This window comes from Theropithecus gelada, chromosome 20 (genome assembly GCF_003255815.1).
Source record: "Theropithecus gelada isolate Dixy chromosome 20, Tgel_1.0, whole genome shotgun sequence".
Lineage (NCBI taxonomy): Eukaryota > Metazoa > Chordata > Mammalia > Primates > Cercopithecidae > Theropithecus > Theropithecus gelada.
This window is the reverse complement of record NC_037688.1, coordinates 27893421-27965509: the sequence shown is the minus strand read 5'-3', so window position 1 is coordinate 27965509 and position 72089 is coordinate 27893421. Positions and strand designations below refer to the sequence as shown.

At 41.2% G+C, this 72089-nt stretch overlaps 1 pseudogene; it reads left to right on the top strand.

Moving 5' to 3' along the window:
• The first annotated feature begins 42255 nt into the window (after positions 1–42255).
• On the top strand, positions 42256–42663 carry LOC112613836 (annotated as a pseudogene).
• The last annotated feature ends 29426 nt before the right edge of the window (positions 42664–72089 follow it).

The following is a 72089-nucleotide window of genomic DNA, read 5'->3' as shown; positions in this document are numbered from 1 at the left end:
CTTTCTATCTCCAACAAATTAACAGTGTAAAAGAATATGCATTATAACCCAAATGCAAGATTACCTACAAATAATTCAACAATGAAGTTCTTCTGATTACAAGATGTGATTCTAAGGACAGGAATCAAAAATTTTAACCAAATATAATCAATGTTCATGGGTACTGAATGCATCTGTATAATAATGTATGCCCTAAACATTGCTCAGAACCACAGCAGCTACCTAGAATCATGAAGATAGTGCCACACAAGCTCTAATATCATGTGAACTCTAAAAATGAAATGACAAGAAGTGAAGAATGATCATTGCTATTATTTAGGGCTTTATGTCATTTCTCTGTAGTGCCATCCTGTATTGCCCCTACTCCAGGTAGCAATCTCTCTCCTTTCCACACTCAATGACAAGGATTACATGTTTGAATAAAATGTCAACATCACACATTATGCAGGGTAACGGGAATCCATCATCTAAATATCATTACAATCAAGAACTGTCATGTTCAAATTCTCCCTCACTACTCACAGCTGAAAGAAACAACATCTTTAAGACCTTGCCTGAATTTTCCGCTAACACCCACTTGATTTCAAGGTGACAGAGTGTGTTCTTAAGAGCTGTTACCACCCTGGGTAATTACTAGGTTGGTGCAAAAGTAATTGTGATTTTTGCCATTGAAAGTAATGGCAAAATATAAAGCTAGAGAAAGGCTGTGAGAGAGAATAGAAGTTTAACATCTGTGCCCACTCATGTAGTGTAACTGAGTCAGGGCCACCAGCCACCAAGAACAAAGAAAGCTGCTACAGTCTCTGCCAGTTGGGAAGAAAATAGAAATAAGGTGGGAGTAAGGAAACCTTTCTCAACAATTAAAAATACAGAGTTTTAAAAATAACCAAAAGAGGCCAGGAGCGGTGTTTCACGCCTATAATCTCAACACTTCGGGAGCCCAAGGTGGGCGGATCACTTGAGGTCAGGAGTTTGAGACCAGCCTGGCGAACATGGTGAAACCCTGCCTCTACTAAAAATACAAAAATTAGCCCAGCACGGTGGTGGGTGCCTGTAGTCCCTACCACCTGGGGAAGAGGCTGAGGCAGGAGAATTGCTTGAAGCTGGGAGGTGGAGGTTGCAGTGAGCCAAGATTATGCCATTACACTCCAGCCTGGGCGACAGAGCGAGACTCCGTCTCAAAAAAATAAAATAAAATAGAACAAATATAAATTTAAAAAATAAGTAAAAGAGTATAATTGGATTGTTTGTAAAACAAAGGATAAGTGCTTGAGGGGATGGCTACCCCATTCTCCATGATGTGCTTATTTCACATTGCATGCCTGCATCAAACACCTCATGTACCCCATAAATGCATACACCTACTATGTACCCTCAAAAATTAAAAATTTAAAAAAAAAAAATACACAAAGTTTGCTTTATCTTTCTGAAAGCCACAGATATTTCTGGCCAAGAACAGACAGTTTTGAATACTGTCAAGGTCACAACTGCAAATACTGAGTTGGTTGGCAATATTAAAAAGTACACAAAGCAAAGGGATAAAAGTAAACAAAAAGATGGCTGAAATGCAAAACATAAGGAACTGGGCACAGAATTTCACATTTGGCATTGGCATGTGCATGAGGAATGGAGATACTGGTTAGTAAAGCGCTGGCATTATGTTGCTGTCATTGCAGAAGATCTTGGCCAGTGGAATTTAGAACTCCTCCTTTCAGTTTGGTTCAACTCAGAAAACATTCTCAATCAGTGACCTCCAAATCCTTGCCCCCAGAATACAAGAAAAAGACATCTAAACTTTTTATGCTTTTTCTTTTTTTAATTTTTTTGAGACAGGGTCTCACTCTGCCACCCAGGCTGTAATGCAGTGGCGCAATCACGGCTCACTGCACCACTGGCCTCCCAGTGATCGTCCCGCCTCAGCCTCCTGGGTAGCTGAGACCATGGCACACACTGCCAGACCACCACACCAGCTACTTTTTTTATTTTTTGTAGAGACAGGGTCTCACTATGTTGCCCAGGCTGGTCGTGAACTCCTGGTCTGAAGTGATCCTCTCACCATATCAGCCTAAACTTATTTTTTATCTTATTCTTATTAAGTTCCAGGGTACATGTGCAGGATGTGCAGGTTTGCTACATAGGTAAATGTGGGCTATGGTGGTTTGCTGCACCTGTCAACCCATCACCTAGGTATCAAGCTCAGCATGCATTAGTTATTTTTCCTAATGCTCTCACTTCCCTCACCCTTCGCCAAAAGGTCCCAGTGTGTGTTCTTCCCCTCCCTGTGTCCATGTGTTCTCATTGTTCAGCTCCCACTTATGAGAACATGCAGTGTTTGGTTTTCTGTTCCTACATTAGTTTGCTGAGGATAATGGCTTCCAGCTTCATTCATGTCACTGCAAAGGACATGATCTCATTCCTTTTTATGGCTGCATAGTATTCCATGGTGTATACGTACCACATTTTCTTTATCCAGTCTATCATTGATGGGCATTTGGGTTGATTCCATGTCTTTGCTATTATCTCACTCTTTTTAAATGTCTATCTTGTGTGTGTTATAAAATGTATAAACTACATTCAAACAATATGTAGATTACTAAATACACGAACAAGCATAGGGAAAGTAAATATCGGAAACCTTTTCTTTATGACCAGTAGTATGTGATCAAGAAAGTGCAGAGATTTTGATTCAGTAGCTCTAGAGTGAGGCCCTAGAATGTGCATTTTTAATAACTTCCCAGGTAACACTGGTAGACATGTTTTACATATATTCATTCATTTTCATCTTTACAACAATTCTACTATTAGGTGGTGTAATACACTCAGGCTGGCATTATATTAATAACTGTCCCTATTGTACAGATGAGAAAACTGAGGCATGGAAAGTTTAGGTGATGCCCCGAGTTTTCACAGCTAGTAAGTTGGGGAGGCAGAACTCAAATCCAGGCAGTCTGGACATATTCTCCATGACATATTCTCAAGAAGTCAGGAAACTGTGATTGACCCAAAATAAAGTTAAGCAGGAAAGATTGGAAAATTTAAAATCTCAGGTACAAGAGATGTCTGGGCATCCAGGAGGGTGCTTCATCAGTCTGGGTGACCCCTAAGGAAGGGTCATTTCACTCATGAGAGCCAACGTAGATTCAAAAAAGAAAATCCCTCACGTACATTAGTCACATTTGTTTAGCTCTTGGAGATGAGACTATTCTCAAAAGACAAAGATAGGAAACAAGACACAAAGATTGCTTCAATAAAATATCACCCAACCAGAGCAGCTCATTGTCATTTTTTTTTTTATGGAAGCCTTTTACCGTATGGAACTAATTATCACCATCTGCCGTTCCATACTTCTATTTCCTGTCTAGCAGCTCATTCTTCAAAAACTCAGTAGCTTCCTCTCTTTACATTTGTAAATGCTGTTGACTATGGATAAAATCCATGTTTACTTTCTATTCAGAACTCCATAGGAAAGCTTGTTTTAATCACCCACAGATGTTTCATTCAGTTCTGCTTAGTTTGGCACAGAACTTCAGAAGGAAATAAAAGAAAAATCTTTATTTTATATTTCAATTGTAGATTGTTACAGACTAAATAAAATGCCAAATTGTTATTGGAAACAACACAGCCACTGTAATAACGATAGTCGACATCTTATTTTTACAATTATAATTTTTCTGGCATTTGTTTAACTCAAGATGGTTTCCATATTTTACAAAGGGCTTTTCCCCCTTCTCTGAATGAAACTCCATTGAAGCCATAGAACTTTGTAATTTATTTTCAATACATTCTTGTACATTTGAGAAAAATGGAAACTATTGCATGATTTATAGTGATTAGGCTTTTAAATACTTTTCACCCTTCTGGTGTCATGTTTTGATATGTGTTGTCCTTTTGGATTCCTTTAAGCCAACTCCAAAGAACACTTCATACATATCTAATATTATATGAGTCAGCTCTTCCTTATTTCCCTTTTATTTTTTATTTCTTAACTAAAAAAACATTAATGACATATAAACATTCACTGCAAATTACATTTACACTTTGCAATTATTAAATGTAAGGGGAAAAGGCAGATTTTCTGGTTGAGCATTTCTATGAATTTTTGGTAGACTCTCTGTCTCTAAAGCCTATGACATGATTGTTAAATATCTCATTTCTTTACAATTCTACCCTTCCATTCAAACCAAAGCTAGCTCACCAGATTCACTGAAACTCAGAAATTTCTAACGAGGTTCTTTTGAACTTCTTCTCATTCCACTAATGCCAAGAATCAAACTACAAAAAAAAGAAAGAATCAAACTATACTTCACAAGACCTAAGTCCAAAATTTCCCAAATGTTTGCTTTTTCCTAACTCTAGTCATTCACATTGCTCCTTCAAAAAGCATTTTACTTAAATTATATTTACATGGCAGAACTCGTTTTCAACTTTCTTCTCATCCAATGTGTTAAAATATCACAGGTATTAACTCTGTTTTGTTTTTTATTCAATATATGTGGTTCACATTGAAGAAAAAAAAATCTTCTCAAATAAAGATAGCCCCAGAATGAACCTACTGGCTTGAAGAGAGATCCAGTTATGGTTCCTGAAATAGTTTGGATGTGTGTCTCCATTCAAACTTCATATTGAAATGCAATCCCCAGTGTTGAAGGTGGGGCTTTGTGGAAGGTGTATTATGCCATTGTGGCATTGCTATAAAGAAATACCTGAGACTGGGTGATTTATGAAGAAAAAATATTTAATTGGCTGACAGTTCCATAGACTGTACAGGAAGCATGGCAGCACCTGCTTTGTCAGGTAGGGGGGGTGGGAGTGGGAAGGCGGGGCACTCAGGAAACTTACAATTATAGTGGAAGGTGAAGGGGAAGCAAGCACTTCTTACATGGCCAGAGCAGGAGCAGGGGGGCGGGTGGTGCCACACACTTTTAAACAACCAGATCTCACCAGAACTCACTCACTATCATGAGAATAGCACCAAGGTGGAAATCCATCACCATGATCCAATCACCTCCCACCAGGCCCTACCTCCCACACTGGGGACTACAATTTGATATGATATTTGGGCGGCCACACAAATCCAAACCATATCAGCAGGTGTTTGGAATATGGGGGTGGGTTTCTCATGAATGGTTTAGCACCATCCCCCTTAGTACAGTCCTCCTGATAGTGAGTGCATTCTCGAGAGATCTGGTTGTTTAAAAGTGTGTAGCTTTTACATGACTGTAAGTTTCCTGGGGGCCTCCGGAGAAGCCCCGCAGATGTCAGCACCATGCTTGCTGTACAGCCTGCAGAACTGTGAGCCAATTAAACCTCTTTTCCTTATAAATTACCCAGCCTCAGGTATTTCTTTGTAGCTGTACAAGAGCAGACTAATACAGTTCCTGATCATTGTTTCAATTCACATGTCAAAATTCTGGTTTCAATGTGCTTATTTTGCCCTATCGTAATTTTATCTTGTTGCTCTTCTCCATGTGTCTATTCAGAAAACCTCTAGGTCAAAGAACTTGTGTAATATTGGAGAAAAGAGTGCATACATGAAAGGGAAGGACTGAGATTGTGTCTAAGAGAAGCTACCAAATCAGATGTTTTAAGTCCATGTATGGAAGGAAAGAGTTTTCTTCGCACGGCTGTATTTTCCTCTGTCAGTGACAGCTCTTCAGAGAACAGCTCTGAACTCTGTGTTGATAGTAAGAAAGAATATTTACTTTCCCAAATTATTTGACCCTACCAGCTGTATACATTGGTGATCCAACATCAAAGACAATTAACAAATCCACTAAAGACACAAGGACAGTTTATGATGTCAAAGTTGTGCATATATTTTGTGAAACTAAGATCCCCTGCCTTTAATTAATTAAAGCTATTGGTGGCTATGAATGAGTTTTCTAAACATTATTTTACAAGTTTTTCATTTCAGAGAGGGAAATAAAGCTTATTAATCCTTTGATATCCAGACACTGTAATCAAGACAACTGGGTTCCTATGGGTCAAAGACAACAAATTATAATTTACCATACCATAAGCGTAAACAAAACTTTAATGTATAATGAAGCTAACGAGTTATTCCTGTTATAGAATTCTGCCACCATTTACATGGTGATAACATCAAAGTCTTGTCCTCCAGACACTTGTCCCCTTTACAGAAAAGGGAGAACCAGAGGACCAAGTGCTCACCATTTATCTATGCTTATGTAATATTGGGTGACCCTTTACAAACAGCAAATACAGGCACTTAGTTGCTGAGAAATTATAGAGGGAATAAAAACTGAGTGGTCAACTTTCTAAAGAGATTATAACTTAAATGAAAAGCAGAGGGGAAAATAAAACTATTATACATATATAGGAATAGAGGCATTACATTTTATGCTATAATTGAAAGTTGGTGTAATTTAGTTCCTTTTAAAAATCCAAATATGGATGTATAAACATCTCAAACACTGGCATGCATCATTCTTTGTGGGTGGATCAGTCTAGGAAAGGTCAAGAAAGCTCTACCCACTTTTACAAAAACAAATTACATGCTTATTAGTTCTTAATCTGTGAAATAACCTGTGTACTACTGTATTTCCTCAAATTGAAGATTCCGTCCATTTTAAGACATACTACTATTTTATTTAGTGAGAAAAAGAAAAAGCTATGCCAATTAAGCTATGGCATATGATCAATTTAAAACACATTCCAATTTCAGAGATATTAAAATGTGAAAAAATGTGCATCTTAGATTTGAAGAAATACAGTGAAATCTTGTCTATACGTATATTCACATAGAAACAAAACTTGATAATAGTTCTGGAATACAATAGGATACTTCTTAAGAGTATCAAATGTATGATGAATTCTTTAAAGAAGAAGAAAGAGATATCTCACAAGAAACATGGAAAATTAATTTGTCTATACACACTCAGAAATATTTTGTATTTTCTAATACATTTTTTTCATTATGATCTTACATATTTATTTAAATGTATTGCTTTTCTACTGATTACATAAGTAAAAAGTGCTTATAATTTAAAAAGTGAAACTTTAGAAAATACACAAAAATAGGTTCCTGATAAAGATCCAGCCTGACTTTGATCTGTAATGATGCAGGCACTATTTTTTTAAATAGTCCCTCCTTCTTCTCTCTTGCTTTGTTCCTTAATTCCAGATATCCTCTTCCCACATACACAGCTGTTGCTGTAGTTGCTGCTAGAGCCCCCTTCAATCTCTACAATGCTTACCCAGCTTCTAGAGCCTTTGCCCAATTTGCAATGGGAGACATTCAGCCTCAATCCTTCCATTCCATTTGATTCCTTTAGAGGAGGGAGAAAGGAAGAGGGACAGGGGTGGGTTTCAATTTTAAGACATTAGGACTCTGGATTCAGAAATAGCTTCAGGGAAGTTCAAGGTTAACACTTAATACTGTTTCAACTATTTCAACTACCTTACAGATACTAAGGAGAAAAGAGTGGTTATGTTTCTCCTCCAAGTTTCTTTTAGTGCTTTCTAGTTGATAGATTTCATTTTGATTAGCACGGTAATACAAACGCACACACATTAAGTAAAAAACTCAGAGTTTCATTGCTACTTAGGATGATGAGTGCCATAAAAAGAATATTGCTCCCACTCTAACAACCACAAAAGAGTCAGATGATCTACAAAACTGTAACTATTCTCGAGCCCATCAGAGGGCTGAAGTCCTAACGCAACCAAGTAACCTGAATTCCAAAGAGGGACAAGCTTTCTAAAGGGAGATTGCACACAAAGCTTTTTGCAGAGCAAGGAAGACAGAGGTGGTCACTATTCAGCTAGGTAAGAAAAAAATCAGCCAAAATTTGAATGAATTCTTACAGGGCAAGTGTGGGCTGGTGTGTCAATTTGGAATAGCTAGGAGCCCCAGACACAGGGGAATTTTCACTCACAATCTCAGCTTCAACCTCAGTTTCATGAGCCTCCCCTGGGTACGCATACTGAAGACAAAGACAGGGACCACAGCAGGAAACCTGAGAGTCATCCTTCAGAGACACATCTGCTGCTGATGGAGACAGGCACTGATGAAGACCCTTTCAAGCAGACACCCTTGTCTGTGGAGTTGGGCAGGAAATCTTGGGCCCAGGACTCTGCAATGATGCCAGACACAGGTCAGCTACTGCTAGGAGAGAGAAAAAAATTCTCTGCCACCTAAGGCCAACCACAGATACAAGGCAGAATCCAGCTGACATAGAGAGTAGATGAAGGAATGCTGAGAAAACCCCAGTTTCGAGGCCCAGGCATACACGGCCCGCCTAAGACTGAGGCTGGGCCATTACAAGAGAGAGTCCCCTCTGCCCCCACCCAAGCCCAAAACCAATTAACAAGCAACAGTAGTTTAACACTGAGAAGGGCAAAAACATGAAGAGAGACCCCTCTGTGTTTCAGGCAAGCAAGGTAGAACAGGAACACTGAGAAAAGTCATCCAGTACTCCAGATCCCACTCTAAGCTCAAAGGAATGGCAGCCATCACCAAGGGATGTGAAGCCTGTGATGAACTGATGATAACCATAGCAACAACAACAACAACAACAAAATGCAAACCCAACTCAACTCGAAAGTACATGGATTCAAACTCCACACTGTTTACATGAAAGCAGTAAGCCCATACCAGGCAAAAATACTATTCAACTCAGTCTCTTCAGTTCTTCTCCATACAATGTCCAGCATTCAATAGAAAAGTACAAGACACACAAAAAAGCAAGATAAAGGATGCTATTGTCAAATCATTGACCAACAGGTGCAAACACAGAGATGACTTCAATGCTGGAACTATTGAACTATTGAACAGAGACTTTAAAATCACCATGATCACTATGTTAAATGATCTAGTGAAAAAGTTAGACAACATGCATGAACAGATAGGAAATTTAAGCAGAGTGATAGAAACTATAAAAAGAGTCCAGTGGAAATGATAGAAATTAAAACATTATTAGAGATGAAAAATTCATTTGATAGGTTTATTAGCAGACAGGACAGAGTGAATGTAAAGATAGATTAATAGAAAGTTCCAAACTAAAACACGTAGAGAAAAAAGAATAAAAAGAAATAATTTTAAAAAAAGAAGTAGAGTTATGGGGCAAATCAAATGGCCTAACGTATGTGTAACTGAAGTTCAAGCATAAAGAGATAATGGACAAGAATTTCCCAAAGTTAATGAAAAACAACAAATCACAGATCCAAGAATCCCAGAGAATCATAAGCAAGATTTTTTAAAAAGGAAAACAAAAATTTAAAACACTGATATATTGCATAGTCAAACTGCTGGAAAAATATTTAAGACAGGCAGAGAAAAAAAAGAGACATTACATTTATAGGAAGAAAGTCAGAATCTTAAGTAGCATCACTTATTTCATTTAAAATCATAAAACTGTAACCCTCATATGGGGCAACTTAAATTTTATGTTTAATGTTTCCTCATATATTTTGTCTCCCTTATTTGACTGTAGACATTAAGGAAACAGACCTAGTCTTAACACTGTATTAATATTACATTTATCCTCTTCTATGTTGCTTGACAAAGCATGGGTATTCAATAAGCACTTCTGACTTCAGAGCAGATTCACTTTTTACATGATTTTTTTTTTTTTTTTTTTTTTTCATAGGATCAGTAAACTTTTTCTTACAGGCCATACGAAGTCTTAAGATATAAAAGTATTTTTAGATTAACTTTATGAAACTTTTAAAGCTTATATTCTCTACCTTTTATTTTTCAGAAAATTTTTTTAGATGTGTGAAACTGGCTCTACATTTAGCAAAATGAGACCATGGAGTCTCCCCACTCTGATACTTCCTTTCTCCAGCATTTACATATTGAATTTTAGATAATACTGTCACCCACACAATGGGTGGGTTTTATCACTTGGTGGGTGACAGTCCAAAGACCACAACCAAGGAGGATTTAAACAAAGGGATTTTGTGGGCCAGGCGCGGTGGCTCAAGCCTGTAATCCCAGCACTTTGGGAGGCCGAGACGGGCGGATCACGAGGTCAGGAGATCGAGACCATCCTGGCTAACACAATGAAACCCCGTCTCTACTAAAAATACAAAAAAAATTAGCTGGGCGTGGTGGCGGCGCCTGTAGTCCCAGCTACTTGGGAGGCTGAGGCAGGAGAATGGCGGGAACCCGGGAGGCGGAGCTTGCAGTGAGCCGAGATCCCGCCACTGCACTCCAGCCTGGGCGACAGAGCGAGACTCCGCCTCAAAAAAATAAAATAAAATAAAATAAAATAAATTAAACAAAGGGATTTTGTTTCCTGCAACAAGTAAGGAGGACAGCTGGGGCAGTTTCCCAAAACAGTACCTCCCAAACAATGGTGAAAACAGCTTTCATTAGGCTGGTTAGCTGAGCCATTGTATGCAGAGGCGGAGTAAAGGCAGAGCCGGTGAAGTAGCTGATCATGCTTCTCCATAGGTCAGATGTATAGGAAATGGCAGATAAGCTCCTCCCTGGGTGGGGTTTTTAGTACGGTAATAAGGAAAGTTCACAAGGTTCATCTCCAACTCAGAGGTCTCTGGACCCAACCAGTTTTTATTCATCTAGAGCTGAGCTTAACTCTGGAACTTTTTGAAACAACTCAAGATGCAACAGTTACAAGTGGGTGCTTTCTCAGGGTGCATGCCCAAAAACCTGGGGATCATGGGTTACAATATCATATTCATCCACCTATTATTTTGTTATCTACTATTCTCTATGTGTAATGTCTTTTCCTCCACAAACAGATTGTCGATCCTTCAAAATAAGGTCCGTAATATCTGTATTTTATATTTCATACACAACAGACAGATAATCAAATATTTGGTTACTAATGTTAAAATAATAAAAATATCTAGGAATGTCCAGCTCTGACATGCTATGTTTAGGTCCCAGGCTCAAAAAGAGGGAGCCTGCAGTAAAAGATGTGGAGTCCATTGCTGAACTCAACCTTGACCTTCATCCACACTCTCAGCTGCTTGTTCCCCACTGGGCTCAGCTTCACCTTTCTGGCCTCACACACCTGTAGGTGGGGCCAGGTCTGAGGTTCCCTGACATATCTCTCTGGTTCCACAACTATCATTTTATCCCCTTCTTATAAGCTGCATACCCAGTTCTAATTCCAGACCCAGGAGTCAGGCTCTGGACAAGAAGAAATCTTTAAAGGTATGAAAACAAACAAATCTCTATATAAAGCCACAGTAAAAAGGTGGTATGATCGGGTATGTAAACCATTCTTCTACTAGGATTATATTTAAGAGAAATGCAGCACATTTTCACACAACAAATATATATGAAATCAAAGAACATAATCTCCAAATTATTAGTTTAGCAGAATGTTTAAATAAATGGAATGTTTAGCCTGCCAGCTTCTCATACAAGTAGACTAATTATTCCACAAAAACGTCACACTCTAAAGCCTAGGATTTGCCGGTGTGCTCTTGCAAATACATCTGCGCCTAAGAAAATTCCAAGTATCAGAGCTTCAAAGATGAGAAACACTGAAGTGTCCAATCCATTTCTTTGACCCACCCAAGGTGTTACAATCTATTATTGGTAGTTACGTTCTACTGAACATAACGGAAACACTGAATTAGGGAACACTGAACCATGGATCCCAGGAGAAATACAGAGTTGGGTTCCTGCAAATGTTGATCACAACGTTTCTATCAATCAAGACATAACCTTACTTTATGTGTTCATTTAAATAAACCTTATTTAACATATTATTGATTCATTAACATTGAACTGAGAACTAAAGCACCTTAACTCCTACCTGAATGAAGCTTATCTAACACACATATTTTCTCTGTAAGACACTTCGCAGCCTTCTGCTTAGGAATACTGGACACCACTTCAATACGAAGCTTCGGAGGAAGGAGGCATTTTAAACAGCAAAATCACTAGGAAATATCACAAAAATGTGGAAAATATGGCACTAAGCAGATTGCAAATTTAAAAACATTTATTTACAAGGGCTGAAATAAGAAGACAGAGCGCTACCTTATTCAACATCATCTGGGAACATCCATGTCGGATAACTCAAATTCTTCATCACTCTATGCTTATCCACAAACGACTGCAAAGGCACCATGAGTACTGATTTGGGGGATCTCAGGGATGCAGATTCTAGTGGGATGGGAGGAAAAACAACATTCTAATAGAGCTTTCTAAAAATGAAATGGGCCGAACTAGGAGAGGACTCTCCAATCTTTGACTTGTATGTAATTCAGATCTGTCACTCCCAAATCAGGTACACATCAGAAAATCTGGGTGGGAAGCTTGTTAAAAATACTCCAGTGTTTCTGACTTAGTAGATCTAGATGGGGCTCAGAATCTGTATTTTTATCAACAAATTTTTCATCGCTCTATGCATGTCCGCAAATGACTGCAAAGGCACCACGAGTACTGATTTGGAGGATCTCAGGGATGCGGATTCTAGTTGGATGGGGAGAAAAACAACATTCTAATAGAACTTCCTAAAAATGCAATGGGCCTACCCAGGAGAGGACTTTCCAATCTTTGGTGTGGTTGCAAAAAGGAAATTTTTGCAAATAGGCAACTTCACAAATAGAGAATTCATCATAATAAGCATAGACTTTATCTCCATCTCAAATGTCCTCCTCAATAGCCCAATTTGATACGTACCTTGCACATCCTCTCACCTCTCTCAACTTTCCAGCCATTGATCTTGTTACTTGCTCATCAACATCCACCCACCCACCTTGTCTCCAACGCACATTTTCATCCTTCCTAATCATAGAAGCGCCACGCTCAAGTGGCGCTTCTATGATTTTATTGTATGTAAACTTCATCTCAATATATATGTGACAAAATAAGTATAGTAAAATGTCAATAAGAGAATCTAGGTGGTGGGTATATGGGTGTTCACTATAAAATTTTTTCAACTTTTTGTGTGTTTGAAAACATTCCTAATAACATGGGAAAAGAGAATAGGAGTCACGTGTTCCAAAAACATTCTAAAAATATATTTAATGAAATGAAATTGAATCTTTCCCCAATCTTCTGCCCAACACCTCACTTCCCTTCATAATGTCTTCATCAGGTGGTCATATGGACAAGTGATTTCCAAATGCTGCTTCATGGACGAGCTGCCTCAGAATAACCCAGGTGCTGATAAAAATACAGGTTCTGAGCCACATCCAGACCTACTAAGTCAGAAACACTGGAGTATTTTTAACGAGCCCCCCACCCAGATTTTCTGACGTGTGCCTGGTTTGGGAGTGACAGATCTGAATTACATACAACCACACCAATGACTGGAAAGTCCTCTCCTGGGATGGCCCATTTAATTTTTAGAAAGCTCTGTTAGAATATTGTTTTTCCTCCCATCCAACTGGAATCTGCATCCTTGAGATCTTCCACTCATCTGTTCTTTTTATTTTGGGGGCCATACACTGAATCCCTCTTCCTCTTTATAATAACTATAGTTCTCATTATTATTATGTTTTTGTAGAGATGGGGTCTCACTACATTGCCCAGGCTGGTCTCAAACTCTTGGACTCAAAAAATCCTCTGGCTTCAGCCTCCCAGTGCTGGGATTACAGGCATGAGCTCCCGCACTCAGCCCACAGCTCTCATGATCAGTGCTGATTACATCGTATGACGGTACACTCTCTGCTACACTCCGTGCATCCTCTCACAGTAGCCTTGTGGATGTCATGCCCCACCCCATCTTCCTACCTTTCCCAATACCAAGCAGTCAGGGCACCTTCACTTTCTGTGAAATCATGACATGACCTTCGAGTGCCTTCACCAATCTTTTCTGAAAACAGTCAAAAAGTAAACCTCAGACATTCTACTCTGCGTGAATGAATTTATCTAATCCTTTTTTTTTCTTTTTTTTTTTTTTTTTGAGACAAGAGTCTCACTCCGTCACCCAGGCTGGAGTGCAGTGCCGTAATGATCTCAGCTCACCACAACCTCCGCCTCCCGAGTTCAAGCGATTCTCCTGCCTCAGCCTTTAAAGTAGCTGGGACTACAGGCATGTGCCACCATGCCTGGCTAATTTTTGTATTTTTAGTAGAGCTGGTTTCACTATGTTGGCCAGGCTGGTCTCGAACTCCTGACCTCAGATGATCTGCCCGCCTCAGCCTCCCAAAGTGATGGAATTACAAGCGTGGACCACCGCACCCAGCCTTAAAAAAGAAAAAAAAAAAAAAGTGTCTCCCTCTATTGCCCAGGCTGGAGCGCAGTGGTGCAATCTCAACTCACTGCAGCTTTGACCTCCCAGGCTCAAGCGATCCTCTCACCTCAGGCTACCAAGCAGCTGGAACTGCAGGCATGTGCCAACATGCCTGGCTAATTATTGTATTTTTTTTGTAGAGACAAGGCTTCGCCACATTACCCAGGCTGGTCTTGAACTCCTGGCTTCAAGTGATCCTCCCGTCTCGGCCTTCCAAAGTGCTGGGCTTACAGGCATGAGCCACCGCCCCCAGTCTGCTCTTCTTCTGCAAGTAGATCTTGACAGAAGTAGACACTAAACAACATAGAAAGGAGAGCCCGCAACCAGCTAGAAAATAACCATTGCCTACTTCACAGTTCTGCACAACACTGGCCCCATTTAAAGGGATATAATATGTTTCTCTATTCCGCTGAATAAAAGATTTCAAGTGATCTAGAAACCAGTTTCTACTGTTTACAATTTAGACATGTTTGACTGAAATTTAAAATTAATCCTTTCAGCTGCCATATCCCAAGAGCTAAAAAAATATTTGTATAATATCTCAGTGTAAAATAATGTCACCTTGAGGTCTGTTTAATTTTGCTTTTTTGACTAATATGTTCAAACATTCCTGCTAAATGCAGAACTTTAAACAAGCTGGACTGAAAGATTTTTTTAATAAGATTTGGGGGATGAAATCACCACATTACCTGGTGTTTTTCAATAAAATTGAGATTTCTCAATTTTTTAATTTTTAAATGAAGTATCATTGCACTCTGCTATGAATCAGATGGACACTCACCGTTCAGTAACCCTCAGTCTAACCTTTACACATGTTGGTATTCTGGGATGTAACACTTTTTTTATGAATGTGATGTCTGTGTTAATATATTCATAACGTGTTTTGTTAACACAGCCGTAATGTTTCTGGGATTATAGGTGTGAGCCACCACACCTGGCCCCACTGGTAATTTTTAAATTGGTGTTTTCTAAATTTCCCGCATATTTAGCCACTGTTAGGTTGACAATAAAATTGCCATTTTTCTTGGCCAAAATGATTCAATCTAATGCTTACTTAATTTGGGTTTTAAAAGATAAAGCAGAAGTGCTGTCAGTTAGCAATTTTATTTATTCTGCCTCCCATGGGAATAATTTTCAAACGTTTTCCTCTCTACTGTGAACTAAAGTATAATTTTCTACTTGTATGTTCTTTTTCATAATTTTGAAAACTTTAGACCAGATGAGATGGCTCGTGCCTATAATCCCAACACTTTGGGAAGCTAAGGTGGGAGAATTGCTTGCGCCCAGAAGTTCAAGACCAGCCTGGGCAACATGGTGAGACTCTTTCTCTTAAAAAAAAAATAATAATAATAATAGCTGGACATAGTGGCATGCACCTATAGTCCCAGCCCCTCGGGAGGCTGAAGCAAGAAGATCACTTGAGCCCAGGAGGTTGGGGCTGCAGTGAGCTGAGTTTGTGCCACTGCACTCCAGCCTGAGCAACAGAGCAAGACCCTGCCACTAAATAAACAAATAAATAAACTTATACCTGTATCTATTTCCAAAACTATCTTTTCACCTTTTTGACTCAGCCATTCTTGAATAGCCAGCACCTATCCCAACTTTGGAAAACCACATGTTTACATGCAAAGTCAAGGATGACATTGAAAAGCAGAATAGAAATAAAGATATTTTGTATTCTTCTAAATATTCTTTAAATTCTACTTCAAGTGACTCTTACAATTTTTATATAGAAAGTACTTAAAATTATTTCATGATATGGCAGAGAGCCCTAAGGAATCCAGAAAAATTCAGCACCTGTAAAGATCAGAACTTGATGGTATTGAAAGAATTTTAAAGAGTAAGTAAAATCTTTCCAAAAAGATGTCTACTTTTTGAATAGCATCCAAATATCACAAAGAAGATGTGGACAGAAGTTGCAGAAAAGAGTTCTATTTCTTTGTCGATATAAAAAATAAGAAATACTAAGCCTGTAATCCCAGCACTTTGGGAGGCCAAGACGGGCGGATCACGAGGTCAGGAGATCGAGACCATCCTGGCTAACATGGTGAAACCCCATCTCTACTAAAAAATACAAAAAACTAGCCGGGCGAGGTGGCGAGCGCCTGTAGTCCCAGCTACTCGGGAGGCTGAGGCAGGAGAATGGCATAAACCCGGGAGGCGGAGCTTGCAGTGAGCTGAGATCCGACCACTGCACTCTAGCCTGGGAGACAGAGCAAGACTCCGTCCCAAAAAACATAAATAAATAAGAAATACTGCTTAATATACAAATGATAAATGCTTATGATGATGGTCATCCTAAATATCCTGACTTGACCATTACAGTGCATTTAAAAAAATACCACAGGTGGCCGGGCACGGTGGCTCACGCCTGTAATCCCAGCACTTTGGGAGACCCAGGCGGGCAGATCACCTGAGGTCGAGAGTTTGAGACCAGCCTGACCAACATGGAGAAACCCCATCTCTACTAAAAATACAAAATTAGCCAGGCGTGGTAGTACGTGCCTGTAATTCCAGCCACTCAGGAGGCTGAAGCAGGAGAATCACCTGAGCCTTGGAGGTGGAGGTTGCAGTGAGCCAAGATCTCACCATTGCACTCCAGCCTGGGCAACAAGAGCAAAACTCTACCTCAAAAAAAAAAAAAAAAAAAAAAAAATCACAGGTACCTCATAAATATGTACAAATATGATGAATCAATAAAACAAAATCTTTAAAGTAATATCTTATCTAGGATAATTTATTATGAAATATTTTTTAACCAAGGCTCATGATTTATATTTTCCAATTTGGATTAAATGTGTATTTTGAGTCTCCTGTCAGCTAATTCCTTCCCAGAATTCACCAATACTTTTCCCCTTTTGCGTTCCATGCTACTGCCATTCACTCAGCCCTCAGGTTGCCTTATTTCATTCATTAGTTTTGATACGTACATACCTGTCACCTATGTAAACACTCCTTAAGAAAAGAGAGTATGTCTTGAATACCTTTGTTTCTCCCTCGGCATCTTGTACACTGGAAACATTCTTGTATGCCAGATCTCTCTTTTTTGTTTAAATCAACTGTTTTTTTCCCTTGACTAACTTAATTACCCAAATCTGCATCTTCTCTCATCCATCTCTATTGCTATTTCTAGAAAGGCAATGGCCCGACAATATACAGTGGTCTAGGCACAGGCACAGACACACAATAGTTTTATTTCAAATGTATGACTCAGGTGCTAAACAGATTCATGCACTCGAAGCAGCTGTGCTCCATGTACTGTTCCCAGAATATAAATAAGTACTGCGTTAAAAATTAATTAGGCATTCACTCAAATATCTAATGGTCAATTCAGACATTTCAGGCTTCAATTTTAATAATACAAAAATATTTAATAATGTTAATCTTTCAGAACTGTGTCAATGGGATCATGGATGAGCTGACTCACTTCACTGAAGAAATTTACTCTGTGTAGAAAAATGTAAGCCTGGCAGATTCAAATCGTTTATACAAGATCTAAAGGAATGTCTCTCGGATATATCTTTCAAATACACATACAAAATATTTTCTGCCTTAATTCCTATATATTACTTTTGAGTAGAGTATGGACAGCCTTCCAAGGCTCAAATACAAGGCAATTGTTCAGATACCATTTTAAAATCACAATAATCATCTTAGTGATTGAAATAGTCTAGTTATTATCTAGATTTGGAATCAAGGGCCTAGGGTTGAATTCCTGGTTCTGTGACTACCTTAGGCTGGGTGGACTTGGATAGGGCATTTAATCTCTCCTAGTGTGTTTTCTCATATCTAGAGTAAAGAAACTTCTGCTACCTGTTTATCTATTCAAAAGAGATATTCTGAAATCAAATTAGAGCAGAGTTCCCTGAACTTGGCACTGTTGCTGTTTGGGGTCAGATAATTCTTTGTTGTGATTCTGTGCTCTGTACGATGTTTAGCAACAGGTCCAGCCTCTACTCACAATGCCAGTAGCATGCATGCACACACATGCGCGTACACACACACACACACACACACACACACACACTCCCTAGTTCAGCTGTAACAGCCAAAAGTGTCTCCAGATGCTGCCAAATGCTGAGGTAGGGGGGAAGTGACACACATACCCATCCCTCTGCCCCACTGAGAATGAATGAATTAAATGATTTATACGGAAACCTTCATTAATACATTGAATATATACTGATCACCTACTATATGCCACACACTGGCCATGTCAAATCAGATGTGACTCATGCCCTCTAACACAGAAGATGAATAAATCAGTGTTTGCGGTGACTGGAGTTAAGGTGCCCTTGGGGTCAGGAAGGGGGAAGGGAAGTGTAACATTAAGATATCAAAGAGTAGAAGCCACAGGAATTGGTGATTAAATGGATGCAGGGGAATGATTAAAGGGAGGAGAGAAAAACAATTCTTACAACATCAACAATGTTGTTGTTTACTACCTAAGTCACAAGAATTTTTCCACAAAAACAGAGACATTTCCCAAAAGAAAACTCATACCACATAAAAGTTCATAAAAATAAATACTGACTTCACTGTGGCTGTTTTAATTTTAATCAGTGGAAAGGCACACGTAGATAAATGACTCTGTTCTTCCACTCCATCTGCACTTCTATCTCTGAATTCTCAAGGCCAACAGAGGTTAGTTCGTTTCCATGCCATAGTTAGACTATCAAGGTCCATGAAGATGGGAGGAAGGGGGTGACGGACAACATGCATCATTGATGGGATTTTTATTGCATCCACTGAAGAACACATTCTTTTAACATTGTCTAAGAGTTCTGTTCGATATCAACTTTGAAACCCCAAGTCAAATGCATTTGTGCCAACACCAAAAGAAAATAAAACCCACTACCAGGGTGAAAAACAGCCTTTCCTTCATGACCCTGGAGATGTATACATTTTCAGAATATTATTTGCATCTGAGGTCCTCCACAGAGGTGACTCTATTACCTCCCGTCGCTGGGGTACAGCAAGGCAACAGCTATCCCATTATCTCATGGCACTTTCTAGTTCGTGTGAAACCAGAAACGTGTAGTTTCAAAACATAGAACATCGCCTTCATTAGAGGAGAGCTAGTTAAAGGTTGCTAATGGGGCCCTTCGGCTCCTGGTCCTGCTGAGGTATTTGGAAGAGGTCCATGTGCCTAACCACATCAATTTCAGATGAAATTCTCATTGCAAATGTATGTTACCCAACACCCCAAAATATATGAAGGCCTTCCTGGTTTTCAGAGCTTACAAGCCCCCTGACAATAGATTTCTGTGTGGAAATATCAAAATTCGAGTAACAGAGACAATTTTTGAGAGGATCAAAAATAGAAACCATTATTGGAGTATAAAAACATTTTAGTTACTTAAGAATCTATATTTCTAAGAAAAGCAGCCTCATTAACCAATATGTGCTCAATAGGCAATTTTCCCCATTTAATTTTCACAAATAGATCACTCTGAAATGTATTTCCCCTAACAAAGACTGCACATTAACAACAAATGATACATCTTCAAATTTTAATTAATGTCAAGAGCTTTATTTTGCTTCCAAGCAACTTATGAGAGACATGTTATTAATATAATTTAATTTAAGGGGACAGGCATTTGTTTTCTATTTTTAAAAAGGTGGTTTGAAATTCTGGCCCTGTCAACATCATTTAAACATTCCTGTTCCATGCTTCAATATAATAAATTGAATCAGCATTTTAATTGTGCCCATGCTTTGTGGTTCCTGGCAGTACAAAAAGATTCTCTGTGAGTGCACGACTCCCCCCCAAGAAAACCCCACTGAGTGATTAATTACTAGTCTGGAAGATATAAATATGTCTCTCAATAAAGACAGTATGGACTGCTGGAAGCTCTAGCCTTATACATCTCCATGGGGTGCCTTAACTTAGCAGACATCCTCTTAATTCAAACAAGATTCTGGCTCCAGCATTCACGGACGGCTCCCTCATCATACACTGTTCCTTTATTGAACAGCATATTTCTTTTAATTAGCATCATTTTGTACATGAACAAGAATCAAAGGAAATCAGGCTTTTATGTATAAATATATCAAATTTTCAAGGTGCCTCTGTTCCTTAAGAAAGAACTGAGCACAATAGTAAATAACCTTGCATTTTCAAAAAAGTACCATCTTTGTATAAAAATATTTTAGGTTACACCCAGACATTACTCATGCTTCATTCTGAGTTAAAGGTTTGCCCAAAAGACCATAAATTTATAAACGAAAACATGAACCGGCAGGTCTATAAGTCTATTCTTAAGCCTCACACCTATTGTATGAACTGAGAAGCCTCATGATCGCTAGAAGGGAGAGGAGCTTAGACAAACGACTCATTGGCCACCACCGCTTACTCCACATAGTAAAAACAAGAATTTATGGAATTCCTAGGACTGTTCCTACAAGGCCAGAATTAGGTAAGAAGAGTTTATACTAACCATTTAAACCAGAAATTGCAAGCAACATCAACTAACTTGAAAATAAAGATTAACACAAGAAATCAAGACTAGAAGTTGGCTTTTTTAAATTGGAAAATTCTCATGTATAAATTTTTAGTCTAATACTTTGCATTAATGATCATGGCATTTATTACTACAATTGAATAACCACATCCCAACACCCTTTCATTATGTTTAAAATGAGGGGATGGGGACAGGGGAACAGGATTATCATAAGTCATTTTGACCAATCTAGAAATCCAGACATCAGGTTGGGCACAGTTGTTCATGCCTGTAATCCCAGCACTTCGGGAGGCCAAGGCAGGTGGATCACTTGAGTCTAGGAGTTCAAGACCAGCCTGAGTGACAGCAAAACCCCATCTCTACTAAAAATACAAAAATTAGCAGGGTGTGGTGGCACACAGCTGTAGTCCCAGCTACTTGGGAGGCTGAAGTGGGAAGACCACTTGAGCATGCAAGGCAGAGACTGCATTGAGCTTAGACTGAAAAAATAAAAAATAAAAAAATAAAAGAAATTTAAAAAAAAAAAAAAAGGAAATCCAGACATCATGTTCCTAACCACCCTATTTGAAACAGGATGAAAAGAAAGGTTTTCTAAAAAGTTAATATGCATTCTGCCATGGAAAAATATTATTTGTATACAGACTTCTACTCTCCTACTATTCATATCTTCACCTGGCCCTGCCAAAGATATTTTTGAGCAGAATCATCAAACATAAATGCAAGCATTAAATCAGTAAGCAAACATGAATCTGAATTGGACTTCTGCTGTAGACTGCAAAATTAGTCATAATAGTTAAGCTCCTCCCATCAAGAGGTAGAGTATATTTTCCCACCCCTTTAATCTGGGCTGATCTTATGGCTTGCTTTGACCAATAGAATGTGCACAAATGGAAGCATATCAACCCCCCTGAGCTGAGGCCTTAGGAGGCTCTACATCTTCCATTCTCAGATTTGTGGAACTCTGTGCTCACCATGGGAACAAACACAGAGTGGGATGAAAGAGTTTCAGAGCCAATGTGGAAAAAGGTCCCAATCATCCCAGCTGTCCCACATGTTGCTATGATAAACCAGTCAGCCCACACAATCTATCAGTTAACTACAAGTACACAAGCAACCTCAGACAAGATTAACCAGGCTTGGCCCACACTAGAAGAACCACCCATCTGGCCGGGCGCGGTGGCTCATGCCTGTAATCTCAGCACTTTGGGAGACTGAGGTAGGTGTATCACCTCAGGTCAGAAGTTTGAGACCAGCCTTACCAACATGGTGAAACCCTATCTCTACTAAAAATACAAAAATTAGCCAGGCGTGGTGGCACGTGCCTGCAATCCCAGCTACTCAGGAGGCAGAGGCAGGAGAATTGCTTGAACCTGGGAGGCGGAGGCTGCAGTGAGCCGAGGACCACACCACCACACTCCAGCCTGGGTGACAGAGCAAGACGCAGTCTCAAGGGCAAAAAAAAGAGAAGAACCACCACCCAGCTGAGCCCAGCCAAAATTGTCAACCTGCAATATTATGAGCTAAATTAAATGGGTTGTTTTTTTAAACTATGAATTTTGGGGTGGTTCATTACACAGAAATAGAAAGCTAATATAGGTTCTATAACCTCATAACTCAATATTTCCAGGCTTTAATTAAAAGACCAAGACTAGAAGAAAGTACAGAGAAAAAAACCTAAAAATCCATAATGTACAAAGAGCTCCTGTGATGCAAACAAAAACTGAGAAAAAGATATAAACTTATGATATTCAGAAGAACCAAGGAAAAACTGAAAAGATGCCTAATTTCACAGATAATCAGCAAAATGCAAATTAAAATAAAGTGTTTTATCATAAAGTTATTAAAGAGTAAAAAGACTAAAGAAGATACAATATTTGTGAGTATATATGGAAGCAGGCCTTCTTGCATACTGTGGATAGGAATATAAACTGGCTTACAGGAGGAGAGTTGGGCAATATCTATCAAAATGTTAAAAGACACATCGCTTGTAACCCAAAAATATTTACCAAAACCTTGTTTTTAGTATTTAAAAACTGAAAAGCTAAGTATCCATCAATACTCTCATGGTATACAATGATTCATCTATATACAGAAAACTATGCAAAAATGTAAAAGAATGTGATGAGGTGAGGAGCAGTGGCTCATGCCTATAATCCCAACACTTTGGAAGGCCACGGCAGGGGAATCACTTGAGTCCAGGAGTTCGAGACCACCCTGGCCAACATGGCAAAACCTCATCACTACAAAAAATACAAAAATTAGCCAGGTGTAATGGTGTGTCCCCACAGTCCCAGCTATCTGGGAGGCTGAGGTGGGAGGATTGGTTGAGCCCTGGAGGTCAAAGCTACAGTGAGCCATGATTGTGCCACTGCACTCCAGCCTGAGCAACAGAGCAAGACCCTGTCTCAAAAAAAAAAAAAAAATAGGATGAATTTTATGTGCTGACATGAAAGATTAAGCAACATTAAGTTAAAAAGGCAGCCTGCCAGCCAATATGGTGAAACCCCATCTCTACTAAAAATACAAAAATTAGCCAGGCGTGGTGATGGGTGCCTGTAATCCCAGCTACTCAGGAGGCTGAGGCAGAAGAATCACTTGAACCTGGGAGGCGGAGCTTGCAGTGAGCCAAGATCGCGCCATTGCACTCCAGCCTGGGTGACAGAGTGAGACTCGGTCTCAAAAAATATAACGCAGTTTGCCAAAAAATGTGCATAGTGTAATACCATTTTTTAAAAGAAGTGTATAAATGCATAGAAAAAAAGTCTAGAATGATCCACACCAAAATAATACTAATTTACTAATCATGTATTTGTATTTTTAATAATGATTAGTAAATGGGATGGGTTGAGGGGCACTGGGAGAGTAAAGGAAGACAATAAATTTTATATGCTTATGCATTATTTGGATTTTTCACAAGCATGGATTTATGTGATATGTGTGTAACTTGTTTATACTGCACATACCTGGGCAGCAGAGGACAGCAGAGCAAAGATGGATTCCACAGAAGAGCCAAAGAAAGAGTTGGGTCTTCACTTTTATCCTGGTTCAAACCAGCCGGATGGTCAGCATCGCCACAGACATGAACACATATTAGCACTGGGTACTCCTGCCACATGTCTTCCTCCGTGGCACAGGAGACACCAAGCAGTAAGCTGTGCTGGGGACCCTGTGTGTGGCCTCTGAGGAGCCTGGAGGAGCCTCCTCCTGGAATCTGGAATCAAGATACATAAGATGAGCTCCTGAAAGTTAAACTTGAAAATCAGCACAAACTGGATCAGAGGAGAGAGATGAAAGGCCACCTACATCACAATGAAGCTAGAAGTTACCAATTACCAGGCAACCTCCCTGTGCCAAACACCGCGGACTTTCACACTGTATATCGCACTTCATCTTCACAATGCCCCTAAGGTTGCTTATTTTTATTATGATTGAAAGGAAAAACAAGGTAAGAGGAGTTCAAGAAATTGGCAAGGGTTCCATAGCTTCTAGGTGGCAGTGCCAGGGATTTGAACTCAGTTCTGTTTAATTCCAGTGCCTATGTTCTTAACTAACATAGTATGCTCTCTCCCTTAACAGACACAGAAAGGCTTCTGGGTTGGCAACACTTGACTATATCCTTGCTCTATGTGTAACAGGGTACAATGAATCAATTTTAAAAATCATATTGCTTAGCCATGGAAGTACAGAGCCAACAGCTTCAGAAAAGCACATGGTAATAGTGCCGATACAAATGCTTCCTGGGCAACAGGGACCCTGGCTCAAGTAACAGGCCAACTAAGCCACACGATGTGTAGACAAAAATCGAAGTTCCCAGCTTGCCAGGATAAAGGCCAGTGCTTAGACTGTGGATTCACTGAGGTAATGTCATCCCAAGAAGCCTCTTAAGAAACAGCTCATCCATGAGCCCCACGTGAGTTCTTTTCCTATTTGGAATATCTATAGTCCATATTCCCACTGTCTCTTGCTACCTTAGGCCTGTTTCAAATTCATACAGTCTACATGATTGACACAGGCATTGTCGAAGAACATGTTTCCCACAAATCTGTCACAAACCCAGGTCAGTGGATTCCCCTGTAGACCCAGAGTTAACACCTAAAGAACTAGGGTGGCCAGGTGCAGTGGCTCACACCTGTAATCCCAGCACTTTGGGAGGCTGAGGCAGGAGAACGGCATGAACCCAGAAGGCAGAGCTTGCAGTGAGCTGAGATTGTGCCACTGCACTCCAGCCTGGGCGAAAGAGTGAGACTCCGTAATTGCTTGAGCTTAGGAGTTTGAGACCAGCCTAAGCAATATGCAAAACCTCATCTCTACCAAAAAAAAAATAATAATAATACAAAAAATTAGCTGGGCATGGTGGCATGCACCTGTAGTCCCAGCTACTCAGTAAGCTGAGGTGGGAGGACCACCTGAGCTCAGGAGGTCAAGGCTGCAGTGAGCCGTGAGCTATGATTATGCCTCTGCACTCCAGCCTGGGCGACAGAGTAAGATCCTGTCTCAGGCCAGGCGCAGTGGCTCACGCCTGTAATCCTAGCACTCTGGGAAGCCGAGGCGGGCGGATCATAAGGTCAGGAGATTGAGACCATCCTGGCTAACATGGTGAAACCCCATCTCTACTAAAAATACAAAAAATTAGCTGGGCATGGTGGCGGGCGCCTGTAGTCCCAGCTACTCGGGAGGCTGAGGCAGGAGAATGGCATGAACCCGGGAGGCGGAGCTTGCAGTGAGCTGAGATTGCGCCACTGCACTCCAGCCTGGGCGACAGAGTGAGACTCCGTCTCAAAAAAAAAAGAAAAAAAAGAACTAGGGGAGGCAGGTGGGAGGGAGAGTGCTGTGTCTTTACGATTGAGAAAGAGATGTGGAATAATTCTGGTAAGGCACACTGATGGAAAATTCATGTCCACGTTTATCTGCTTTATACATTGAGATGGAAAACTCATGTCCATGTTTATCTGTTTTATACATTGAGGTGGAAAATTCTGGAAAATTCATGTCCGCGTTTATCTGTTTTATACATTGAGGTTCCATGTGAATTTTTTTGAAGAATGAGGACCATAGCTTTAAACAAAAGTGTCTGGACACCAGTGAAGTAGAAGCAAGGGATGGCTGATGCCCAGCTGTGTAATGACTATTGGAAATAGTCTTGGAATTCTTTGGAAACCAATTCCACACATTCGGAGCTATGGCTGATGGAGACATACGGTTGGGAGTAGTTTCCAACGAGTTCCTCAGAGTGGCTCCATCCAGCGTTCTCTTAAGGGTCTAACTTATAACCATACAAGAGCCCTTATAATTCAAACCCTCACTCCTAACCCCACTAAATAGAGGGAAGTCTTTTAAGCATTATGATAGACACAAAGGGAATGTGGGATTTTCTGGAAATGCTGAATAATCCCTTTGGAATGGAGACCCAGATCAGGAGGCAGAGGTAGCTATCAATACAGCTCCAGACCTAGGCCATCTGAGTTCAAACCCTAGCGCTACTCCTTTCTAGCTATGTGGTCTGGGGGAAGGCTACATGTATTAGTCTGTTTTCATGCTGCTCATAAAGACATAACCAAGACTGGGAAGAAAAAGAGGTTTAATTGGACTTAGAGTTCCACATGGCTGGGGAGGCCTAGGAATAATGGCAGGAGGCAAAAGACACTTCTTACATGGTGTAGCAGAAATCCCTGGTAAGCCCCTTAGATCTTGTGAGACTTATTCACTTCACGAGAATAGCATGGGAAAGACTGGCTCCCATGATTCAATTACCTCCCCCTAGATCCCCCCCGACAACACATGGGAATTCTGGGAGATACAATTCAAGTTGAGATTTGGGTGGGGACACAGCCAAACCATATCACTATGTAACCTCTCCAAGCCTCAGGATTTTTATATGTAAAAGGGAAACTACAAAGGAGTATGGTGAGAATTAAATGCCCATAAAGTGCTTGGTACTGAGGCTTGCACAGAGTAATCCTCCTGGAATGCTGGCTTACATATTATCCCAAGAGAAACACAGGCATGAAGATCAGATGGAAAGCAGTGTGGAGAAGAGAAAGCAGTAGGCACAGTGGGGGCAGGAGAGTGAAGAAGGGTGACAAGGAGCTGAAGGAGCTTTCATGATTTGCTAAGGTTTGTATTTCACTGAATAGGGGATAGGGATCCATCAAAACTTGTTTAGGACAGGTGTAGTGGCTCATGCCTGAAATCCAAGCATTCTGGGAGCCCGAGGCAGTGATATGGACAGGAGACAGGGAAACACTGGTTAGAAGAGGGCAGTTCCCTGGCAAAGGCCCCACCCTCAAGCCTGAAGACCCACGGCCCTAAATGAGGACAGGCATTTCCGTTTTTGCATCCAAAAGTCTGCCTTTTGACCACCACAGCTCCTATCCTGTACCCATATAAACCCCAAACCCCAGGCTCCACAAGCAGACGAGCAGGCGAGGAGACAAGTAGACAGATGGCAGAACAACACAGCAGAGAAAGAGAGAAGAGGAGGAACATCTGAACACCAGGAGGAGTTTGGCTGCGGGCTATCGGAGAGGGGTTTGGCTGCTGGATGGCCAGGCTCCAAGGGTAAGATCAACTTCCCACTCCATCCCCTACTTCCGGCTCCCCATCCATCCCACTGAGAGCCATGTCCACCACTCAATAAAACCCCACATTCATCCTTCCAGTCTCTGTGTGATCTGATTTTTCTGGGATGCCAGAAGAGCTCGGGATACAGAAAGCTGTCACACTGGCCCTGTGCCCTGGCAGAAAGGCAGAGGGTCCACTGAGCTAGTTAACACTCAAGCTGTCCGCAGACGGCAGGGCTAAAAGGGCACACTGTAACACACGCCCCCTTGAGCTCCCGCACCTGTCTGTCTGCGTGCTCTCCCTCCCGTAAGGGGTTTGAGCAGCCACGGCAACCCAACAGACAAGCCACACTCCTGTCACATGTCCTGTGAGGGGGATCAGGGAACTCCCTTTTCAACAGAAGGATCACTTGAGCCCAGGAGTTCAAGACCAGTCTGGGCAACATGGCAAAACCCCATTCCTACAAAAAAAAAAAAATGTTTAAGTTAACTAGGCGTGGGAGCACGTGCCTGTAGTCCCAGCTACTAGGGAGGCTGAGTGGAAGGATGGCTTGAGCCTGAGAGGCCGAGGCTGCAGTGAGCTGTGATCCGGCCACTGTACTCCAGCCTGGGTGACAGAGTGAGAACCCGTCTCAAAGAAAAAAAAAATTGTTAGTAATTCACTTGTTGAAAAAATACATACTAAGTGTTTACTCTGGGCCAAGCACTGTGCTAATGAATGAAAAAATAAGGTAAATAAGTCAAGACTCCTGCCCTCAAGCTTTAGTAGGAGACACAGAAACAAATAATCACAATCATAAAAGATGGAGATTGCAATAAAAGAAAACACAAAACGCCATGGGAACACAGAGGATGGAGTGAGTACGTTTGGCAGAGAAGGGAGATCTTCCTAAAGCCACACTCAGTCGGTGAGAGAGGGGATCACCCAAAAAAATGAGGAGAGATCTTTAATAAATGTAAGATGAAGAGAATAAAGATCTCTATCCAGTGAGGAAGTTTAGAAAAGCTGAGATTATAACATATGTGTATCTCCAAGCATCTGGCTGAGCCTGAAGTGATGAATCCTAAAAATCTACTTCCTGAAAACTCCATAAGCCTCTGAAAGGCACAGAGAAAACAGCCCCAGTTGCTTAGGGAGCCAGCGCTGAAAGAAGTTTGCTCCCCCGAAGCTGATCACAGTTTTGACTCTTAGGGGAATCTTTGGAGAGGATGCAAACAAAACTCCTCTCTCATGTGCATTTAAGAAGTTCTCCTGTCATAGCCTGGCATGGTGGCTCACAATTGCCATCTCAGCACTTTGGGAGGCCAAGGGAACTGTTTGAGCCCAGGAGTTCGAGACCAGCCTAGAAAATGTAGTAAGACTCTGTCTCCACAAAAAATGATCCAGGCATAGTGGTGCATGTCTGTAGTCCCAGCTGCTCAGGATGCCAATGCAGGAGGATTGCTTAAGCCCAGGAGTTCAAGACCAGCTTGGACAACATAGTGAGATCAATCCCATTCCTACAAAAACATTTTTTTTAATTAGCTGGGCATGGTGGCATATGCCTGTAGTCCCAGCTACTAGGGAGGCTGAGATGGGAGGATGGCTTCAGCCTGAGAAACTGAGGCTGCAGTGAGCTGTGAGCACACCACTGCAATCCAGCCTGGACCAGAGAGCGAGACACTATCTCAAAACACAAAGAACCAGAAATTTACTGTCACTGCCATTTGAGAATGGAATGCTCTGTTCATCCACAAATGGAAATAAATAGAACGAAGATTACAAAAATTTTATTTAGTATAGAGTTGAAGGGCACAATGGTAGACCAAATAATGTGCCCCCAAAGATGTCCACAGTCTTAATCCCTAAAACCTGTGAATACGCTCCCTTACATGGTAAAAGGGACTTTGCATACATGATTAAAGATCTCAAGAAGAAGGGAACGGGATATAGAAGCAGGGGCTGGAGCAATGCACTCTGAAGATGGGGAAGAGGCCACGAGCCAAGGAACACAGTCTCTGTAAGCTGGAAAAGACAAGGAAACTGATTCTCCCGGGGACCTCCCCAGAAGGAACACAGCCCTGCCAACACCTTGAGCCCCATAAGACTTCTGGCCTCCAGAACTGTAAGAGAACACATTTGTGTTCTTTTAGGCCACTGAATCTGTAGGAATCTGTTGCAGCACCGATAGGAAACTAACATGAGGGAGGGCGTTTTCTCCAAAGTCCTCCAAGCCCAAACAGTGTTTTATCAATCCTCTCAACATCAGGCAAAGGAGAAAGAAAATGGAGGAAGAGGGAGGTTAAAGCAAGTCATCCAAAACAAAAGCAAACAGCAGAGCAGGCCCAGGCATTTTATTTTGATGATTTATCAAAATTACAGAAAAAGGCCAGGCGTGGTGGCTCACGCCTGTAAACCCAGCACTTCGGGAGGCCGAGGCAGGTGGATCATTTGAGGTCAGGAGTTCAAGACCAGCTCAGCCAACATGGTGAAACCCTGTCTCTACTAAAAATACAAAAATTGGCCAGGCATGGTGGCACACACCTGTAGTCCCAGGTATTCAGGAGGCTGAGGCAGAAGAATTGCCTGAACCCAGGAGGCAGAGGTTGCAGTGAGCCAAGATCATGCCACTGCACACCAGCCTCGGCAACAGAGCAAGTCTCCATCTCAAAAAAAAAAAAATACGGAAAAAGAAGATGGGGTTCTGTATTTGGTTATCCTCTTTGCCAGCAGGATAACGTCCATCTCACAGAAGTGGTACAAACTGACTCCACAGCCAGGAGGGCGCAGCAAACTCCCCAGATTAAACAAACAACAAAAAAAGCATTAGCCACGGAGATGGAGAGAGAAAATTCTCTTGCCCTGCCACAGCAGTCAAAGTTTGTGCTAACGTTTGTGGGAGAAAAGGGAGAAAACAAAGTGAGGAAGAAAACATATCCGCATCATTCGTATCCCCAAGCAAACAGACTCAGGATACTGGGGAGTGCCAAATTTAGTTACTTGCAACTTTCCCCACTCGCAGATCCCTTGCAAACATATTCAAATGCAATCATCAATAACATCACTTCTTAAAATAAACATCTTTCCATTTATGAATTTTCTCCCCCATTTTGACCATGTGAAACCTACAAATGTAACATATGCCAGGAGAGGACGGTAACAAGGTAGACAATCTCCAGCTAAGAAATTTGAAAAAATACATATATATAAAGAATAGGGAGGAAAAAATCAACCTTTGATGAAATAATTGCTTCTGCTGTTATTTTTCACTATTACTTCAGAAATGTTCTGTCTGTCTCTTCCTTTCTTGTCCCTACAGCGAGGAGTCCTGCTGCTGTGCAGACGAAAGGTCCAGTCTCTTTAAAATTTCATGCAGAGCTCTTCACAACATCGAAGCTTTAAAGGCCCATGGCAGATTCAACATATTGTTACACTTGATGGAAGGAGATAAAAATTACATGCAAAATCTACTGTATATTCATTGTCTGGAAATACTATACAGTTACAGCTTCCTCTATTTCACTAACAGATATGGACATGTATTCTGATTTCGATATTTAGAAACACAAAAGATGCACATGGAGTGAGTATTGTAGCAAAAATAAGAATGAAACTCGAATCTCCTGAGGTTAGATTAGGGTCCTGGGATGCGTGAACAGTTTTGTTCATAGTTTTCCTAAATTGCTTAGATATGCGAAACATATTTAAAAGACAAAAAAAGATACAAAGGGATTAAAAAAAGATTTTCTAAACCTTGTATATAGCATGGGGTTCTTTGCCCTAAGTAGTCATTATTTTTGTATCTCTATGAGAAAAATATGGGAATGGCTGGGCTTTTATTTTTATGTATAAAATTATCTCAAAAAAAAAATAAAGAGCAAGAACTGCAGACATTGGAATGAAGAACACGATGACCTCAAAAACAAGTTTGTCAATCACCAGTCTTTGAGGTTTAACTGTCACGGGTAAGCCTTATTTTAAAGTTGTTTTTAAATTCACAAATTGGACATCACTAATTTTACATCTAAATTTTAGGTTTGTGCTTTATTGTAGCCATTTTTATATGGACCCATTTAGTCAAACTCATTCATTTGTATTCATTCATCCTCTTCTTTCAAACATTTATCAGACATCTACTACATGCCAGGCACACTGCTAATTATTTGGGATGAAAAAACAGGCCAGGTGTAGTGGCTCATGCCTATAATCCCAGCACTTTGGGAGGCTGAGGCAGGCAGATCACTTGAGTTCAGGAGTTCGAGACCAGCCTGGCCAACATAGCAAAACTCCATCTCTATCAAAAATACAAAAATTAGCCAGGCAGGGTGGCACCTGCCTGTAATCCCAGCTACTTGGGAGGCTGAGGTGGGAGGATCACTTGACCCTGGGAGGTCAAGGCTGTAGTGAGCTAAGATTGTGCCACTGCACTGCAGTCTGGGCGACAGAGCAAGACTCTGTCTCAAAAAAAAGAAAAGAAAAGAAAACAAGAGAAACAGAAACAGAAAGATGGGATCCCTGACTCCAGGAGGATTATAATATAATAGGAAGAGGCGACCACAGCAAAGGGCATGTGCAATAAAGCTTCAGGGGTCCTACGGAAGTAGGTCTGGGAACATCATGGTGGCACAGAGAGTGTTTGATTTGTTCTTCCTGGAGGAAGAGGGGAAAAAAATACATGCAGGGATCAGTCCTTGACCAGAGACTGGGAAACTGTCTAGACGCTGACGGAATAAACCAAGGCAGTGGTAGTAGATGGGAAGGGGGATAGAGCTCAGAAAAATCAAGAATACAAAATGAACAGCACCTGGCTACTGAACAGAAAGCAGGAGCTCAGGAGAACACGGTGAATCCCGGGTTTCTAACATTGGGATCGTCCACCGGCCCATTCACCGTTTCCAGTTATTTACTACCTAATACGCGCCAGGCACACTTCTGAAAATACTGAAGACACAACAGTAAACAAATCGCAAAAGAACCCAACTCCCTAAACATAGAAAGGAGAAATGGAAAACTAGTAAACAAATGAGGAAGCGATATTAAAATAGATAAATGCTCTGAAGAAAATAAAACAGCAAGATGTGAGAAAGAGTAACTCGCGGAGGGCAGCTACTTTCTATTTGCATGGTCAAGAGAGATTTCTCTAAAGAAGTGACCCTCAAGTCAAAACTTGAAGGCTGGAGAGGAGAAAGCCATGCAGAGACCTGGGGGAAGGGCACTCTGGGAGAAGGAAGAACAGGTACAAAGCCTCTGAGGAAGGGACAAGGCTGGCGGGTTCAAGGAACCGAGAGAAGGCAGAGTTGGCTGTGGCACAGTGAGTGAGGGGAAGTTGCAGAGGCAGCCAAGCAGGGCCAGATCACACAGGTTTTTACAGCCCAGGGAAGGAGCCTGGACTTTAAATATGACAGAGTTTAATGTTTATTTTATTTTGAAACAGGGTCTTGCTCTGTCACCCAGGCTAGAGTATGGTGGCACAACTATGGCTCACTGCAGCCTCAACCTCTTGGGCGCAAGCAATTCTGCCACCTCAGCCTTCTGAGTAGCTGGAACTACAAGTATACACCACCATGTCCAGCTACTATTTTTATTTATTCTAGAGATAGGGTCTTGCTATGCTGCCCAGGTTAGAAACTGTGCAGGTTTTATGCAGAGGAGTAACAAAAGATCATTGGAGAAACAGATCCACGAGTAAAAAGGAATCAGGCCAGCTTAGAGGCTTACAGTGACCTGGACTGGAGATAACACTGGCTTGGACCATCATCCAAGAAAGGCAGCAGTGCAGGTGAGAAAACTCAGACACTTTCAGAGTCCCTTTCAGAGGTGGAACTGACAGGTCCTATTAAAGGATTGATAGTGCAGAGTGAGGAGAACAGATGAAATGGACCCCTAAGCTTTGGCTTCAGGGGTCAAGTAGATAAAGCAATGGAAATGGGGAAGACTCCACGGCAGAAGTCAGGTGGGGGAGGGAGATCAAAAATGGTTTGGGACATGTTAGGTTTGAGACACCTCTTATACATCAAAGTGGAGGTACCGTGTAGGCAGTCAGTTATATGAGACTGAAACTCAGAGGGAAAGGCAGGGCTAGATAATCCTTCAGGAATCTGTCAGTATACAGATGAAAAGTCATGGGACTGAATGAGATCAGCCAGGGAAAAGTGACAGGTTAAAAGACCCCAGAGGCTCCCTCACACTCAGAGGTCAGGCAGAAAAGACTAAGATCCACAAAAGAGCCCAAGAAGCCACAGCCACCAAGGTAGGAGGGGAACCGAGAGTGTGAGGTCACAAAAGCCAAAGGGACAAATAGTGTTTCAAGAAGGAGGAAGTGGTCAGCTACAGGGAAAGCACTTGAAAAATCGAGGAACGTGAGGACAGAGAAGTAACTACTGGGGTGGAAATCACTGAGGTTGTTGGCGACATTAGAGTTTCAAAGGAGTGGAGAGGACAGAAGACGGACAACTATGTTAAGAAGAGAATGAGAAGGGAACGAAGCAGACACAGCTAGCATCAGCAACTTTTACGATTTAAATTTGCTGGTGAGGCCAGGCACCACGACTCACGCCTATAATCTCAGCACTTTGAGAGGCTGAAGGTAGGAGGATCACATGAGCCCAGGAGTTGGAGACCACCCCTAGCAACATAGACAAACACCGTCTCTAAAAACATTTTTTAAAAAAATTTAAAAATAGCCACCTAGGCCGGGCGCGGTGGCTCAAGCCTGTAATCCCAGCACTTTGGAAGGCCGAGACGGGCGGATCACGAGGTCAGGAGATCGAGACCATCCTGGCGAACACCGTGAAACCCCGTCTCTACTAAAAAATACAAAAAACTAGCCGGGCGAGGTGGCGGGTGCCTGTAGTCCCAGCTACTCGGGAGGCTGAGGCAGGAGAATGGCGTAAACCTGGGAGGCGGAGCTTGCAGTGAGCTGAGATCCGGCCACTGCACTCCAGCCCGGGCTACAGAGCGAGACTCCGTCTCAAAAAAAAAAAAAAAAAAAAAAAAAATAGCCACCTATCACCCAGCTACTTGGGAGGCTGAGGTGGGAGAAGCGCTTGAGCCTGGGAGATCAAGGCTGCAGTGAGCCGTGATCGCGCCACTGCACTCAAGCATGGGTGACAGAGTGAGACCCTGTCTCAAAATAAAAATAAATAAATAATAAAATTAAAACTAAAAAAATCTATAAAGGACATTTCCAAGCTTAGGAAATTTGAATATAGACTATAAATTAAATGATATGATTGAATCCGCATGAATTTTCTTGGTTGTGAGAATGATAATGTGGTCATGTAAGAAAATATTCTTTTCGGCCGGGCGCGGTGGCTCAAGCCTGTAATCCCAGCACTTTGGGAGGCCGAGACGGGTGGATCACGAGGTCAGGAGATCAAGACCATCCTGGCGAACACGGTGAAACCCCGTCTCTACTAAAAAAAAAATACAAAAAACTAGCCGGGCGAGATGGCAGGCGCCTGTAGTCCCAGCTACTCGGGAGGCTGAGGCAGGAGAATGGCGTGAACCCGGAAGGCGGAGCTTGCAGTGAGCTGAGATCTGGCCACTGCACTCCAGCCTGGGCGGCAGAGCGAGACTCCGTCTCAAAAAAAAAAAAAAAGAAAATATTCTTTTCTTACGTGGGGATGTAAGAATCCCTTATACCCCTGAGAAGGGATGAAGTGATCTGCCATCTGCAACTTCCTGTCAAATGATTTTACAAAAAGATAAACAGATGATTGATTGATTGATACAAATGTGGCAAAATGTTAAGCATAGATGAATCCAGGAGAAGTTTCTTTAGGTGTTGGTGCTATTCTTTCAACCTCTCTATAGATTTGAACTTGTTTCAAATAAAAATTGCATGGGGGTAGGGGAAGATGTGGATTATAGAGGCCCGAGACAGCCCTCTCCCCACTAGATGTCCCAGTAATCTGCCGGTTTTTTTGTTTTTTTTTTTTTTGAGACAGAGTCTCACCCTGTTACCTAGGCTGGAGTGCAGTGGTACTATCTCAGCTCACTGCAACCTCCATCTCCCAGGTTCAAGCGATTCTCCCACCTCAGCCTCCCAAGAAGCTGGGAATACAGGAGTCCACCACCATGCCCAGCTAATTTTTGCATTTTTAGTAGAGACGGGGTTTCGCCACGTTGGCCAGGCTGGTCTCGAACTTCTGGCCTCAAGTGATCTGCCCGCCTCAGCCTCCCAAAGTGCCGGGATTACAGGCGTAAGCCACTGCACCCGGCCAAGTAATCTGCTTTTTATAAAATCTCCTAAGGTGACTCTGATTAGCAGCTAGAATTGTGACTGTATTCATTATCTGCTACCATGTGCAAACCATACCAAAGCTTATCAGTGGCTTAAAACAACCACTATTTTGGCCGGGCGCGGTGGTTCAAGCCTGTAATCCCAGCACTTTGGGAGGCCGAGACGGGCGGATCACAAGGTCAGGAGATCGAGACCATCCTGGCTAACACGGTGAAACCCCGTCTCTACTAAAAAATACAAAAAAAAACCAGCCAGGAGTGGTGGCGGACACCTGTAGTCCCAGCTACTCGGGAGGCTGAGGCAGGAGAATGGCGTAAACCCGGGAGGCGGAGCTTGCAGTGAGCCAAGATCCGACCACTGCACTCCAGCCTGAGTGACAGTGCGAGACTCCATCTCGGAAAAAAAAAAAAAAAAAAAAACACTATTTTATTTGCTCACATATTTATGGGTCAAGAATTTGAGTAGGACTCAAGACTGCCTAACTCATACGTGTGGCACTTTGGGGCTGGTTGTGCTCCACGCAGCTTCTCCCTCCAGAACAGCCTGGCCCTCTTTACATAATGGATGGGTCCCTTCCATGGGAAGAGAAGCTACAAGACCTGGGCATGGAAGTTGAGAACATCACTTCCATCCCTTTGCATTATTTAAACCAAGTTGCAGACCAGCCCAGATTCAAGGGGACAGAGAAAGAGACCATTCCTTTTTTTTTTTTTTTTTTTTTTCCCTGAGACAGTCTTGCTCTATCACCCAGGCTGGAGTGTGTAGCTCACTGCAACCTCCACCTCCCAGGTTCAAGTGATTCTCCTGCCTCAGCCTCCTGAGTAGCTGGGATGCACACCACCACACCGGCTAAATTTCTGTATTTTTAGTAGAGACAGGGTTTCACCATGTTGGCCAGGCTGGTCTCGAACTCCTGACCTCAAGCCATCTGCCTGCCTCAGCTTCCCGAAGTGCTGGGATGATGTGTGCCACTATGCCCAGCCAAAAGAGACCATTTCTTGATGGGAAGAGCGATAACATCATGTTACAAAGGGGTGTGGATGCAGGGAGGCATTGATTCACTGGGGGCTGTTATGATGATGATGTACTACAGACACCCACTGCATTAGACTACCAAAGCCCCACCTTAAATAACACAAGCTTTTGTTAGATCATAATTATCTTGTCCGTATGTAAATGGTTCCTCTAAAACTGCTTGAAAACGATTCATTTTCTTAATTTTATAGAGTCTTGCCATTTTCAGATGCTATTCATTTGCTCAATAGACCACAAGCATTACAGAAAATTCAATCTCTCCCACTGATTCCCAGCCTCTAGGACCGAAATTTAGATCCCAGCAGTTCTGTAAACTGAGGGACAACAGAAGAGGTTTTAGAAGAGTCTCAGAAAGTTCTCACCAACCTCACAGACAAATGGAGAGCAGAGTTAAGACGGGTGCTCTCTCATCCTCATTCCTGCCCTCTGAGTGATGACAGAGGTGATACCTACCAACCCTCCCCTTCAGTAACTTCCCAAAGGTTCATTCGCTGCTCACCATGTCAACAGAGGTGGCCAGGCCTTTCACTCGGGATCTGGAATGGAAAGACGAGTGGTGGGTCAGGATGTCTCAAAGGAAATGTGTGTGTGTGCATGTGTGTGTGCATGTGTGTGTGTGTGTGAGAGAGAGAGAGAAGATAACACCCATTGCCCCAGCTCTTGCCCCCATGACCACAGCTTTTGAAGTAGTGGCATCCACATTCACATAGTTTTTATTGTGTACATTTATGAGATTTACTAAAGCAATAGATACACATACATACATGTCATTGTCCAAACTGGCTCTTAACACAGGGTCCTCACTATGAAAAAATTCCACTCAAGTCAGCCTCCAAATTCAAAAAGCAGTAGTTGATGCTACTGCTAATAAATTATTAAGTGCCTCCTGTTAATCTAGGCTCTATTTACATAAAATACCTTGGAGTGGTGCCCCCTGGAGTCGTGCAATGTGGCAGCCCTGAGTGTCGGCGCTAGATTTTACACCGAAGTTCATCTGCCTCAAAAGCCTGAGCTACTTGTACTACGCTAAGCAGTGATGAGACCAAAAAGGTATGAATCTCTAATCACAGAAACTGAAGGACAAAGTAGCTGAGTCAGGAGGCGTCTGACTTTCTGAAGGGCTCCTGAAATCACCCACAGAGGAGGAACAAGGCAGTGAAAATTGCATTAGAGTTCCTTAGGCTCTAGTTGTGCCTGTTCTATCATGAATAAGCTGTGTGGCCTTGAGAAGTCACTTCACTTCTCTGGGCCTCCACGTCCTCAACTGTCATGGGAAGAGTTTCTCTCATAGCTGACAACTGTTAACACCAAGAGTGTTTATATGTGATCATGCATGTTTATACAAAGAGCAGTCTATCAAGTGTATGCACACTTTAAGGAAAGATATGTATGATGAAAATATCGCCATCAATGTCAATGTACTTTATTAGAACTAGTAGGTTTTGGGTGTGTGTGTGTGTGTGTGTGTGAGAGAGAGAGAGCTTAAAAAAAAAAAAAAATACACACACACAGCAAGAATTTGTCTCTACAAAAATTAGCCAGGCATGGTGGCGCATGCCTGTAGTTCCAGCTACTCAGGAGACTGAGGTGGAAGGGTCACTTGAGCCCAGAAGTTCAAGGCTGTAGTGAGCTATGATCATGCCACTGAGCTCCAGCCCAGGCGACTGAGCATGACCTGGTCTCTTTAAAAATAAATAAATAAATAAATAAAACTTCACTTATGTTATCTTAACTATGAGGTGCTTCTGCCATTTTTGTCGACTCTTTTCTACCCCTATTATAGTTACTGAAAGGGATTATAGGAACTAAATGCCAATCAGTAGTTTTATTATACAAGAGTACAAATTATTACATCTCTAACACCATTTATAAGTATCAATATCTAAGCAGCAAGCAGTGTATGTATCTCAAACCATCTACAGATGAGTGTAGTGTGTGTGTATATGTACTTCTGAGTGGCCTTTTCATGAACTTTCCAAATTTGATCATTCATTAAGATGTCCAGAGATCATCAGTTTAGGCAAAATCAAATGTTATAATTGGTCATAATCAGTAGTGACTATATACTAAAATAATATGATATAGAAAGTGTTTTGTGAATTGTATAAGATTATGCCTGCCCAAGTACTATTATGAAATTTAGGTAAGTGCTATATGGCTCCAATGTTTAGCTGATGGATATATCTTTGAAACGTTAAAATTCCAGATGAAAGAATTGAACAGAAGACAAATTTATCTCTAAAACTAACGTACAGATGATCTGAAGGTGTGATGAATTTTCTAATAATTAATAATGGATGCTGGCTTTTTATTTATTTATTTTTGAGACAGGAGTCTCACTCTGTCACCCAGGCTGGAGTGCAGTGGCACAGTGGCAAGCTCCGCCTCCCAGGTTCACGCCATTCTCCTGCCTCAGCCTCCCGAGTAGCTGGGACTACAGGAGCCTGCCACCGTGCCCGGCTAATTTTTTGTATTTTTAGTAGAGACGGGGTTTCACCGCATTAGCCAGGATGGTCTCGATCTCCTGATCTCGTGATCCGCCCACCTTGGCCTCCCAAAGTGCTGGGATTACAGGCATGAGCCACCGCGCCTGGCCGGATGCTGGCTTTTATCGAGTAACAGTGAGGTCCCAAGCACAGAGCTAAAGGCTTTACCTTCATCATATACTTTTAATTCTCACAACTGCTTTTAACACCTCAAATTTCCCACTACTTAGCACGTACAGAAACTGGGTTTGTCCCACTGCTACAGTCCTGGAGAGACAGGGCCAGGGATTCTCAGAACTTTTTTTTTTTTTTTGAGAGAGAGTCTTGCTTTGTCACCCAGGCTGGAGTGTAGTGTCATGATCTTGGCTCACTGCAACCTCCGCCTCCTGGGTTCAAACAATTCCCCTGCCTCAGCCTCCCGAGTTGCTGGGATTACAGGTGCCTGCCACCACGCTCAGCTAATTTTCTGGTATTTTTAGTAGGGACAGGGTTTCACCCTGTTGGCCAGGCTAGTCTCAAACTCCTGACCCCAAGTGATCCACCCGCCTTGGCCTCCCAAAGTGCTGGCATTACAGGCGTGAGCCACGGCACCTGGCCAACATCTCAGAACATCTGTCTGAGAGGCAGACAAATCAGGGAGGTTCTGCCTAGGAAATAGGTTATCTCCCCATTTTAGAGATGAAGACACTGAGCCTTGAAGCATTAACCAACTTAGCCAAGGTCTCACAGCAGGTAAGACCTGAAGCCACAAAACCCCCAAAGTTGGATTTTAATCACTATACTCCAGTGGCTGGCTGTAAGGGAAAGTTTATCAAAAATCTTGCCATCAATAAATGAAACATTCAAGGAACAACTACTCTTAAAATACCCAGACTTCCTTAAAATAGCCTTTTGAGAAAGCAAAAACATTTATGTTGTTTTCAATCACTGAACTTGGAAAACAATGCTGTTGTCACTTTTTCAGCTCAGGAATCAGGCAGTTTTAAGCCCTGGGATTTGCTGAAATATCCCATGGGGTCCTTAGCTGCCTGATATTTCCCAAACGATTCCTTGCTCTTATTAGTAAAATATTAAGATTAACAGCTCTGCACCATATGAAGCTAACAACAGAAAGATACTACGTAACTTATATATTCTGCAAAAGTAATATTCACATGCAAATACTTATACAAAATTATAATTGAATTGGAGAGGTGCAACTGAATAGGTACTCTTTATTCAAAAGTCTCCTTGCAGTTCATCAGATAATAAAGAACACACACCAAAAGAATCACAGAAATAGAACGTACCCTCGAGTTACATCACAAGGAGAAAAAAAAAAATCTCCCTAGATAAGAAATTCAGGTTTATTTTATCTTAAATCAGACCAAGGGGATTTAGGTTGCTTTTTTTAATCTACTTGTGCATAACGATCTCTCAGATTAATCATACTGTTTAATAGAATATTATTATTAATTAGACATGTCAGCGCTTCAGGCAGAAAATTACTGGGAAGTAAAAAGGTCTATATTCCAAAGGCTTGTAAGAGAAAGATTTCCATTTCTATCACGGCACATCTCTTTCAGTTCCAATTCTCAGTGGAAATTCCTCAACGAATTCAGTCCTTGTAACAATAACATTTAGAAGTGTTTCCCATTTAAAAGATAGCTGAACTAGAGTTTGCCTCGTAAGGTATTTTCTATGTTGTTGGGAAGCCAATTACATTTTTTTAGGGCACGTAGTTTTGAGGAAAGTCCTTCAGTGTTGCCCAGATTTTCATCATCTCTCATTTGGAGGTCTTACAAGACTGAGGCACAGAGGAGAACAATTGGGTCATCAGTTTTATCCCACGGGCTGGCATCCTCTAAAATGTTCTCATTTCCATCCGGTCAGCTCTTACAGGTCACTGCTGCTTCCTCCTCATCCCCATAAGCCCCATGTAGTACACCTGTGCCACTCTAGCCACACGGGAAAATGTACTGGTCCCCCAGTAGGCCAGGATTCCATGGGGCTTTCTCAGGCACCCACCGACATTTCTTTTGATCCCACCCTGTGCTGCAGGCAAGACACTTCTAAAATCATCTTGCTTTCCAGGGCTCCAACATGGGAACAATGGTGCAGGTATCTTTTTGTCCCCATTTCTCAAACATAATATGGTCATATTGTCCATCAACCCTCATCCTCCACCTTCTCCTCCGTCTTTAACCTCCTCAGTGTAGACATTCAAGGAAATGACTGAGTCTCTTAACAGTAAAAAGTAAAGACTAGCAGAGCCAAACTCCCTCAACTTCTGGCATGCCTGCCAATGAGTTTTCCCAGCTGTAAAAAGCTCATCTCTTCTGTATCTCATCTCCACCTTCCTCTTCAGGAACCTCCCTCCACCCATTTTCTTTTTCCTCTGTATCTTCCTCCTGTCTCTTCTTTCCCTGCAGCTTATACAACAGATATGTGACTGTCATTACAATACACAGCATCAACAATCATAAGAACTACCACAAAACCCTCCCTTGACACCTTTATTTTTTTGAGAAGGGGCCTTGCTATGTTGCCCAGGCTGGTCATGAACTCCTGGATTCAAGTGACTCTCCTACCTCAACCTCCCAAGTAGCAGGGGATTACAGGCATGCACCACCATGCCTGGCCTCTCTTGACCAGTTTAACTCTTACCTTCCCTCCATAGCTAAGCTTCTTTGAAAAACAGTGAGGCAAAGAATTTCCAGACAATGGCCATGGGTATAGCCCCTGGGATGGAAAATAACACAGCCCTTCAAAAAAACATAAAGGTTTGGGTGAGCAAAAACATAATGAGCAGGTGGAGGGAACTGACAAACACTAGACAACACTGGTCATATGAGCCATGGAGGATTTTAATCTACTTCGTGGATTTGTTTTGAAGATTAAATAAACGTATGTATATTAAGTGCTCTGTGTTGGTAATAAAATATTATTATTTTAAAATATATGACCTTTGGCCAGGCACGGTGGCTCATGTCTTCATTCCAGCATTTTGGAGAGCTGAGGCGGGCAGATCACTTGAGGTCAGGAGTTTGAGACCAGCCTGGCCAACATGGTAAAACCCCATCTCTACTAAAGATACAAAATATTAACCAGATGTGGTGGTGGGCACCTGTAATCCCAGCTACTCAGGAGGCTGAGACACGAAAATCGCTTGAACCCAGTAGGCAGAAGTTGCAGTGAGCCGAGATCGCACCACTGTACTCCAGCCTGGGCAACAGAGTGAGACTCCATCTCAAAAATAAAGTAAAATTAAAATAAAATAGGCAGATGCCATGGCCACCAGAAGCCCCATACTATCAGCCATGGTCAACCCCAATGTGTTCTTCGACATGGCCATCGACAGCAAGCCCTTAGGCCACGTCTCCTTCAAGCTGTTTGCAGACAGGCTTCCAAAGACAGCAGAAAACTTTCATGCTCTGATCACTGGAGAGAAAGGATTTGCTTACAAGGGTTCCTGTTTCCACAGAATTATTCCAGGGTTCATGTGTGAGGGTGGTGGCTTCACACGCCATAATGGCACTGGTGGCAAGTCCATCTACGGGGAGAAATTTGATGATAAGAACTTCATCCTAAAGCATACAGGTCCTGGCATCTTGTCCATGGCAAATGCTGGACCCAACAAAAACGGTTCCCAGTTTTTCATCTGCACTGCCAAGACTGAGTGGTTGGACACAAGCATGTGGTCTCTGGCAAGACGAAAGAAGGCATGAAGATTGTGGAGGCCATGGAGTGCTTTGGGTCCAGGAATGGCAAGAGCAGCAAGAAGGTAACCACTGCTGACTGTGGACAACTCAAATATGTTTGACTTGAGTTTTATCTTAACCAGCAGGCCATTCCTTCTGCAGCTCAGGAGAGCACCCTCCACCCCATTTGCTCGCAGTATCCTATCATCTTTGTGCTCTCGCTGCAGTTCCTTTTGGGTTCCATGTTTTCCTTGTTCCCTTCCATGCCTGGCTGGATTGCAGAGTTAAGTTTATGATTATGAAATAAAAACTAAATAACAAAAAATAAAATATATGACTTTACCTCTCTTCTAACTTCATTAGGGCACCCTCCAAGGCTGCAGAAGTAAGAAAAATCTCTCAGCTACTTGGTTTGAGTCTAATCAATGATGCAGGATAAAGATGAAATCTCTCAGCTCTACATACAGGGCTCACTTGGAAGTGTTCGGAACCAGTAATGGATACACACTCAACATGCACTATACATAAACAGGCAAAAATTAGAAAGAAAAAAGCTTGCTCCGAAGTGCCATTCTGGCAGATGGAGACTGGGTATTGTGGAGTGAGAAACTGGGCTAGAATTTGTCAATTAACGATGACTCAGTCTCGCAGGGAAATTAATTCAAAATGTAATCCTGGACTGGGGAGACAATGCTAAAAAGAACAACATTGGGAGAACTGATGACATTTGAATATGCACTGTAGATTGTACAGAAGGAATGTATCAATGTTAAGCTTCATGAATTTGCTGTGATTATGGAAGAGAATGACCTTATTCTTAAAAATATATACACAGAAAGACTAAAGGGAAAAAGAGGCATTATGTATGCAACCTACTCTCAAATGGTTCAGCAATTAGTCATATGTGCACATATGAAGACAGAGAATGCTAACGTGTAAGTGGAAAATTGGTATATCTAAGCAAAGGGTATAGGGGAGTTCTTTGTACTATTTTGGCAGCATTTATGTTCAAAGGCTAGACCCTGAGCTGTCCTCCAGGCCCTCAGTGCCCCTGTTGCCTCTTGAGAGATGGCTCTTTCTCTCCTGGCCACCTGCTGAAATCCTCACCTGGTGGAACTTGTGGTCTGTTCTCCAGGGACTGCTGGAGTCCTGGGGATTCCCCATGTGTGGAGACTTGGTCTCATCTCAGCCCTGGCTTCTTGTGTCTGGATCCTACAAAAGGAGCCTTGAGAAACAGGAGTCCGTTTTCTCTCTCTGCAAAGTCTGGCTCTCAAAACTACTATCTCACTGTCACTTCCAAAAGCTTAATTTGGTAGCCAAAACTTAGCAGTGACTTGGTTGTTCGGCTCTTTCACCTTTCCCCTGACAGTGAAACCTGTGCTTCAGGGAGGGGTAGGCCCCAGGGCATCTTGGTTTACAGGAATAAAAAAATAAATCCACTTAATGTTTGTATAAAGGTAGCTCTTACATATATTTTCCATTCAGACAATTTAATTAGTCCCAACCTGTATTTTATACTTCTCCACTTTATTTTCTACTTTAGGTGACAGAATCACAGTTAACACTGTGAGAGTAAAACCCTCAAGATTTTGATAGTCATCAAGTACAATCAAAAATGACTATACTTGGCCAGGCACGGTGGCTCACGCCTGTAATCCCTGCACTTGAGGAGGCTGAGGCGAGTGGACCACTTAAGGTTGGGAGTTCAAGATCAGCCTGTCCAACATGGTGAAACCCTGTCTCTACTAAAAATACAAAAATTAGTCGGGCATGATGGTGGGCACCCATAATCCCAGCTACTCAGGAGGCTGAGTCAGGAGAATTGCTTGAACCCAACAGGTGGAGGTTACAGTGAGCCGAGGTCACACCATTGCACTCCAGCCTGGGTAACAGAGCGAGACTCCACCTCCAATCCATCCCCCACAGAAAAAATGGCTATACTAAATATAAAATGCAGGTTTAAGTAGAAGAAAGGAGTGCATTTTACACACGCAGATTTTTACTACTCTCTAAATGATAAATTTTACTACTCTCTCTGAATGATACGGTGATTTGTTACATAAAGTTTTCATTTAAAAAATTCTACCTTGTATGTACATATTACTCACTTTCACAATAATTAAAATGTAGTATAAGCCACAGCTATTGCACCAAAGCAAAGCATAAAATTGTACCGTGAGTCTGTGGACCTGACCCTCCCCCATCTTCCACCCACAATAATAGAATCAGGTTTAAAATATTCATTTCCTGCATAAACTAAATGATCATGACAGTCCTCAATGCGTATGGAAATTGCCTAGTGTTCAACAATTACAAATAGCCTAGGAAGGATTTGAGGTGGCAAAATTATTAAAAATGTACATAAAGAAGTTCAGCTGCCCCAAGGAAGCACACAGCTCTCCACAGTGCAAGCAGATCTGTGAGGCTTTCATTTGTTAGGGTCCTGGTTAGCTATAAAGTCACAACAGGGGCCTGGACACTGAGAGAAGGCAGAAGCAGGAAGACAATTTCCCTGCAACATGCGTGGGTCTTCACCTCTCTCTCTAGCCACTCTTCTGATGACCACATAAAGACAAGGATATATGTATATTTTTTAAGTGTCCTTTTAGGCTTACAAATCCCAAATGCAAAGAGAAAAACTAAGAAGAATTTAAAACCTTGTTATTTTTGGAGTAATAAATTTTGGGGTCTTTGATTTCCTTGAAATACTTTTTAAAAAAAAAAAAAGATGACTTTGCTTGATTCATATGAGGTGTGCTATTAATGTTGCTAAAAAAGCATTTATCCTTTAAGCACTGTAGATGCTTCTAGAAAAATCGACTTAATAAAGATATAGAAGAAATGTTTACTTTTAGCTTGAAATATTCTATGGCCTCTCTTTTTGTATCCTACTCATATGTATAATTTTATGTAAGTTTATTGAACATTTTTCTTATGAAGTAACATAAGGCTTGAAAAATCTTATAGAGCAAATAAAAATTCTCTTCCTTTAAAATTAATGTCCCCCAAAAAAGCAGTCCAATATTCTCCAAATGATCATTTTTTTCATAAAGAACAAATTGTGGAAGTTTTTACTGACAAATTTTTATTATTTTTTGAATGACTAAGAATAAAGAGTTATAATGAAATTTTCTTGGCGCTGTAGCATTGTAATTTATGACGACTCCAAAAATATACCTATGTATATTAAGTCTGTATTTTACAGGACTATGTATTTTAAATTATACACAAAATAGACACATGTGCATACCCTAAGATTATTAAACTTTACAAATCTACTCATATGTATTTTCTTTTTTTCTTTTATAAAATTTCCTGGTTTTGTATTCATACTATACCTGATCACAAGGTAACCTAAAACACATTTATTTTAATAACTTTTACACATTCATAAATATTTTTAAACCCCATAAATGTTTAACATTAGTGTAGTATATCAAAGTACCATTCTTTTCTCTGTAAATAAATCATTTCTAATCTAAAGACTGGGAAGGAGTGGGGAGAGATGTCAAACGACACAAATCCTTCTGGCCAGGGAATCAAAAGGCATTCCCAGACATTAACTTTTCTTTCCAAATATGAAAAACATATTAAATAGATATTTTATAATAAGATGTTTTCCTCATGTTTCCTTTAAGTAAAGTCTGTTTAGTGCATTCCTCTTCCCATTGTGCTACGAAATTCTTGGTCAACTTTGTCATTTCTCCCTCTGCCTGCTGGAAGAAAGCCAAAATCACTGTGCTATCATTCACTCAACCAAGACTAACCACGTTAGGTACAGGCAAAAAAGAGCTATAATGTAAAAGAAAAATGAAAAAAATATATAAATTATACATAGGGACACACACATACACACACACACACACACACACACACACACACACTGCCCATTACACTACTTCTAAAGAAAAACAGATACGTCCCACTGTCTGTGTTTGGAAAAGAAGGCAGGCTGTGAAAACAGACATAAGGCATTCATAGGATTGAAATGAACTTTCAGGACGGCTCAATGTTCTACATTTTACATTTTTTTTCAAATTCATGTGGCCATCTGTATCTGTAATTAGGAGTGAAACCATAAGGGGTTTTTCAAGTGAACCTTTCCTAAAGCTACAAACTGTCATGGTACTTAAAGGAGTGGGTGCCAAATGACTTGTATGTTTCTGGGCAGCCATATCGCAACAAACAGCACATGTGGGTGGCCACGTTGCTTATATTTGAGGTATGCAAGTTAGTGATATTAGTTACACTTGCATCTCACTAGCACAGAAAGTCCTCATATTACTTCTATGATATCTTTCTCACATCTTTTTGCTATGTCTGTCACCAACTGATACGCTATGTCAACTGGATATGTCTGGAGCTGTCAATAATGTTTCTGTATAAACATCCTCTTTGAATCAATCCTTTGCCACCTGAATTGTTCCACCTCGCTTCTTTAGAGCAGCACTAACTACTTCAAGAGGACAACCACCACTAAAAACATGACATTGAAGCAATCATTCGTTCTGTGCACACATTTTAATTTCATGCCCTACAGGGGGCAATCGCTATCGGCCTTAAGCAAAAATTGAGTCTTTAATGCTTTATTGTTTTACACAATTTATCTTTCAAATAGTCTATTAGCTCTTTATGAAAAAGAAAAAAACAAGAAGAACAGAAAGAGGGGAAAGGAGAGAAAGGGAGGGAGGGAGGGAGGAAGGGACGGACAGAGGGAAGAAAAAACTGCATTATTGTTTTACACAATTTATCTTTCAAATAGTCTATTAGCTCTTTATGAAAAAGAAAAAAAGAAGAAGAAAGGAAAGAAGGGAAAGGAGAGAAAGGAGGGNAGGAAGGAAGGAAGGAAGGAAGGAAGGAAGGAAGGAAGGAAGGAAGGAAGGAAGGAAAGAAGAAAGGAAAGAAGGAAGGAAGGAAGGAAGGAAGGGAGGGAGGGAGGATTTAAGAAGCATCCAGCCCCCAAATTTGAAGCTACAAATATTTTACCAACTGTATTTTTGTGAAAACAAACTGAATTTGTCAAATGTCTCCCCCTTCGCTTGCATATTCCATTGTTACCCCAGCACAGTGAAACCTAACAGGTTAGGCCAGCCCTGTTGTGACCACCAGAAGAGAGAGAAGCATTGTGTTTTTTGGTATCACAGATTTAAGATGGGTTTTGCAGTATGGCCTATAATGTACATCTCACAGAAAAAAAAAAAAAGGCAAAAGATGTGGGGGTGAGAGGCAGTGGAAAGCAGTGAAGAATAAAAAATAATATGAGCAGGAGAATGTATGAATGTGTATATATGATCAGAACTGGTCTGAAGTCTGTTACGTGAGTTTTGTTTTCCTTTGACACACGCATTATTTTCTCATTGGCAGGAGCCTCCAGTGAAACATTGGTCTCTTCCTTTTCCCCGTATACACATTAAGGGTGTAAGATCATGAGTCAGTGAGGAAAAGCCGCCTCAGTCAATTAACAGGAGCATAGCTACACTAAGTCCTGCAGTTAGAAGCTCTGATTTAGACCTGGAGAAGCAGAGAGTGCTGAGCGATGCTGAAAAGCTACTGCCCAGAAAAATGTAAGAAACTTTCCAAATCATCCACTCGTAGAACTTTCTTTTTCAAGGGGAAATTTTTATATATATTTTTTAAGTATTCGTGTAGAGTAAAGCACTTCTTCCAATAAAGACTTTTTTTTTTGAAAATTTATATTTACAGCCCAGACTTTCCTGCCCTCTTGTGGAGAAAATACAGAGCTCTCTATTCATATAAATAGGATGATGGCTTTTTAAAACTTGCAGCTGGCTTTTTCAATGGTACATGTGATTTACTGTCAGGGTCAGATCTCCCGATATTCACAGAAATTTACTAGCTGTAAAATCTGAATAACAAAGTAGAGCTAAATAGGTATTATACTGCAAGAAACCATCTAACTCCAGACAAGAAAAAACTGCATCAATTAGGATCTGTTTGTTTGTTTGCTGGGAGGCAGGGAAGGGCACAGAAAGCGAGAGGGAGAGGGCAATTCGTTTTTAATAGTACTTAGATTTATAAATAAATACATTTTAAATAACTAGCAAAAGAGAGAGGAAGAAAGAGACAGAGAGTTTTCAAAGGGGGCATCAGAAAGCTCTGGTTCTGTTTCCATCTTTCCACCCAGAGAATGGACCAGTGTCTCTCTCTTGTGGGGGCTGCCACAGCACAGTGCCACCTATACAGGACCAGCCTGGGACACAGAACACACGAATCCCTTCGGCAACTCCCATGAAATCACAAAATTCCCCAACTGCTGTAGGTTGTTTTATTTTGTTTTGTTTTGTGACTGTTGCCCAGGCTGGACTTCAAAGGCACAATCATTGCTCACTGCAGCCTCAATCTCCTGGGCTCAAGCAATCCTCCTGCCTCAGTCTCCCAAGTAGCTGGGACTAGAGGCATGTGCCACTATGCCTGGCTAATTTTTTAATTTTTTTGTGGAGATGAGGTCTCACTTTCTTGCCCAGGCTGGTCTCAAATTCCTGGGCTCAAGCAATCCTCCTGCCGCAGCCTCCAAAAGTGCCGGGATTACAGGCATGAGCCACTGTGCATGGCCTGCTTTTTTTTTTTTTAAGAAAGTTGGTTTAAGGGGGTTTAAATTGATCCAAGGAGGCAGGGGCTGAGGGTCCTCAGCTGCACATTCAACACCTAGCTCCAATCAGTGGCCAACTTATGCATGGTTTAGGCACAAATTTGCTTTGGCTGCCCACCAGAAGACGCTACATTTCATTCTAATCGTTACATGTTCTGAAGTTATCATATGAAAAGTGCTACAGTAGGCGGGCAGTGCGGTGGCTCATGCCTATAATCCCAGCACTTTAGGAGGCTCAGGCAGGCAGATCACGAGGTCAGGAGCTTGAGACCAGCCTGACCAACATGGTGAAACCTGTCCCTACTAAAACACAAAAATTAGCTGGGTGTGGTGGCATGTCCCCTGTAATCCCAGCTACTTGGGAGGCTGAGGCAGGAGAATGGCTTGAACCTGGGAGGTGGAGCTTGCAGTGAGCCAAGATCATACCACCACACTCCAGCCTGGGCAACAGAGTGAGACTCCATCTCAAAAAAAAAGAAAAAGAAAAGAAAAGGGCTACAGTAGAATCCAAAGTGTTTTTTTAATGGTTTTATAATGGTGGGGGAAGGAGAAAAAATCATGATCTTAAGTAAAATTATCATGGAAATGTCTTAAACTTCAGAAAAGCAGCATGATCTACTGTAGACAGAGCTTTTCCCTAAGCTGGAGACATTCAGAAGTTCACTAAGCATCCCAAGCATGATGCAAAGCACCAAGGGCAACATGAAAGAAACACAAATCATGAGTCCTGCTTTACATCACAAGGTATCTGCCCAAGGACCAATCACATGCAAGGGCCCAGTCCATCTGGGGAGACCAGGCCTATGCAACAGCTGGGCAGGAAGGCCCAAATGGGCAAAACAGACCCCATAATAAATGGGCCAGAGAGGGGAGGCCAGAGCCTCTGTGATCTCCTGGGAGGAGATAGAACCTGGGGAGAGAGAAAGAAGAGAGAAGCCTGTTCCATGCAGCACAAACTGGGGATGGCTGATAAAAAGATTGAGCATGTTGAATCTGAAGGAGTCCCAAGGTACGGCTCTCTAAGTAAAAAGTACCTGGCCCCAAAGAAGGCAAGATAGGCTGAACAGGTGGAACGGAACCAGATGAGATTTCAATGCTGCAATCTGGATTTCATCAGTGGGGACCCATGAGTGATGTCTGGGTAGGTTTATTGATGACATTTCTGCAGATGAATCTGAAGAGTGTTTCCAGCACCCTAAGAGTGGGGATGCAAGAGGCAGGGAGGCCGTCCAGGTGGCTGTTAAAGTGATTCAGGCTGAGCTAGAGAGAAGGCAATGAATCCACAAGCTACTGTCTAAAAAGATTAAGTACAGTGACTAGGTGACTAAAGGAAAGAGGGAAAAAATATCTGAGGTTCAAATCCTATGGGGATGGTGGGACATGACATTGATGAAATCAAGAAAGTGGGTGAGTGGAAAATTCACATGCGCTCTGTTTGCTGCCATATGTCAAGTCAGACTCACGTGCTGCTGTAGAAGAGTTGTAACTGCACTTTGCAAGGCCAAGGTGAGTGGTTTGCTTGAGCACAGGAGTTCAAGACCATCCTAGGCAACATAGCAAAACCCTGTCTCCACAACAAATACAAAAATTAGCCCAGTGCAGTGGCGTGTAGTCCCAGCTCCTCAGGAGGCTGAGGTGGGAGGACCGTGAGGCCCGATGGTCGAGGCTGCATGAGCCATGATCACGCCACTGCACTCCAGCCTGAGCGACAGAGCAAGACCCTGTCTCAAAAAAATAAAGTGGTAATTTTCCCCACAAAAAAAATTTTAATAAACTTGAAGTCATATAATGGTTTTTTAAAAATAAAGTTTTTCAATACGCCATTTTAAAAAAAGATTCAGCAAAGTCATTGTCTGAATCTCCTGAAAATGTATGCTTTGTCATAATTCAACACCCAAAAATCACATTGATAATTTCTCCATACTACATCTTTATTTAAACATTTACTGATAAGCTAATGTATGTCTAGTGCTGTGCTAATACAAGAAATTCAAAAAAATAAAATGTAGACCCTCATCTCGAGCAATTTTTAATCTATTAGAGGAATAAGACAGGTACATAAACTACTATAAATACGGCAAAATGTAGTCAATGCTGTCTTAAGGGAGTATGAATACAGTACATAGAAAATCAGAGGAAAGAAGCCATTTCAACTAGAAATCAGAGACAGGATTGTATGTTCTGGGTCTTGAAAATCAGAAAGCATGAAGGTTGAAAATTTCTCCCAAACCTCATAGCCCAAGAATCTGTACAAATGAAGGGAAAGCACACTTTAGGTTGAGAGAGAAGCTTTTTATAATACAAAAAGGCAACAAAAGAAAAAGATAATAAAAATTTTTTTAAAAAGCAATAGTTCTATTCAGGGTACGAAACACTGCATATAAACCATGAGAGATGAAACTAAAAAAGTAGGCACTGGCCACTTTTGCAAAAGGTTTTGATTGGCAGATAAACGATCACTACGTAATTCTACGGGTCAGGGCAGCCTTTCAAGATTTCAAACAGGATTTTGGCATGATGGAATATGACCTGTATATAATTCAGCAAATGTTCTTTAAGAGCTTTTTTTAAAATAGAGATGGAGTCTCACTGTGTTGCCCAGACTGGTTTCAAACTACTGAGCTCAAACCATCCTCCCGCCTCGGCCTCCCAAAGTGCTAGGATTACAGGTTTAAGCCACTATGCCCCACTCCTTTAAGTACATTTAACCTGGCAAAAAAATGTGCTTGGGATAGGGGGGGAAAAATGTTTGCAACAGGTGAGTAGGGGTAACAGAAACAATAATCGTGTTAGATAATAACTATCAGCGTCTTAGAACAAAAGCAATAAACAAACTGAATAATCTAATATCATTTTTTACCAAATACCTATCATAGTCTCAGTAGTAAGTATGAGTGCGGACAGACAGACTTCCAGAAGCATTTAAACAAGAAACTAGCAGGATGCCTCCAGGTTATACTTTTTCACTGGAATTCTTAATACCCAGGCTGATCTTCCAACTTAAGTTGCCAAAATAAATGGATATAACCATTGAACAGAGTTCAAAATTGAGCCACAGATGTCAATTCATGTACCCATTAGTGAACTTTTATTAGTGAATATCGCAGCCCAAACCAACATTTTCATTACTATAATAGCAACTCTTCTAGAAGAATAAACATACTGTTTTGCAGTTGGAATATCATGATTTCCTGCTCTCTGGCATTCTTCTCTCTACCTAGGATTAAACCCAAAAGATGAAAGTAATCTACTTACTCTTGGTGAGCCTATGCCCAAGGCCACCCACTCAATTCTTAATTATAACCTCAGATTATACTATCAAAGTCATTAGACTCAAGGGATAGTATCACTCTACAAACCCACAATTAATTCTTTCCATGTAAATTTGCTGGATTACGTACAGGTAAAATCCCATCACAATGAATTTAATTATAATAAAAAGATGTGGAAAAAGATCTGTGTCTCAAGAGAGGGATGCCCTACCAATGCAATGATTTCCACAACCAGGGAATTATTACTAATCTTTGATGTGAAATAATCATTTCTTTTGAAGGAATTCTATCTCCTTCCGATAGAAGGAAGAATAAGATTTTCTTTTGCTCTTTGATTCTTCATCAAGAAATAACTACCCTTAAAAAAATACATTTCATATGAGATTAAGGTGAAATTTTAAATCTGTCAAAATTAAAAACAGCAATAAGTCACCCGCATTTGCCTATAAAATTTGCAAATATCTATTTTGATGATAATAACCAGCTTTAGAGAGAGTGTGGAAGCATGAACTGGAACAATCTTTCTAGAGGGCAATTTGACGATATAGACCTACAGTGGTGAAATGTACATACTCCAATTAAGTAACTCCATTTCTAGAAATCCATCCTAAGATTAAGAAATAATAGTAGATATATGCAAAAATTTAGCTTTAAGGGTGTTCACTGAAATGCCATTCATAACAATATAAAACGAGAGCTTCCTAAATATAAAAATATCTAATTGTTTAAATGAATTATAATACATCCATATAAAAGAATACTACGCAGCTACTTAAAATTATGTCAAGAACATCTTTAAATTACTAAAAGACGTTACAAAACAGCACAGCATGACTCTGCCTTTTTTAAATATACATATTTGAATTTTTAATATAAATAAAAGACTGAATAAAGTATACTAAAATCATAGCTGTAGATTTCCCTGGTCATCAGTTCAGAAGTATTATTTATTTTTTTATTTATCCATTATTTCCCAATCTTCTTCAACAAATATTGATATAAGACAAAGGGAAAACAAATGTTTTAGAAACTACTCTTCAGCTGTCTTTTTTCTTCCACTCTTCATCAACCCCCAACCTGCTTCAGGAAAACCCAGGTGAACTCTCAGACTAACCACCAGAAAACAAAATACAAGTACTGCACAAACAAAAATGCACCAAAACAGAAACATAATCCCATGGTTTTTGTTTTATTTTATTTAGAGACAAGATCTCATTCTGTTGCCCAGGCTGGAATGCAGTGGTGCAATCTTGGCTCACTATAGCCTCAAACTCCTGGGTTCACATGATCCTCCTGCCTCAGCCTCCTGAATAATTAGGACTACAGGTGTGAGCCACCATGCTCAGCTAAATTTTTTTAGTTAAATAGAGATGAGTCTTGCTGTGTTACCCAGGCTGGTCTTGAACTCCTGTCCTCAAGCCTTCAAGTGATCCTCCCACCTTGCCTCCCAAATCACTGAGATTAGAGTCATGAGCAACCTCACCCAACCTCAGTGTTATTTCCTAATTTCTCCTGCTCAACTTAGAGTACTTGGTTTCACTGCTCATTCATCACAGTGAGTCCATCTTCCCTATAGTTTCTATTGATAAGCATTGTACTCCTTTGACATGGATTCTTCATAACTAATTCTAATGCAACAAAAATAATTGGATTGTTCATATTTACCACACTACAAGTCGACTTTAATATTATTTGCTTGTCCAATCTGGATAGACAGAAGGTCACTGTTTAATAAAAACTACAGTAATACCTTTGAAAATTTTGCCTATCGCATAATGGGAAACTGCAAAAAAATTATTTAAGACTGTGAGTTCTTCTTTTAGAGCTTTAACCCAAAGAGCTCATCCTAATGATGCCCCTGGTGGCAGGTAACATTTAATTTTTCTCTGTGTCATTGAAAAAGAATTAGATGTAAAACTCAGGTAAGAGATTAATATTTCACACCCTGAGGCTAAATACTTCAGCATGAATATTCATAAAGCCTATACTGAGTGAAATCTCATGTGGGCGTAGATTTAAAATGCTTGAATCTTTTACATAGTTCAGAGACTGGGCATCCCAGAGAGAAAGGCAAGAATTCAGTCAACTAACAGGCTATTAATGGCAAGTCTGAACATGCTACTATGGCAAAAAGCATTACACACACACACACACACACACACACACACACACACTCCCACATGCCTACAGCCTCCTTCTGAAAGTCCAAACCTTTCTTTCTTCTTGTGCTCCTGTAAGCGATGAAGGTGCTGATGGTCACTAGGAACAAAAATCAGGGTTTCTCCTTGGTGCTTCAGATGCCTATGAATGTGTCCCCTCCTAAGTTCCAAGGGACTTTAAGTGGGGGGCAGGGTGTGCTATGGTTTGAATGTGTTCCATCCAAAATTTATGTGTTACCAACATGATAATATTAAGAGGTGAGGCCTCTGGCCAGGCATGGTAGCACATGCTTGTAATCCTAGCCAGGCATGAGCATTTTAGGAGGCCAAGGTGGGTGGATCACTTAAGGTCAGGAGTTTGAGACCAGCCTGGACAACATAGTAAAATCCCATCTCTACTAAAAATGCAAAAATTAGCTGGCCATGGTGGCACACACCTGTAATCCCAGCTACTCTGGAGGTTGAGACAGGAAAATCGCTTGAACCTGGGAGGTGGAGGTTGCAGAGAGCTGATATCTCACCACTGCACTCTAGCCTGGGTGACAGAGCCAGACTCCATCTGAAAAAAAAAAAAAAAAGATGGCCTCTAAGAAGTGATCAGGCTATGAGGGCTCCTTCCTTAGGTGTCCTTAAAAAGGAGTTTGATGGAGGGAGTTCATCGCTCTTTGCCTGTCCACCTTCTGCCATATGAGGATGCAGCAATCAAGGTGCCATCTTGGAGGCAGAAAGCAGCCCTCACCAGATGCTGGCACCTTGATCTTTGACTTCCCAGCCTCCAGAACTGTGAGAAATAAATTTCTATTCCTTTTCAAATAGCCAGTCTCAGGTATTCTGTTACAGCAGCACAAAATGAACTAAGATGGGGGGGCAGCAGAGAGAAGAAACGTGGAAAAGGAAAGGTAGCAATACAAACTATAGGGAAGATGGACTTACTGTGATGAATGAGCAATGAAACCAAGTACTCTAAGTCGAGCAGGAGAAATTAGGAAATAACATTGAGGTTGGGTGAGGTTGCTCATGACTGTAATCTCAGCGCTTGGTGCTAGCTGGAGTCACTTTATTGTAGGTCCATCCACCCATCCCAGGATGACTGTAGGATCCCCCACAAGGTAAAAGACTCCAGGTGAATGTCCTAATTTATCTTTCCCTGTGACAACATTGCTCTTGGTCCCTGTAGTAATTTATACCTTAAGAAACAGGAAAACAAAAGGGAGTTGCTAAGGGCTGAATGTTTGAGTTCCCTCAGAATTCAGATGTTGCAACCTAATCACCAAGGGGATGGTGCTAGGAGGCAGGGCCTTTGGGAGATGACTGGGTCTTGAAGGTGGAACTCTCATGAATGGAACTAATGCCCTTACAGAAGAGACTCCAGAGAGCTGCCCCAACCCTTGTGTTACATAAGAACACAAGAAGACACATCTATGAACCAGAAAGCAAGACCTCACCAGACACTGAATCTGCCGGCACCTTGATCAGGAACTTGCCAGCCTCCAGAAGCGTGAGAAGTAAACATCTGTTGTTTATAAGCCACGCAATCTATGGCGTTTTGTTATAGCAGCCCAAATGGCTCAAAGAACTCTCTTAAGCCTTATGGAACAAAGCCTGACAGTAGGTAGACATAAGCCAAAGATGGAAAAACAATATAAAATAATAAGGGCAGAACTAAAGAGATAAATATAAAAATAAACATTACGAATAAACTGTCTGGCCAAACCACCACCAAGGTAGCTAGGGAGCCATGATAATAGCCAATAAATGCCTTCAAGGTATAAACAGAAGAGGAGAAAAGTTTAGTGTAGTATCCTGAGTGATGAAGCAATAGAACAAAATTTAATCAACGTAAAATGTAGGCCTAGGGTAAACTTCCCAACACATAGAGGATTTTATAGCCTATTCTTCCCATGGGGTAAGGTATTTTTCCCTCAGAATAACAAAACATGGCAGGACAAATCAGTAGATAATATTCTTTATGAAAGGATCTGGCCTTGACTCTCATATCCAGACTACATGGCTAAATAAATGCATAAGCCATCTAAAGATTCTTCTCACATCTAAGACCTGAGATGTGTGTTTTCTCAATCTTCACTTCTACCAACTTAATACTCAATACATGGCTGCTCCTCCATTCATGCCTGCATCCTTCTGCCATCTCAACCTTGTCAACTACTCTGTATCGCTTTACATGTAAACGTCTAGGGAAATAAACTTCAGCAATTGACAGAGGGTCAGATGGCAAAGCAAAGGTACCTCCTCTCAGGAGGTCGGCCGGAGCCCTGAGTTCCATTCTGCTTCCTGCCAATTCTTATATCCACCATGGTGCACCCCATGCAGAGAGCAGACAGGCTTGTAGATCTGGTAACACCTAAGGATCTAGACCAGAAGGAATGAGGTCACCTAGAAACACAGAGAAGCAAATCAAAGTACAGGGCTGGGATGATATGGAAAATCAGGGCTTACATTCATTGAACAAACATTTACAGTGTAGCTACTACAGGTGGAACTCAGGAAATGCAGAAGCGAGTCTTCAGGCATCGTGTACCAAGACAGCCAGGGGACACACAATTAACTAACATATAATGTGGTTATGATAGAAAAGAGGCAAGAGCACAAAGGACTAAAAGTAAGATATAACAGACAACGTAAGTGCTAAGCAAAGAAACTAATAAAACACAGTTCAGACGGGCATAGTGGCGTAAGCAACTATAGCTCCAGCTACTCGGGAGGCAAAGGCAGAAGGACCACTTGAGCCCAGGAGTTCAAGGCCAGACTGCACAACACAGCAAGATCCCATCTCTTGAAAAATAAAAAAAAAAAACTTACAGTTCAGTTTAAATAATTATTGATTTTAAAATATATAACAATCTAGAACTAAAATCCAAGATAATCTCAACATAGAAACTAATGAGATGGAGAAAATGAAGTAAAATATGCTAAGATTGTTGTTTCGTACATGAATAATAAATATACAATTAATAATTTTAGGCACTGAAGAAAAATATAAATTTGAAGGTGATTACTAAAAGATCACTACAAAAGTTATACATAATTTCCAAAACATCATGGAAAACAATAGAACAGGAAAGAAAATGGAAGAAAAGCCATAAATTCAACAAAGGGAAAAGGGGAAACAGGCATAGTAAATTGAAAAGATATATAAGATGGCAGGCATATGACTGTGTCTATAATTATAATATGCATAAAAAACTTAAATGCCTGATTTCAAAAGATAGACATTCTCAAATCAGTTTATAAATCTACATACATACAGCTGGAACAGTGGCTGATGCCTGTAATCCCAGCACTTTGGGAGGCCGAGGCAGGCAGATCACCTGAGGTCAGGAGTTCAAGACCAGCCTAGCTGACATGGTGAAACTCTGTCTCTATGAAAAATACAAAAATTAGCTGGCCATGGTGTGGGGCGCCTATAATCCCAGCTACTTGGGAGGCTGAGGCAGGAGAATCACTTGAACCCGGGAAGTGGAGGCTGTAGTGAGCCAAGACCTCACCATTGCACCATTGCACTCTAGCCTGGGCAACAAGAGCAAAACTTTGTCTCAAAAAAAAAAGAAAAAAATCGATCTAGATGCTATGTAAATGAAACATTACTATAAAACATACCTAAAATAAATATTCATGGTTAGGTTGGGAACAAAGGGATGAAAAAAGATATTCCTAGTAACTGTGGCTTAAACAAGATAGAGGTTTATTTTTTCCTCACATTATTCTGCCTACCCCAGGGTTTTGTACCAGCCTTTAGTTCTGTCTTGATTATTTTCCCCCCAGATCTTAACTCAACCACCTTCTGGTCATTCAAACCTTGGAAAAAAACAGAGGGAAAGGGTCAGGGTTTGGTATATACAGGTTAGGTATTCCTTATGTGAAATGCTTGGAGCGTTTCAGATTCGGGATTTTTTTTTAAATTTTGGAATATTTGCATATAGAATAATGAGATATCTTGGGGATGGAACCCAAGTGTAAACACAAAATTCATTTATGTTTCATACACATATGGCCTGAAGATAATTTTATACTATACTTTTAATAATTTTATGCATGAAACGAAGTTTGTGTACATTGAACTATTGGAAAGCAAAGCTGTCACCATCTCAGCCAACCATGTGGACAAAATCTGTGTTATTAAGCATCATGATCATTCCTCCCTCTGAATTTATATGCTACCAATAAGCAATCATTGTGTTACGCTTACACACAAGTACTTAACTGTAAAAAAATACAACATACCGGCCAGGCACAGTGGCTCACACCTGTAATCAGCACTGTGGGAGGCTGAGGTGGGCAGATCATGAGGTCAGGAGATCGAGACCATCCTGGCTAACACGGTGAAACCCCGTCTCTACTAAAAATATAAACTATTAGCCAGGCATGGTGGCGGGCGCCTGTAGTCCCAACTACTTGGGAGGCTGAGGCAGGAGAATGGTGTGAACCTGGGAGGCAGAGGTTGTAGTGAGCTGAGATGGCGCCACTGCACTCCAGCCTAGGTGACAGAGCAAGGCTCCATCTCAAAAAAACAAAAAACAAACAAACAAAAAACACGACATACCATTAATACAGTGAAGAAATAATGTGTTCAGGGTAACTAAACAACACAGTAGCATCTCCAGAACTTGCCACTAGCCTATCTGGTCTGCACACTTGCCATTTTCTTACCCTTTGTGGGCGTGCAGGGGAAAGATACATTACAGATGAAGGGGGCTGGGAAGGTTTTATTTCCCTGGGGACACTGAATAAATGGTGTGTGGCATTGCTGTGTTTTGACTGCAACCTTTCACAAGAGGTCAGGTGTGGAATTTTCCACCTGTGACATCAAGTCAGCACTCAACAAGTTTCCAATTTTGGAGCATTTCAAATTTTAGATTAGGGATGCTCAACCTGTATGACTATGGACTACATGCTATGTAGTTAAGGGAAAGTGTGCGTGCATGTGTCTCTGTGTGTGTGTGTGCACACATGCACATGCATGCATGTACAGATGTTCATATGTGGACTGTAGGTGTAGGGATGGGATGGCGAACTAGAGGCAAGAAAGCCTGATAAACTGCAAACAGAAATGTATCTGTAACAAACCAAAGGCACTAGAGAGGGCACCACACCCCTGAGATGCATGATCATAGAAATCTACCAGATAGACTGGGTGAAACCAGAGACCAGAATGACTGAAGATGCTCGTAAGGGAAACAGAAAGGCAAGATTAGTAGACAGGATGGGCTATGGGATAAATGACAAGAAAAAAAGAATGAAACTCAATGTATTCATTCAACAGCATTTACGAAGTACCTACCAACCACCCAGTTCAGTGGAGGACTTCCTTAGAATAACAGAGCCAGGCATACTCACAATGGTCTGGGACTGCACGGGGGTGAACGGGAAGATCTTGGAAATAAAAGGGTAGTAGGAGCATGACACAACATTAATAAGGGATTTTTATGTTGAAGCAATGCTGCACAGGGATGTAGGAAAACAATGACTAATCTTTGCTTGATTTAGTTACCTTATTCTTTTAAACTCAAAACAATACAGCCATATGGTTGACTATATTCATTGTGTATCTGTATTCCTGACGAGCAGTAGCTTGCTACTCTGATCCAAAGCTTGCGAGACCGAGTGTTGGCTCTCAGCACATAATTCTAGCATGGTATATTTCAATATTGCATTTACAAACTAGGAAAAAAAACACTTAAACATATAGTCCATCTTCTGATTCACACCTTTGGTAAAAGACCACGACACCCATAAACATGCCTACTAAGATATATCATGTCATGAGAAAAACACATTAGAAAGTACACGAGCACTTTATTCATCATCTGAGAAAGGGACTTTTGTGAAAATGCAGTGACAGAAGTTGCGGTTGCTTCCCTTTGTACATGAGCTGACTTCTGCTGTCTGTTGTACATATTTGTCAGGTTTCTTAATGTTCCTCTTAATACCGTGTCTTTATTTAGTTCTCCCAAAGGAATAGCAGCAATTTGTGGGAGCAGGAGGAACACTTTCTGTCAATTCTGCATAATGACCAAAACAGGGTGATTAAATTACTTAATTGAAGCTCTGCAGCTTGTAACATGATGCATATTGGGCCCTGTTCATTGTAGAGAGAAAGCAGTGGGTGGGTGTTCACGTAGACAGTATCAACAGAGAGCCAAATCATTTTCATCTTTATGTTTGCTTTATTTTTCTGAAGCTCATACAATCCACAAGGGATTCCCTCCTCAACTTTGTAACAGCCAAAGGGTTACAGGGTGGGGGAGGGCATAGGTAACTGAAACAGGAGCACATAAAAGCTTTGCATGTAGATTAAGAGTTTTATAAACTCATAATAATTTCTGTTAGCCCACAGAATTGCTAGCATCCCTGCCCTCACCTGTTGGCATCACGGCAAAGCTGCAGCTGAGGAATACGCAATTGTATTTACAGAGCATATGGCGCCAGTGTGCACCGGTCAGATTCTCAAATGTGGCTAACTTTGGGGCTCTCCTAAAAGCTTTCAGCTCCAGAGTCTATGGGTATAAGCTTGTTTGACTGCTGGTGTAGAAAATGCCCCAGGCAGCCTAAGGGGTGCGGATCAAGACCCCAGGTTCAAGTCACCTACACTCCTAAACAGTCACAATTGCTCTTGGCCAGTGACAAAATTACTGTGCCATTTAGATGATTTTGGGGCTGAGTCTCCTAATTATGGATGCCTCTCAACTCCCCTCAACACAGGATCAATAGCACTTTCACATTGTAGAGTACATCTTGAGAAGAATCAAGCCAAGAGGAACTAGCAAAATTTAGGGTATTTAAGAATACAGTAAAAGTCCTATTATCTGATTCAGAGCTGATGTTTGACAGGTTATATATCCATGTAATGGTTAAATGTAATGGTTAAATGGTTAAATGTAATGGTTAAGTAAATATGTAATGGTAAATGGTTAAATATATATATGTAATGGTTAAATGAAGGAAAATAATTTTAAATAAGTCTATATCTTAAACATTTTATTTTACCCTAAAATGTAAATATATTCATTTAATAAAATCTAATATTAATTCATTAAAAGATGGATACTATTGTTCACATGTAGTTCCTCCATTGTTTAACCACCACACTGTTGATTTGCACTACAGATATAGGCTGTTGCCTAAGACACTGTAAAGGGGGCATTTTTTTGGCCACCACATAAGAAATTTTTACTACTAGATCGTTCTTATCATCTTCATATTCAGCTTTATCTTTTCTTGTGGCATATATGATTTCTGCATCATTCAATTGCATTTACAAGAAATTGTCACTCTTGATCCTTTGTCGCACGCCATCTTCCTTAAAAAAAATTAAAAACACTGGAACTGATGCAGGACAGGTGAGCCCCAAAATTGGGGCTTAGTCTGGGGAGGTTCTTGACTTCACCCAGGAAAGAATTCAAGGACCAGGCAGTGGTGTTAGGCAGCAAGTTTTATTGATGCGGCAGTGCACAGCAGAAGCACAGCAGGGTTACCCCATAGGCAGTGTGCCCAGAGTAGCAGCTCAGGCGCAGCGTTGCAGTCACAGTTACACCCACTTTTAACTATATGCAAATTAAGGGCAGGTTGTGCAGAAATTTCTAGAAAAAAGATGGTAACTTCTGGGTCATGAGGTTGTTGTTATGGAAAGGGGCAGTAACTTCCAGGTGTTGCCACAGCAATGGTAAACTGAAATGACATGCTGGTGGTCATGTCTTACAGAAAGCTGCTTTTGGCTGGGCGCAGTGGCTCACACCTGCAATCCCAGCACTTTGGGAGGCTGAGGCGGATGGATCACGAGGTCAGGAGTTCAAGACCAGCCTGACCAACATGGTGAAACCCCGTCTCTACTAAAAACACAAAAACTAGCTGGGTGTGGTGGCACGCACCTGCAATCCCAGCTTCTCAGGAGGCTGAGGCAGGAGAATCGCTTGAACCTGGGAGGCAGAGGTTGCAGTAAGCTGAGATTACGCCACTGCACTCCAGCCTGGGCGACAGAGCAAGACTCCGTCTCAAAAAAAAAAACAAAGCTACTTTTGCCCCATCCCTGTTGTAGCTGGTCCTTAATTGATCCAGTGTCTGAGCCAAGCTTCCGAAGTCAAGTCTCGCCTCCTACCTCAGAACCCCTGATTTATTTCAGATCATCTAGCTCAGGTGTGTAATATTTTGGCTTCCCTGGGCCATACTGGAAGAAGAAGAATTATCTTGGGCCACACATAAAATGCACTAACACTAACGATAGCTGATGAGCTTAAAAAAAAAAAAAATCACCAAAAAAAATCTCAATGTTTTAAGAGGCTGAGGCAGGAGAATGGCGCGAACCGGGAGGCGGAGCTTGCAGTGAGCCGAGATCGCGCCACTGTACTCCAGCCTGGGTGACAGAGTGAAGACTCCGCCTCAGAAAAAAAAAAAAAAAAAGAAGGTTTACGAATTTGTGTTGAGCCACATTCAAAGCCATCCTGGGCTTCATGCAGCCTGCAGGCTGCCAGTTGAACAGGCTCGACGCAGCTAATAAACTATGTCCTTTAGTTTCTTCTGGTACATTTGGATTTTCTGCAGTAGCTGTCAATTTCAAGCCAGTTTTCTCCAAGATGGAGTATATGCTGAACTGGAAACTCCACTCCAATATGACTTATAAATAATGTCTATTATGTTGGTGACTCTTGAAAATTTTGTTAACTACATTTTTACATTCTACAATTTGGGGTCTAAGATACAATATCCAGGCAACCCCTGAAATAAAATATTTTTCCTGGAGCTGAGCCAAGAGGAATAGGGTAGGTCAAATCTGTGCTGTTACAGTACTGAGAATACAGTTCCACAGCCAAAGCAATGTTGGAGATAATGCTGGAGTTGAAATTACAATTTTGAGGGAGAATCCACCCAGCTTCAGGACTAGCTATCTCAAGAGCTGAAATAAACCATGCAACAATATGCTAGTGCACTAAATTGAGGAGGTCTGAAAAGCTCTCATACAGAGTTAGAAAATTAAGACCCACATGTCTTCACAAATTAAAGTTGTAGTCACATGAATAGAAATGGAAGAGATCCATCCTGCTCAGACCACTTCAAGGTTTCTGCCTTACAATAAGTTAGCAGGTACAGAATTGTCACATGCCAGGCACCCTATTTAGGACTTCCTATGGATTATCTCATTTAATCCTCACAACTACCCTGCAAAGTGGGTTTTCCTGATGAGAAAAAAAGCATCTGCCCAGGTGTACACAGACTAGGGCGAGGACTTGAGTTCAAAGGCCATGATCTTCCACACTGCTCTCCTGTCCCTCCATAATACATACTCCAACTCACTCAAAGCTCCCTTCCAGCATCACAAACAAGGAAATCTCAAACCACCAACGCTCATCTATCAATAAATCAAAGCTATTCACACACATGATCAGCTGCAATTATTTTCAACTTTGGGAACTCTGAAAACTCCTGAATGAAAGATGAGTTTGGGTTTGAAATGACAGGCACAAAGAAAAGATTACAAAACTAACACACAAATGAAAACATTTCTGTGTTCCAAAACAAAAAAGAAATTAGAAGAAAAAGAAACATATATAACAGGAAGCATCCTTACCAGCACTAATATGGACTATTTCCTGTTGTACAGAGCTTTGGATTAACACTAACTCATACTCATTTTCTGGCCCTTTTTAGCAGCAGTAATCACTGTGGTATCACTTTGTGCTACCATGTCTACATCTATGGAAATTTCCAGAAAGACTTATCACTTTACTTTCCAGATCAATTAGCAGAATAGTTTGGGATACTTTTAAAACATTTCAAAAACAAAAATTGAATAAAAATAACAGCAGAAACCAACAAGGCAAAAGGTAGCTTTACCAGCACTTTTCCTCTTGTATTATTTCAATTAAAATAGACAATAGGCCAGGCGCAGGGGCTCACACCTGTAATCCCAACACTTTGGGAGGCCGAGGCAGGCAGATCTCGAGGTCAGGATATCAAGACCATCCTGGCCAACATGGTGAAACACCGTCTCTACTAAAATACAAAAAATTAGCTGGGCATGGTGGTGTGCACCTGTAGTCCCAGCTACTCGGGAGGCTGAGGCAGGGGAATTGCTTGAACCTGGGAGGTGAAGGTTGCAGTGAGCCGAGATGGCACCACTGCACTCCAGCCTGGTGATACAGCAAGACTCCAACTCAAAAAAAAAAAAAGTAGACAACAAAAACACCACACTTCACAAATCAATCCAAAATTATTGAAAGTCAATCTTTTTTTTTTTTTCTTTAAAGCTAAATTCAAAGAGAAGTTGTTTCTGTATTATAGCAAGGAAGACTCACATGTAAAGATTGATTCCTTGGCTTAAAAATCCATAGAACCTGATTGTATTATTTGGAGTTTAAAAAAAAAAAAAAAAAGATTTATGTCTATGTGATGGTATCTTAGGGTTCCCCCAAATTCAAAAGATATACAAGATGCAGATCCTGAGAAAAGGCTGCAGGTCGTCTGAGAAGTGGTCCCTGGCCTGTTTGAGGGTGCACGAATGAGCAAGTTACCTCTTGAACATCCAGGGCATGGTCCTGCTGGAACCCTCTGAGGCACTCCATGGCACATGCCTCAGAAGTGACACAACTGGGGACAGCGAGGTGGGGCATCTATCTATCAACTCCCGTCCCTCCTTGGCTGAGGGTTGAGTACAGAATCAACGCCACTTCCAAACTTCTTACAGGATACACCTGTATTCACCCAGCTCCTAGAGGGAAATACTAAGGCAAGAAATTCAGCCTGCCTGGGACTAGCTTCAGCTGCAGGCAAGTGCAGGTGGGCTGAGGGCATAGGGGTCAGGGCCTCAACAGTGCCTGCCATAGCCATAGCTTAGGGGTAGTTTCTCTCAAGCTTCCTCGGCTCAAGTATGGAATCTGTTTTTCCACTATACTTCACAGACCCAACTGTTCACAAACATTAGTCTATCTAAATTAGACTCCTTGTCAGTAGAAAAGACTAGAGACCCTAAGTAACTCTCCCACTGCAAATGACAAAAAAATGCTAAGTATAGTAATTTGAATACAACTCAAATGCATAACTGAGCTGATAAAAACAAAAGGACCCCCAGAGATCAAAAGCAAAGTGGAAGCTGGAATCTCAAAATACAAACAAGAACCAAAGTCTGCTTTTGTTCACCAAACCCTTGCAAACTTGACCATCTGCTTTGGCTACTGTGCAGTGGTGTGTAAGCCACAGGAGACCAGACCTAGGGCCTTCCCAACTGAAATGAGATACCCACCCCCACCCCATAACATTAAAATACCAAAGGGCCATTCTCTCTAAGAAAGGGTACCTAGAAATAAATTCACCCTACAGAAGAAAATTTAACTGTGTTGATCTTGGAGCTGGGAATATCTATTCAATATTTGAAAATAAACAGAACCAATAAATCAACTAATTAATAAACTCTGGGAGGCCACATAACATTTGTTGAGAACATTTAAACAATCTGTTCTACTTTGATTTTAGACATTTTAATTAGGTCCATTCAGAGTTGCTTACCATGCAAGACTTATAGGAATATCCAAGAAGTTAAAATATTTTCAAATGCAGTTATTAAAATATGTGCTTCAGAATATGAAAGTCTCGGCCGGTGGTGGCTCACGCTTGTAATCCCAGCACTCTGAGAGGCCAAGGGCAGATCACCTGAGATCAGGGGTTCGAGACCAGCCTGGTCAATATGTTGAAACCCTGTCTCTACTAAAAATGCAAAAATTAGCCCAGAATAGTTGCGCGCACCTGTAATCCCAGCTTCTCAGGAGGCTGAGGCAGGAGAATCACTTGAACTCGGGAGGTGGAGTTTGCAGTGGGCCGAGATTGCGCCACTGCACTTCAGTCTATGCGACAGAGCAAGACTGTCTCAAAAAAAAAAAAAAAAAAAAAAGACAGTCTCCTCTTCCTATCTTAGAAAATGTCACTTAGTCTACCACTAAATGACACAGACCTCAGACTCTTGAGCTCCTCTCTGTCGCAATTACATGTTCCTCATGATGTAGACCTCTCTACAGGACTGCCTGAGTGCCCTTAATATGCACCTGACATGGCAGCTGATTCTACCCAAAGCAACACAAAAGAGTCCCAATGGCTTTTATGACCTAGTCTGAGAAGTCACATACTGTCACATCTGCTTTATTCTACTCATTGGATGACAGTAGCCTACACTCAATGAAAAATGAAACTAGCTCACTTCTTCAAGTGAGGTGTATTACAGAATGTGTAGGTATACTTTTGAACCACCGCACTACCCAAACTCTAATACGCCAGAGACCAGCACTTGTCTTTTAGCTGTTTCTTGTAATCTCTACATCTTTATTTCTAACATGACTATCATGTATTCATTTTCTATTATCACCCTTATACCACTATCTACCCACTCACCCCACACAAATATACACACACACTCCACACACACACACACAATTCTTGTTACTTCATCTTCCCAATATAGTTGTATCATAATTTTTGCTTAAATCAATTATCAATATTTAAATTAACATGGTCATGTAGATATTGCTTCCAACTGGGCCTCATGGTACAATTTATTTCATTTCTATGAATAATTTTTAATTTATTTCAAGTTCTGGTACAACTTGTTTTTTCTAGACTTAATAACTGTTGGGGGGTGGGGAGTCATTGTTCTATTGGATCCATTACAAACTTATGAGGAGAGAAGCCATTTCTCTTAGTGTCTCCTGTTTCTGAAGAGGAGGAGGAAGTAAAAGTTGAAAAACAACAGGAAAGAAGTCAGTGGCAAGACCAGCCGGTGCCACTGATGACCCGGCCTGAGGTTAAAAGAGTAACCCACCCACTCTAACCACACGTGCTCTCAATCTATCACGACCCTTTCATGTGGAACCCCGTAGAGTTGTAAGCCCTTAAAAGGGCCAGGAACTCTGTCTTTGGGGAGCTGGGCTCTTGAGATGCGAGTCTGCCGACGCTCCCAGCCGAACAAAAAACCTCTTCCTTCTTTAATCCGGTGTCTCAGGAGTTTTGTCTGCGGCTCGTCCTGCTACACTTATACCTAAATTTTCTGAAAAAAATCATCTCCTCCCAATATGTTGAAACAAATCAGGCCATCTATCAATTGAATTTTTATATATATTATATATAATTTTTATATATATTTTATATAATTTTTATACATATTATATATAGTTTCTATATAGTATATGATAGGATATATAACATATAATAATTTATATATATATAAATTGGAGACATTTCTCCTGGGACTCTTCACCTTCCTGCTCTGAACTGAACTGGTTACGCCTTAACTGTCATCTTGGAACTTCCCTTCACCATTATCCATTATCCTGGGAATGTCTTTTGCTTATTTCCTGTGGGACATCATGTTTGCTGGATCCCACATCTTCCTCTTTTGTGATTTTCTCCCTTGTTTTGGTGATACATACTCTCATATCCAAGTGTCTTCTTGAGCATCGGATGCCTTGGAGAAATAAATGGTGTATTTTATGTATGAAAATATCTTCTACCCACATATTTAGTTGATGCCTGCTGGGTATAGAATTCTGGTTTGGGGCCAGGCGCAGTGGCTCACACCTGTAATCTTAGCACTTTGGGAGGCCAAGGTGGGTGGATCATGAGGTCAGGAGATCGAGACCATCCTGGCTAACATGGTGAAACCCTGTCTCTACTAAAAATACGAAAAATTAGCCGGGTGTGATGGCAGGCGCCTGTAGTCCCAGCTACTCGGGAGGCTGAAGCAGGAGAATGGTGTGAACCTAGGAGGCGGAGCTTGCAGTGAGCCGAGATTGCGCCACTGCACTCCAGCCTGGGCGACAGAGCGAGACTCCAACTCAAAAAAAAAAAAAAAAAAAAATTCTGGTTTGGACATCATTTTCTCTAAGTCTATTGAAGTGTTATTCCATCGTGTTCTAGCTTCCAAGGCTGCTGTTCAAAAGTCTAAAGCCATCTGGATTCTCTATTTATTTACCTATTTAATTCCTATAGGTTTTAAGGATCTTCTTTCCATCCCTTGTATTTTGAAATGTTATGGTGATGTACTTGTACTTTTTTTTTCTTTTTTTAACATTTTTTTGTTAATCATTGTGTGTGATGGTTAATTTTAGGTGCCAGTTTGACTCGGCCATGGGATGCCCAGATATTTGTTCAAACATTATTCTAGGCATTTCTGTAAGGCTGTTTTTGGTGAGATCAACATTGAAACTGGTGAATTCTGAGTAGGCAGATTTCCCTCCCTAATGTAGGTGGGCCTGATCCAATCCACTGAAGGCCTGAATAGAACAAAAAAGTCATCCTTCCCCCTCCCCAGAGTAGACAGGATTCCTCCTGCCTGACTGCCTTCAAACTGGGGGACATCAGCTGTTCCCTGCCTTCAGACTCAAACTGCACCATTGGCCCTCCCAGGTCTCCAGCTTTTGAACTTTAACTGGAACTCCATCATTGGTTCTCCAGGATCTCCACTGACTCACCCTGCAGATTTTGGGACTCATCAGCCTCCAATATTGGATGAGCCAATTCCTTATAGTAAATCTCTTCATAGATATAAATATTTTCTTACACACACACGCATCCTATTGATCTGCTTCTATGGAGAACCTGATTCACATATTGTGCTGGGCACTCAACCCTTTTAATCTGAAGTCCAATGTGCTCGGTTTGGGGAGTTTTTCTTCTGTCAATTTTCTATAGCTTCCTCTCCTGCTGGCTTCTCTGCTCACTCTCTCTGTAACTCCTGTTAGTTGAATGTTGAAGCTCCTGAATATACATCCTGAATTTTTGTTTCTCTTTGTTCTGTTTTCCAGGATATTTCTTCAATTTTATCTTCCATTCTTTCTACTAATTGTTTCTTTGATGTTATGTTTAATTCCCAATAATTCTTCCTTTTTCTCTATTTGTTTTATTTTAACGGAATCATAGAAGCAGCATCATCTCTCTTTGGCCATCTTAATAGCAATTTGTTTTTTGTTTTATTGGTTTTTATTTTCCTCTCTCTCTCTCTCTCTTTCTCTCTCCCCTGTTCCCCACTGAGTTCCTTTTCACAATAATCTTATTCTCTTTCATTTTGGGGACCTTTCTCGAATGTCTGATGGTTGTTAGTCGTCCATTCACATTTAAGAGTGAGGCACTGAAAAAACAGCTGATAGATATGCAGATGGAAAAGACTTCCTGACTTCAGAGATGATCCAGTGGAGACATGGCTATTTCATTAGAAGACTCTGAAGCATCATTATTTGCAGCTCTTTTCTTCAGGGCCAGTTTCCCACAGAAGAATCCTCCAGTCTCCAACTAGGAGCACAGACACCTGTCCAGGGCTTTCTAGAAGCTGTGGGGAGAGGAAATGGAGTGTTTTACCCATTGACCATTTAGAGTTCATCTTAATCTCCGTTTTCAGTTTAGCACCATCACCCTACCCTCAGTTGTGCCTGGAATCCTAGAGACCAAAGTTACTCTGGTTCCATCTCTCCAGAGAAACCTCCACGTTTCTGAGGATGGAGAAGAGATGTTACCTGACTGACATCTTGGCAGAGGAGCATCTAACTGCCCCTTTTAAGGACTTTCAACAAATCCCTTCTCTGCAACCTCACATTCAGAGGTCCTTGCTGCTTCAAATGTGCGACCCTTTCTGGGGTTCTCAGTGAGATTTGACTCAATTCCAGCTCTCTCTGATTTTCTCAATTAATTACCCACTTTTCATCTGCTTTTTAGCCTCAAGGTTGGGATGACAACTCCTGTCTACTGTTGTTCTCTTTGTCCTCATTTATTCCTTAATTGTCATTTTAACAGAGCTGAGAAGGAAACTTTCTAACATTCCAAAAATTCTGAGTGCCAAAACTCATCTGGCTGCAAGGATAGGGAATGATATTGCAGTCCTGTGATTTACAAACACCTTTTCCTCCCAGAGTCACCCCAATCTCCATGAGAGTGTGAGGCCATGGAAGCAAACCCCTCAGATTTTAGTCTTTTCTCTATCATTCATTATGTGATGCCAAACAAGTCCACCAAACGTTTTGTCCCTCAGTTTTGTCACCCATCAAATGAAGGCAACGGTCAATAAATCAAAGATTTCATCTAAGAATCAACTTGGGCCATTATCATTTAGAAATGAAAATATACTTTAATCCTAAAATTCCAAAATGTCTTATTCTGAGACATAGGTCTAAAACAATTGGCGGCTGGGCATGGTGGCTCACACAGTGGCTCACACCTGTAATCCCAACACTTTGGGAGGCTGAGGTGGGTGGATCACCTGAGGTCACGAGTTCGAGACCAGCCTGGTCAACAGGGTAAAACCCTGTCTCTACTAAAAACACAAAAATTAGCCAGGCATGGTGGCTGGCACCTGTAATCCCAGCTACTTGGGAGGCCGAGGCAGGAGAATCACTTGAACCCGGGAGGTGGAGGCTGCAGTGATCCGACTGCACTCCAGCCTGGGCAAGAAGAATGAAACTCCATCTCAAAAAATTAAAAAATAATAAAAATGTAAATAAACAAATAAAACAATTAGGCTGAGCATGGTGGCTCACATCTGTAATCTCAGCACTTTGGGAGGCCGAGGCGGGTGAATCACTTGAGGTCAGGAATTTAAGACCACCCTGGCCAACATGGTGAAATCCTGTGCCTACTAAAAATACAAAAATTAGCTGGGTGTGGTGATGCATGCTTGTCATCCCAGCTACTCGGGAGGCTGAAGCAGGAGAACTGCCTGAACCTGGGAGGCAGAGGTTGCAGTGAGCTGAGGTCAATCATACCACTGCACTCCAGCCTGGGTGACAGAACAAAACTCCGTCTCAAATAAATAAATAAATAAATAAAACAATTGGTGCTATGTTTCCCCCCAGAATTCAGGACAGCTAGAGTTAATAGAAGCATGAATGATATCACGCCAATCAGAGGTTTTGCCGAAGGTAATTCAGAATGAGCTCAAGGGACTTTCTTGACGAGTGAAACTCATTAACATTAATAGTGGCTGCTGAGTTCACATCTAAAGGGGAAACGTGCCACGTGGACTGAAAACGCACTAATCTATTGTATGGGCTAATTTGTCATACTCTCAATATTCTAGAGGAAAGGCAAACTTAGAAAGTACCAAATACATAAACAGTACATCCTTATAACTGACCTTCATTCCCCTTCTCTCAATCTTATACAGAGGTAGGAGGAGGGGGACTTTTAATGTAAAATTTTCATTAAAAGTCTCACTATTTACAGGGGTTTATATAGTACAAGAGGTGTCTTAGATATTTCTATAATAAAACATTTTCTCTGGAAAACAAATCTCTAAAAAGTAATTTTGTTTTACCCTATGAAAAAAAAAATGGCCATTCCAGATTTCTGTAAAATATAATTCATCATTATGAAATTACCAGATTACATGCACAATTAAACTTATTTATTAAACAAGACATATGCCAACAA